The sequence below is a fragment of the Muntiacus reevesi genome, chromosome 1 (assembly GCF_963930625.1).
Source record: "Muntiacus reevesi chromosome 1, mMunRee1.1, whole genome shotgun sequence".
NCBI classification, from domain to species: Eukaryota; Metazoa; Chordata; class Mammalia; order Artiodactyla; family Cervidae; genus Muntiacus; species Muntiacus reevesi.
The window spans coordinates 198,331,364-198,388,505 of record NC_089249.1 but is presented as its reverse complement, the minus strand read 5'-3'; the positions used below and the strand labels follow the sequence as shown (position 1 = coordinate 198,388,505).

At 53.3% G+C, this 57,142-nt stretch overlaps 1 protein-coding gene across 4 annotated transcripts; it reads right to left on the bottom strand.

Moving 5' to 3' along the window:
- Positions 1–5,591: 5,591 nt before the first annotated feature.
- SEMA6B (semaphorin 6B) lies at positions 5,592–34,501 on the bottom strand. 4 transcript variants are annotated; one of them, XM_065918004.1, is made up of 18 exons: positions 34,391–34,408; positions 32,234–32,284; positions 17,650–17,914; positions 17,420–17,543; positions 15,673–15,733; positions 15,443–15,505; positions 14,909–15,010; positions 14,193–14,283; positions 13,525–13,644; positions 12,933–13,021; positions 11,211–11,428; positions 10,287–10,418; positions 9,601–9,750; positions 9,054–9,236; positions 8,819–8,965; positions 8,052–8,129; positions 7,861–7,919; positions 5,592–7,485 (listed from the first exon to the last, which is right to left on the bottom strand). In XM_065918004.1, the coding sequence occupies exons 2-18, from the start codon at positions 32,252–32,254 to the stop codon at positions 6,575–6,577; spliced, it is 2,814 nt and encodes a 937-aa protein (XP_065774076.1). In that variant the 5' UTR covers positions 32,255–32,284; positions 34,391–34,408; the 3' UTR covers positions 5,592–6,574. The 4 variants fall into 4 exon arrangements, with proteins under 4 accessions (XP_065774076.1, XP_065774078.1, XP_065774074.1 ...); XM_065918006.1 differs by lacking the exon at positions 32,234–32,284 and having other exon boundaries at positions 17,650–17,799; positions 34,391–34,501; XM_065918002.1 differs by lacking the exons at positions 32,234–32,284; positions 34,391–34,408 and adding an exon at positions 18,518–18,835.
- Between the last annotated feature and the right edge of the window lie 22,641 nt (positions 34,502–57,142).

Here is a 57,142-nt window from a genome sequence, read left to right as displayed (position 1 = left end):
TTACTCAAATTAGAAGTTAACCCCGTATTCCCACGGTTATTCTCCTTATGAAATTATCTATGGGAGATCCCCTCCTATAGTGATACAGGTGTCAACAAACTTGCCATAGATAAGGGGAGGTGAGATTTCACACAGATGGAACAACTGGGTAAGGTAATAAAATCAGGTAACTAAGTTTGTACGAGAAAGAGTGCCGTTCCCCGTTGGGGAACAGATTCACGAGTTTGTGCCTGGTGATCGGGTGTGGGCTAAGGACAGGAAACACGACTCTTTGGCCCCTCACTGGAAAGGTCCACATGCTGTTGTTCTAACCACATCTACGGCAGTTAAAGTTGCAGGTATCACTCCCTGGATCCACCATATGAGGGTGAAGAGAGCATACCACACAGACCTGCAGGATGCCGAGTGGACTATGCAAAAGGACCCCGCTGAGCCCCGTGAAACCAAGATCATCTTAAAGAAGAAGAGGTGAAACTCTACAATCAACTGCTGTTACAAGGACTTGCCGGTATCATCTTGAGACTAACCATAGTTTCAGCACCAGGAGGGACCTGTGCTATAATTAAAGTTGAATGTTGTGTATAAATTCCTGACTTCTCTGGCAATATATCAGCCACCCTAGATGACATGAAAGGTCAGGTAAAAGATTGATGATAATCTTCCTTTTTGGACATTTGTTCTATCATGGGTAAAGGGTGATTGGTGGAAAACTATATTAACCATTGCTATAGTTGTTCTGTTGATTCTGTTATGTGGACCTTGTATTCTCCAATGTGTTGTTAACCTTGTATCACAGAGGCTGACTTCATTAATCCAAATATATGTCAGGAAATCTAAAATGCAGTACATACCAATGGGTGGTACTCACACTGGAAGCTGAGAGCATCAAAGGGGGTAATGAAGGAGGAAAGGAATAGGCTGAGCTGACTCTATCTTGAAAAAGAAGGAAACTCCATCTTACATTCCCAGTGAACTTTGGACTATGTGCCTGGTAGCCAATGGAGATCACTACCTATGGCCAAACAGGCCTCCCAGACTGGTAGACACCAGATTCCATACCAAGATTTCCCTTCTCCAGAAAGAATGTAATAATCCCTTATGTAGTCAATCGCCTTTGTAATCTTTATGGCACCGATTGGTATAGGTTACAATGAATAACCAGCTGACCCTTCTGATTATGAATCATGGCTGTAACCTGATTTTGTCTCCCTTTAACATTTTCCAGGCTAGGTTTAAGGAATTTGAGGATGTGGGCTTGAGCATGTACACTTAAAGTATTTAAGGTTTTCACAAAAGTCGGTCGGGGTCCCTGGCTAAAGAGGAAACTCTGCCTAGGACCTGCCGGTGTAATAAACTGCATTCCACAATCCATGCTGTTCTTCTGAGTGAGTTTGTTTTCCGGAGCATTTGGCTATAACAGAGTGGGTTGCCATGTCCTACCTCCAGGGGATCTTCCCAACCCAGGGATTGAATCCAGATCTCCTGCATTAGCAGGTAAATTCTTTACTACTGAGTCACAGGGAAGCACAATGGTCTGGGAGGGACTAAACCTGGTTCTGAATTCTAGCTCCACTGTAAACACTTTGTGTTGTGAACTTGGGCAAGTGGCTTAAATTTCTTTGGCTGTAGTTTCCCCACCTGTGAAGATGATCTCAGTCTCTGGGGGCCCTTCTTTTCTTTATTTCTTCAGCTGATGCTGATGTGACTTTTGTTTTGACTCTTTCTCCTTTCGTAATAAATGCATCTGTAGGCTACGAATTTCCCTTTAAGAACTGCTTTGGCTGCATCTCACAGGTTTGGCTATTCAGTGCTTTAATTCCCATTAAGTTCTAGGCACTCAGGTGTGATGTAGTACCTATTTTTTCAAAGAAATTTATTGATTTTGTTACAGCATTGCTTCTGTTTTATGTTTTGTTTTTTGGCCCTGCAGCATATGGGATCCTAGCTCCCCAACCAGGGATCGAACCCACACTCTCTGCATTGGGAGGTCAAGTCTTAACCACTGGAATGCCAGGGAAGGCTGGTGATGTATTATCTTTATCTGTATGCCTGGCTATTGTCTCTCTTCCCCAGCCCAGTCTTTAGTCCCTGTTTGTTTGTGAGGATGATAAAATGGACACAGAGGCTGAGAGGGAAACAGGCAGGGCGGCATAGACAGGCACAGACAAAGGACAGATCACCACCTACATAAATAGACAGACATAGACAGTGACAAAGCGACAGGGAAAATACATAGACAGAACCAGAAACATGGGCAGAACAAGACACAGAGCTGAGAACAACAGATATGCAGAGATGGACACACATAAATAGGCAGAGGACGTGAATAGATGTCTTTCCAAAGAAGCTATACAAATGGGCAACAGGCACACGAAAAGCTACTCAACACCACTAATCATCAGGAGAATATAAATCAAAGCTACAGTGAGGGGCTTCCCTGGTGGCTCAGTGGTCAAGAATCTGCCTGCCCGTACAGGAAACACAGATTCAATCCCTGATCCAGGAAGATCCCCCCTGCCATGGAGAAACTAAGCCTGCGTGCCACGACTATTGAACCGGTGCTCTAAAACCCAGAGGCTAAAAATACTGAGCGCACATACCTCAACTACTGAAGCCTGTGCGCCGCGCAGAGAGAAGCTACTGTGAGAAGTCCATGATGCACTCCAAGAAGACAGTAGCCCCCACCTGGCACAACTAGAGAAAAGCCCATGCAGCAGTGGAGGCCCAGCACAGTCCACAATATATAAATTTTAAAATACTAATAATTAAAAAAAAAAACCCACAAGATGTCACCCACACCTGTTAGAATGACTTCATAAAAAAGACAGGAGATAACAAGTGTTGGCGAGTGTGCAGATAAAGCAGAACCCTTGTATGCTGCTGGTGGGAATGTAAATTGGTGTAGCCGCTATGGAAAATAGTATGGAGGTTCCTCCAAAGAATTAAAAATAGAGCTGCCATATGATCTGGCAATCTCACTTCTGGGTATGTGTCCAAAGGAAATGAAATCAGTATCTTGGAACAGATATCTGACCTCCCATATTCATTACAGAGTTACTCACAATAGCCAAGACGGGGAGACAACCTAAGTGTCCATCTGCAGATGCAAGGATAGAGATGTGGTGCATATATATGATGGAATATAATTCAGTCATAACAAGGAGGCCAGTCCTGCCATTTGGGACAACATGGGTGAAACTTGAGGGCATTATGCTAAGTAAAGTAAAAGTGCAAGTGTTGGTCGCTCAGTCGTGTCCAACTCTTTGTGACCCCATGGACTGTAGCCCACCAGGTTTCTTCGTCCATGGGATTTTCCAGGCAAGAATACTGGAGTGGGTAGCTATTCACTTCTCCAGGGGATCTTCCTGATTCAGGGATCAAACTCATGTCTCCCACATTGCAGGCAGATTCTTTACCGTCTCAGGCAGAAAAAGACAAATGCTGAATGATCTCAGTTATGTAAAATAACCACATTCATAGGACCCCAAGAGTAGAATGGTGGTTGTCAGAGGCTGGCAGGGAGATGAAGGAAAGGGAGAGATGTTAGTCGAAAGGTAGAGAGTTCCAGCTATAAGATGTATAAGTTCTGGGAATGTATTGTACAGCATGGTAATTAGTTAACAAGATTGTACTGTTACACTAGAGTTTTTTCCCCCCATTTAGTCTTTTTTATAAAGTCTTTATTGAATTTGTTACAACGTTGCTTTTGTTATTTTTATTTTGGGTTTTTGGCTTAGAGGCATGTGGAATCTTAGCTTCCCACCAGGGATGGAACTTGCTCCCACTGCATTGGAAGGCAAACTCAACCACTGGACCACCAGGGAAGTCCTTGTACTGTATACTTGAAAGATGCTAAGAATATATCTTAAATGTTCTTACTACACACACACACACACACACACACACACACACACACAGTTACTATGTGAGGTAATGGATGTGTCAACCTTATTGTGATAATCATCTTAACAATGCATATAAAATATATCAAATCATCAAGATACTCACCGGAAACCTATACAATGTTAAATGCCAAATATATTTCAATCAAGGTGAAAAAAACAGACACACAGGTTCGTAAGGAGCTGCTAAGATACTGTCTTGGTGTTGTGTGTGTCTTTGTTTAAATCAGTCTTCCCATGAAAAGGGAGGATGGTGAGGGTGGGGGGTATGTCTGTCCTGTTTATGACTATGTCCCCAGAGCCCAGCATACAATAGGTGCTTAATCGACTCAGGCTGGAAGGAAGAGCTGTGAACTGTAGCAATGTAATGCTAAAGCAATTTCTTAAAATGAAATCAGATCATGTCCCCTGTTTAAAAGTCTCTGATGGCTTCCTGTCCCACTTAAAATTCCAAAGGCTGGAGGGAGGGGGGAGTGGGGAGGGAGGGTTTAATGGGGACAGAGTTTCAATTTGGGAAGATGGATAAATCCTGGAGATGGATGGTTGACTGAACAACAATGTGAATGTGCTAATGCCACTGAACAGAACACTTAAAAATGGTTCAAGTGGCAAATTTGATTGTATATGTTATTTACTACAGTTTAAAAAAATTTAGGGACTTCCTTGGTCCAGTGGTTAAGACCCCTTCTTCCAATGCCGGGTGCATGGATTCAATCTCTGGTTAGGGAACTGAGATCCCACATGCTTCCTGTGCAGCCTAATAATAATAATAATAAAATTTTTTAAAGGGAGCTAACATTAAAAAATGATTGCACTCTTCACTAGCAAGGCCCTGCCTGCCTGAGGGCCTGTGCTCCTCACCCTTCTTACCTCCAGCTGCTCCCCTTTTATCCAGGCTGCTGCACCCACGCGAATTGCTTCCACCCTCTTCCAAGCTTGTTCCTACCACAGGGCCTTTGCACTGGCTGTTCCCTCTGCCAGGAACATTCTCTCTGCACATCTTCTCATAGGTGCTCCTTCTAGCCCATCACATCTCAGATCCTCCAGAAGCCACCCCCCGCCCCAGCACATTATCTGATTTTTCCTTCATTACCTACAACCGTGGTCAGTGACTAAGTCATATCTGACTCTTTGTGATTCCATGGACTGTAACCTGCCAGGCTCCTCTGTCCATGGGGTTCTCCAGGCAAGAATATTTGAGTGGGTTGTCATGCCCTCCTCCAGGGAATCTTCCCCACCCAGGGACTGAACCCGCGTCTCTTGCATTACAGGTGGATTCTTTACCCGTTAAGACACTTGGGAAGCCCCTTCCTTCATTACACCTATCACTAATTTAAATCAAGTCCTAATTCGTGTGTGTGTGTGTGTGTGTGTGTGTGTGTGTGTGTGTGGTCGGAGTTCCCCCCTGTGAACTCCGTGAGGACAGGGGTCTTGGTTTCCACAGTGTCCAGCACACAGTAGAGGCACAATAAATATTTGCTGAAGGACTAGTCAGAGACTGGTGCCTGTACAGATGGAGACGGGGACCCCCGCAAACTCTCTACATTCCCATACCCACCTCCCCAGAATTCTGTCTGTGGCTGTGACTCAGCCAAGAGTCTTAGGATGCTCCCTTCCGGTCCCAGGCCCCGCCCCTATCCAAGCCCCGCCCCCAGGAGACAGAGCAGACCCAGAGCCTTGGGGGCCGGTGGTTGTAAACAGTTTTATTCATGGGGGGCAGGTGGGGGAGGCAAACTCCAGAGAGGGTCCAGGACTCAGCTGGCCACTCAGCTGGCATGCATGGTCAGCTGGAGGTCAAGGGGGAGGTCACAGAGGACGGGTGGCATGGGAGCCTCTGACCACCCTGGGGCCGTATTTACAGGGGGGCCCGCCCGCCTTAGCCGTCCCCCAGACCGCCCGAGCCCTTAGACAGCTGCCAATGTGACATCTGGACAGGCCTCCCGAGCCCCCGCCTAAAACCCCTGCCGCATCTCCCCTCGAACTCCTAACCGGCACCTCGGAGGCCCCCGGCCCTCTGGAAGCCCCGGCGTCGGCTCAGCCAACGCCCAGGCCGCTGGGACCTCCGCGCTCACACACAGACACGCACACTGCGCGTGGCCGTCACCACACACACGCAGCAGCAGCCTGCAGGCACACACACACGCCTCCCTCCCCTGCCTGGCCCCTTGCACACGGACACGGCATGCACACACACACACACACCCACACACGCCAGGGGCCGGGTGGAGGAGGGGGCCGTTGTGTGGCTGGGAGGGTGGGTGGAGCCTGGGTCTGCAGGTGCGCTCCCCGCCCCATTCCCACCGCCTCCAGGCGCCACCCCCCGCCCCCCGGCCGCCACCCCGAGAACGGAGTTGTGCAATTGGTTTAGAAAACTGCAAAAGAAACGCAAATTGGAAAACAAACCAAAATCCACGCGCAGAAGGTCAACCTCAAATCCATAGCACATTCCGCCCGCCCCGTCTGCCCGCCACAGACCGCCTCAGTGTCCTGCGGCTCTGGGGGCGCGTCGGGGACAGTGGGAGGCCGAGCCCCTTGTGCTTCCCTGCGGCGGAGGGGAGCCCCCCGCCCCCCCGCGCGGCTGGACTGGGGGTCTGAGCACCCACTTGGGAGCTGGCCCCGGGCTCTCGCTCCTGGTTCCCGTGGCTGGCACCGCCGAGGCGCGGGGCCGCGGCCTAGGGCACGGGGGGCGCAGTCCTGTCGGGGCCCCCGTAGGAGAGCAGGTGGGCCAAGTCCGTGACCGGCCGGGCGTGGCGGCCGCGGGGCCGGGCCTCGCCGCTGTTGATCGTGTGCGTGCGGCGCAGCGCGGCTGCCGGCGGGGCGTGCGCGCCTGGTCTCCGGAGACTGCCCGTGGGCGGCGGGCTCCAGGGCCGCGGGAAGCCATCGGCGGACGAACTGGGGTCCGAGGGGCCCGTGGGCGCCGACACCACCCGCCGGCGGTCCGGGCTGGCGTGGGGGGTAAGCGGGAAGTCGCCGTGGGAGGCGCGGCCCGGGCGCGCGGTGAAGAGGCGCGCGTCGGGGGCCGCCGGCTCGCCCGGCGCGGGGGGCGGCTCAGGGGCGCGGCCGGGGGCCAGCAGCAGGAGCGAGGACGAGGCGGAGGCCGTGAGCAGCGCGGGGCCGTGTTCCCAGGCGCGGGGGCCCAGGGGGTGCGGGTGCGGGGTGGGCAAGCGCTTCTGGGGCAGCGGCGTCTGCTCGGGCGTGGGCAGCAGCCCCGAGTCCAGGTCGTGGGGGCCGCCCTGCAGCAGCGTGGCCTTGGTCCAGCCGTTCTGCATCAGGGGCGCCAGCAGAGCCTCCGGGGGACCCCCGGGCCCGCCGCCGCCGCCGCCGGCCCGGCCTCCGGGGCCGCCCGCCCGGCGCTCGCCCAGGCGGCTGACGCTCAGCACGGCCTCGCCGCCCCCGTGTGCTAGGATGGCCTCCTTGTCCTTGCGGCGGGCCAGTTCGCGCCGCTCGCGGAGCCCCACGTACCACCCCACGCTGAAGCCGGACACCACGGCTCCCACCACGAAGGCCGCCACCGATGACGTTACCAGCAGGTTCACCGACACCAGCCCAGCGCGCTCCTCCGAAAGGCTGGCGCGCAGGAGTCCTGGCAGGGAGGGCAGCGTGAGAGGGGCTGGCCGGGGAGGGTCCCCTGAGTACCTCCCGCGACCTCCAGCCGGTCTGTCCACCTCTCTGCTCAGGGGCGTCTCTCTGACCCTTTCAAAGCCCATTTGCCCATCCGTCTGTCCCCTGGCATCTTTCTTCCTAAAATCTGTCTGTCCATCAGCCTGTCTCTTGGCCTCTCTCTGCCCTCCCTCCCGCCCCGGTTTGTCTGTCCTTTTCCCACTACCCTACCTGGAACTGGCGCCCCCATCCTTCCCAAGCCTTGAGAGACGTCAATGTATCCCACCCATTCAGGTGTGAGAACCCTGGAGGACCAGGACTTGAGAGTCCCCAGGCCTCCTCCCCTCTCCCCTCTTACCTGTGCAGTCCCCTAAGCCTGAAGTGCTGGCCCCGGACACGTCCTGCTCAAAGGTGGCTCTGATGGGGGGTGGGGGGGGTGGGCAGAGAGGCACGGTCAGGGGAAACCCCTGGCACAGAGCTATGGTTGGTGCGAGTGGGGGAATCCTGATCATCAGGTCACCCTCCCCCCACCTCCCACTTCCCCAGTACCTGGTGCCAGGGCTCAGGAAGACGCAGGAGCCATCTGGGGCCCACCCGCAGTAGGGGTCCTGACTGCCAATGCAGTTCCTAGGGCAGACAAGGGACCCGGCAGGCAGATCAACCAGGGTTTCTGCAGAGGCACCTCTTACTGTCAGCTCTGGGAGTTCCCAAGACACGTCTTAGCAGTGGGACTATCCCTTCCCCATTTTACAGATGAGAGAACTGAGGCTCAGGAATGTTTACTTTTGTCCAAGGGACAGCCGGGATTGGAGCCCAGGTTTTGGATCTGTGCTATGGCATCACTACTACCATGATGGCAGGCACCGGGCCAGGGTGCTCCACGCAGAGAGCTCACTCTGAGTCCATGAGTGTGCCAGTATTTTGCAAACATCTGTTCCCTGGTCCCCAGCTTCTGCTTCTCTTAGAAATGTCTGTCAGATCCCATCCTGCTCTGCCCACAGATCTCTGGGGCTCCCACCTCACTCTGGGTGTGGGGGAAGGAACCCAAGTCCTCCTGAAGCTCACAGACCCTGCCCAACCTGCCCCGTCTTCTCCCTCCCCCTCACTCACTCTGCTTCAGCCACAGAGGCCATCTCACTGTTCCACCAATACACCCAGTATTTCTGCCCCAGGACCTTTGCACATGCTCTGCCCTCTGTCCATGGTTCAGAGAGTCAGAATGTAGCCTGCATTTGAACTTGACTCTCCCCCTCTTTCCATGCTCACCTCCCTTCACTTCCCCTGCCCACAGCTGGCCAGGGGTGGGGGGCACTCACTTCATGCATCCTGAGTATTGCTGGCAGCGCGCCACAGGCACTCGGACCACACAGCGGGGGAAGGCCGCCAGCAGGCCGCCCGAGGCCGCATCCAGCTCCAGGCTCAGCAGCCGCTGCCCCGTCTCACCACCCTCAGACTGTCCACACCTAGGGGTGAGCAGACTGGTAAGACTGAAGGGGAACGCCCTGTCTCCCTGCCCATTGGCCCTGGCTCTTGGCCTCTGCCAGGCCTCACCTGTCAGGCCGGTAGGTCTCAAATTCCTCCAGGAAGACACTGGGCCCCGTGGTACCAGAGGCACTGGCGTTGGGCCAGACAAGGAACTTGAGGACTGTGCCTGCCTCGGACCCCAGGAAGACAACGGTCTGGTTGCCCCAGGGGCCGGCGCTCACGTCCACGGCCACTCGTGTCAGCTGGTGCCTGGGGCCAGGGTGGAGCAGAGTCAGGCTGCTGCCCAGCCGCTGTGATCCCTTGCGTGCACTCAGAGACACCACCCATGCTGGGCAAGGTGGGCATGGGCGTGGCTCCAAGGGTGCACATCACAGAGAGAAACAGACCCCCAAAGCCAGCTCCTCCCTGGGCCCTCCTGTCTCCATCTCCCCGTCTCCCTCCATCTCTGTCAGTGGTCTCTGCCTCCCTCTCTGTGTCTCCCTCCATCTCTGTCTTCCGCTCGTGTCATGTCAGAAGTTGGTCCTATGCTCCCTTCTCACCCACCACCCTGGCCTGGGCTCTTGTCCCCACCCAGGCCTGGCCACCAGGACCCTAGCCAAGTGTAGGAACTGACCGCATCAGAGTCCGAACGATCCAGGGTACGTGGCCCAGGGAGGGCACAGCCTCGTCCATCAGAGGGTGCGTCTTGACGAAGTTGAGGATCTCGTCTGGGAAGGCGCTCGAGGCATTGTACTGCATGCCAGGAGCTGCGCAGCACCCGGGCCTGGGTAGGGGAGAGGGGGTGGTCAGGGCAGACCTGGAGGCCCCCACTCAGGGGCTCTGATTCACTAGGGTGCCCCTGCTCCAAGGGCCTCGGTTCTCCCCACCTGCACGATGGCTACAGCTGACCTCTGTGCTGTGCAGTGCTTAGTTGCTCAGTCGTGTCCGACTCTTTGCGACCCCATAGACTTTAGCCCGCCAAGCTCCTCTGCCCATGGGGATTCTCCAGGAAGGAATACTGGAGTGGGTTGCCATGCCCTCTTCCAGGGGATCTTCCCAACCAGGGATCAAACCCAGGTCTCCTGCATTGCAGGTGGATTCTTTACCGTCTGAGCCACCAGGGAAGCCCAAGAATACTGGAGTGGGTAGCCTATCCTATCTTCAGGGGATCTTCCCGACCCAGGAATTGAACCTGCATTGGAGGCAGATTCTTTACCAGCTGAGCTACCAGGGAAGCCCACGGCTGACCTCGGCAACAGCTAAACAAGTGCCTGGGAGTCCCAGCCCTCAGTTCAGGGTCAGGATGGAGGGCCCTCTCACCGGGGCCGTGGCACCTGATCCTCTGGCACGGGTGTCCAGATGGACTCAGGGGACTTCTGCTCACGGAAGCGGCCCTCAAACACGGCAGCCACCTGTGTCATGTCAAAGGCGCAGACAGCCGAGCCGGGGATGCTGTAGGTGGAGGCAGATAAAAGGAAGCGGTGAGCCTGACAGGGTGGGGAACTGTCCTGGGCAAGCGTGTGGAGGAGTGTTTGTCCTCTGGAGCAGTCAGACCTTCACTTCCCTGGGCTACAGTTGCTGCCCACCCGTCCAATCCAGTCATTCCACCATCTGAGCAGTTCTCACACTGGATCACAGCTCAGTTCCTCCATGGCCACTCATATCCAGGTGCCCCTGTCACTTGCCTGGATGCCCAGTTTCCCAGATGCCACTCTTGCTCCCTTTCAACCCACTCCCAAGAGAGTTTTCCAGAAATGCAAGTCTGACTTGTTCCTCTTCTGCTCCTTACCCTCCCATGGCCCCTAGTGCCCTCAGGACAAAATTCAGGCTCCTCCCCACAGCCTGCCACCTCCCTGCTTTGTATCCTCCACTTTCCTTCTGGTTCCCACCACTCTAGCCACACAGGCCTCCTCCCTATGGTTTAAACATCTCCAGCTCATTGGAGCCTCAGGGCCTTTGCACATGCTGTTCCTTTAATTTGGAATTCTCTTCCCTTTCTCTCCATCTCATACCCATTGATGCCTCTTCTAGGACACCCTCCCTGACCCTTCCTTCAAAGGCAGAAAATAAAGACGTGCCTGCATCTGCCCAGTTTTGGCCAGAGGGCCTTGGAGAGTCAGTGTCTGGCTTGGTGCCCGCCTGGCCTGGGACAGAGGTCTCCTGGGAGCCCTGTTTTACCCAGCACAGGACCCCTGGGAATATGTGGTGAGTGATCGTGAAAACTCTCCACCTGCACCCACTGACCTGTTGCTGGGAGTGGAGAAAACAGCAAGGACCACGGGCCGGCCCCCCAGGCTGACCACGCCCGTGACAGCCCGCAGCACGTTGAAGTAGAAGTGAGAGTCCCCGGGCACAGAGCAGTTGAGCCGCGCCTTCAGGAATGATGTCCACTGCTTCTCCAGCACGCGAGGGGAGCCGCCCACGTCATTCTTGCAGACGCGGGCCACACGGGACACCACCACCTGCAACATCAGCGGGCAGACGGGCCTGAACCCCATGTTCCGCCAGGCCCACCTGCAGGTTGCAATGCCCACTGCCCAGGACGGGATGGAGGAGGCTAGTCCTGGCTGGCTGTGAGTCCCTGGCCAGTCACCCTAGCCCCCTGGGCACCAGATTCCCCGGCGGAAATGTGGGGATGGTGAGGCTCACAGCCACCAAGACAACTGTAATCATCATTGCCTCCACTGAAGGGTCACGCACTAGGTGCCAGGCACTTTATCCTCATCATGTCTCACGTTCCTCCCAAAGCTCTACAGAGGAGGGCCTATGATCCCCGTGGCACAGGGGGGAAACTGAGGCACAGAGAAAGGGAAGTGACTGAAGCCCAAGGCCACACTGTTAGTAAGTGGCAGTCTGTGCACTTAACTGTCTGCATGGATTGAGAGACGGGATGGTGGTGCAATGGAGGTGAATGGATGGATGGATTAATGGATGGATAGATGGGTAAATTTGAAGGGGACAGTGACGGATAATGAAGATAATGAAGAAGGAGATAATCAACTGGTGGATGAATGTGTGTGTAGGTGGATGGATGGATGGATGGGTGTATGTAGATATGTATGTATGGATAGATGGATGGATGGATGGGTGGACAAATGAATGAGTATGTGGATGGATGGGTGTGTGGATAGATGGATGGATGGACAGATAGGTAGATGAAGATGAGTCTCCATGAATGGATAAATGTGTAGATGAGTGAGTATGTGGATGGACTGATAGGCAGATGAAGGAGATAATGATAGATCATTATCATGGTATATCCATGGGTGGATAGAAGGTTGAATGGAATGGATGAACAGGTTATGAGAAGAAGTTGGAGGCTAGATAACTGGATATATAGAGGGGTGGGCAGGTAAATGGAGAGATGGATGGCAGATGGATGAGTTGATCAGTAGGAGGACAGATCAGCGGATGGTTGGGTATATGAATGAATGGACAGGTAGATGGATGAATGGATGAAGAAGCCAACGAGTGGGAGGTGGATGGATGGATTTACAGGTGCACAGAAGGTAGATGAGTGGATGGATAGATGGATGGATGGAGAATGGTTGAGGCAGGGGTGGGCAGATGGATAGATAGATAAATGGTTTCATGGAAGTGTGGGTGGGCTGAAGATGGGTAAATGAGAGGGTGGCTGAATGGGCAGACATATGGGCTGTGGTTGAAGAGTGAATAAATGGATGATAGATGAGTGGATGGATAGACAAACAATAACAGGACTGGGACTAGAACCATGGGTGTATCAGACTTCACACCTGGGACCCTCACCCAGGGCTACCCCAGAAATGTCTTCAAGCCTCGGGGCTTGGTCCTGGCTAGAGTGCAGGGCCCTGAGGACCAGAGGGCCCCTCTCACCCTGGGTGGAGTCTCATGGACCCACCTCTGCCCTCCACTTCCGATGACTGGAGCCTCTTGGCTACATGCGCCACGGCGCGGGCCTCTCAAAGAGGGGAAATAGGACCTTACCTTCTCCAGGTAGTTAAATTCCATTGCGATCTCCCGGAAGAAGAAATAGATGTGGCTGCCCCACTCCACCGCGTGGACAAAGTATGGCTCTGTAGGAGAGAGGGGTCAAAACCCAGTTCGTGACGGGAGAAAGGGAATTTCTGGAGCTGGGAACACAGTAGCTTGGGTGTCTGCTTTTACAGTGAAGGAGGGTAGGGGGAGAACATCAGCTGATTACCCAGGCAAAATAAAAGACACTCAAAGTTTGGGATTTTTTTTTTTGTGGGGGAGAGTGGGTGTCAAAATCCTAAAATCATCGTGTCTACTTTCCGCAAACAGCAACGTCTACTATTTTGTCATCCTCCTCCCTCCTGTGTTGAGCTGAGTTCCTGCTGAACCCCTCGTACTGTTCCATTTCAGGCTGCTAAGCCACTCATTTCCAACAAGTTTTACTTTATACCCAAGTTAAATCTCTCCTCTAACTTGATCATTAAAGAGGCCAGTAGGTTCCAAAGAGGAGATGGGAGTTCCCTGCCTATCTCCTCTGGGACTTTATTTTGGTGGGGGAATTTGACAAATGTGAGCCCTGCCAGGTCTATCCCTATCGCCTCACCTTTGAACCACTTGGAGTCGTGTTTCACCGTGCGCAGAGTGGGCCGGTCCCCAAGACTGCGGTAGATGACGGCATCGATGGCAAGGAAGTCGGTAACGGTGGCTGTGAAGAGCATCCCTTCTGGGTGGGTGTGAATCAGGGGGAGGCAGGTAAGAGATTAGATTGTAGACCTCAGGGGTTGAGGGGGTCAAAACCTGATCTTCAAGACTGAGCCCTGGGACTTCCCTGTTGGTCCAGTGGCTAAGACTCCGTGCCCTCAAAGCACGGGGCCCAGGTTCAATCCTTGTTCAGGGAACTAGATCCCAAACGCAACAACTAAGAGTTCGCAGACTGCAACTAAGACCAATGCAGCCAAATAAATAAATAAAACATCTAAGATAAAAAGAGACTGAGCCCTGAGCTTAAGTGAGGCCTAAGTCCTAGGTAGTTAAACTCCACTGTTTAACAGAGCCCCAACCCTGCTGGGACCCTGACTTCAGCTGATCCTCAACTCCCCAGCTGATCCCAGACCTTGGCTGAGTCCTTCCTGCCTTGAGAGTCTGCCTGTTTCATAGCTGAAGAGATGGTCTTCCAGCTACCTTCTAAATGACCAAACTCCAAGAATGGAAAATTCCACGCCTTGCTCAGGGCTGAGGCCCCTTCAAATGGTCAGGGTTGGGGGCACTCACCAGAGAAGAGGGCAACGTTGGCATGTTTGGGGTCATATGGGCAGCGGGCCATGCCGCTGATGTTGTCCCCGAGGGGCTGCAGTGTGTCCATCTGTGGGGGTGGGGGTGGGGAAATAGGGTCTGAGTGACAGCTCCTGGCTGTACCTAGCAGCCCCTGGCTCCCGCAGCGACCCCCTGCGAGGGGAATCCTGGCGCCACCTTTGATGCTGTGTGACTTTGTCAGTCACTTAACCTCTTTGGGGCTCAGTTTTGTTATTGTTTAGTGGCTTAGTCATGTCCAACTCTTTTGTGACCTCGCCAAGCTCCTGCATCCATGGGATTTCCCAGGCAAGAATACTGGAGTGGGTTGCCATTTCCTTCTCCAGGGGATCTTCCAGAGATGGAACCTTCACCTCCTGCATTGGCAGGTGGATTTTTAACCACTGAGCCACCAGAGAAATTCAGGGCTCAATTTACTGATCAGAAATTGGGTCTGAGAGTCGATCCTAGTCAATCCTATAACTGGCCTGTAGCTTAAGTAGCCTCAATCTGTACAGGATGCCTTTGGAAGCCTCTTATGAAATTCCGGGTGATGGGGGGAGGACAGTTCATTCAGAAAGGCTTCCTGTAGGAGGTGATGTGGCCTGGGGAAACGGCACGACCAGCAGAGGGCCAGTGAGCAAAGGGGCGCCGATGTTAAACCTGGGCGGGCAGGGCTTCGAAGGGCGGTGACTCACGCTGTAGTTGGCACACACGGGGTTGAAGGCATTGGAACCACACACGAAGAGAGTGGATTCGTCCCGAAGTAGAAGCACCTTTACAAAATTTCGACACTCGCCCTGGGATGGGGCGGGAAGAGAAAAGCCAGGGTGGGCGTGGTCATGGGTGTGGGCGGGGCCTGGACTGTAGGACGCGATGGGGCGTGGTGAAGGGCGGGGCTAGGGTAGAGGCGGGGCCCGATAGGGAGGGATCCGGTTGTGGGCGTGGCCAAAGCAGGGGGCTAAACTAGGAGAAGACTGGGGGCGTGGCCATGGCCAAGGCCTGGGCACAGACCAGAAAATAGGGCACTTGAAGAGGTGGGCTGTGACAACGCCACTAGTGGAGTGGCCACGACTGAGGACCACCTCGAGGGCATGGCTAGACTCTGGGAGTACCCATGGCAACAGGGGCCTGGCTTGGAATGAAAACAGAGAAAGATTTGCCCTGTGGGATGGCCAGGACGGATTGGGGCATTACCAGGGCTGATGCGGGCATGGCCAGGGCTCACTTACCTCCTGCTTGCCCTTCATCCGACACACGTTGATGTCGCTGGGGTTGGAGCGCCAGGTCAGCTTCTAGGAACACAGGGGGCTGGTGAGGGAAGTGGGGTCCCTGACGGACCCAGGAACCCTGGTAGGCAGACCTGAATCCACCGTGCTCCCCAGCCCAGTGTCCGGGCTCCCTGGTGGGAACGCCAACCGCCGCCTCTTCCCCTCCCCTCCCACCTGCGCCCCTTCCTCACCCGCTGGTACCGCATTTCCGTTGATGTGGGGGGCTCCAGCTCCACCCGGTACAGGTTGTCCCTAGAGAAGGGGTGTAGTTAGTGAGATTGGGGGCCTCCCCCTACACATTCTATCCTCCCGGCAGCAGACATGGTGTCCAACACGTACCACACAGGGGCGTGCCAACACCTCTGCCACGCGCAGCTCCAACACTGAGCATGCCTCCAGGCACCTAAGCATGCCCTTACCCGCCTCCTCGTGCCCTAAAATGAACCACGGGTTCTAGCACACCCCACATGCCTTACCATGCCACCTCACACAACCCATAGCCTAGGGACCTACAGCTAACAGGATGCACTGTCCAATGACTTTATGTCTGATGTCCCCCCCCCCCAGCACCCCTCAGTCTCCCCAGGCTCTCACTTCTCCACATGCAGCAGAGACTGCCCTGATCAAGGTCACCGGCCATTGTTAAGTCTCGCGGTCACTTCTCTGTTCTCTTCTCCCTTCCACAGTGTCTCTCCCCACCAGTCCACTCTCCTGGGAATGCCACCCTCATCGGGTCCCTGGACCTGGCACTCACCTGCCTTCCTTCCCACATCTCTGGGCCCTCCTCATCCCTGGTGGGCCCACGCCTGGGTCCTCTGGCCTCTTCCTTCCCCTATCCATACCCCTCTAGGCGGCCTTGTCCACTCTCAGGGTGGAACCATGTCTCTGTGCAGATGACACACACAGTCCTGTCTCCAGCCAGGGCCTCCTCTGAGTTCCAGATTTGGGGCCCGGCTAACCCTCAAGGTGTCCACAATGGAGGGCTCACAGGTTTCTCACACTCGACATGGCCTCGCTAAGCCCGACCATCTCCCAAACCTGCCCCCACCCTGACCACCCTCTCGGCTAACACAACAGTGTGGAGTGACCCACATCTCCCCCTTCGCCTTCCCCCCCAATACCTTCACCTCTGCCTTCAATATGTATCGAGAGTTCATCCACTTCTCACACCCTCTACAGCCACCACTCTCGTTCAGCCCCCATTACCGGACTGCCCAGGTGTAGGGGCTCCCGCCCTCACCGACACAGCCTGTCTTCCCTTCAGCAGCCACCGGAGAGCGGAGAGCGGGTGTGAGCACCCGACTCGGGTCCACAGTCTCCCCCACAGTTGGCTCTCCTCGCAGCAGCCACTGGAGGGCACCTGTGAGCACCTGGGTCAGGCTCCGCCCCTCCTCTGCACAGCCCTCTTGGGTCCCATCTCCCTTGGGGTAAACGCCTGCGTCCTCGCCGCAGCCCACCAGGCCCTGCACCACATGCCCAGTCCTCTCCCTCCCCTCCCCTCCTCTCTCTCTCCCCCTGCTCCAGACATTTGCGCCTCTTCACTGTCCCTTCACCATACGAGACACAGTCCTGCCCCAGGACCTTTGCATGGGCTACATCTTCTGACCTCTCTCTCTCAGATTTCCTCACAGCTGGCTCCTCATCCTTCAGGTCTCAACTCAAATGTCACCTTCTCAGAGAAGCCCTTGATGCCAACTCAGCACCCTCTCTAGCACCCAGGAAATTTTGACCAGACAGCTGTGCCCACTTGGTAACACACTATAAGCGGGCTCTGGGCTTCAACCACACCCAGAGTTCAGCACTTAAAATTCCCACCCCAGGGACACATATTCACATTCCAGCCGAACTAAAGGCCCTATCCCACAAACCTCCCTAAAACGCTGCCACCTGCTCCCCACACCTCACCCACCGCATACTCTGCCCGGCAGTTTTTCCTACCTGCCCCCAATGAACAGCGTTCTATTGACTCGTAGAACTCGCTGGATGTTGAGGTCATCAGCGTCTTCTGAGAGGGTCAGGCGTCCTGGCCCACTGCCCACGAACACGGGATAGTGATTCAGGTCTGGGGGAGGGCAGAGGAAGGGTGTGATCCAGGACCAGAGTGAGTCGGCTTGGTGAGACCCCCGGAGAGGGGGACTCCCTTCCCCATCGCAAGACTCCCCACTCACAGTCCCTGGGGGCCACGCTGAGCGGCGGCGGCTCCTCGGGGAAGAGGCCGTGGGCTCCTCCCAGGAGCAGCAGCAGGAGTAGTAGGGCCGGACGGGAAGGGGGCCCTCGCGGGGTCCGCATGGCGAGGTCAGGGCGACAGGAGGTGACACCTGCGAGCGAGGGGCGGGGCGGTGAGCTGTGTGGCTTGCAGTCCCGAATGCTGCCAGCAGAGGGAGCGCGAGTGTCACGGCGTCCGGGACCTTCAAGTCCCAGAAAACTTTCCCACTGGGGTAATAATTTAAAAATAACAACAATCATGGCATTAGCAATAATACTATCAGCACTTACTAATTACCAGAACAACTTTCTGACCATATTTTAAAGCGAAAGCTCAGGAAACGGTTCCTAACAAAAAATTAATCATGAGACTAATTTAAAAATTAAATGATTTTAAGTTAAAAATGAATAATAACACACATTTCAAAACATATATGTATTTAAAAATTCAACCTCAAAACATACGTTTAAAGTATTCTTAGAATTAAAACACAAAAATATTAAAAGAAAACGCTCAAAAAACAAAAAAAAAAAAAAAAAAGAGAGAGAGAAAGAAAAAGAAATTCAAAGGCCCTAGGAATTTTATAAACCATAATCTGGGAACTGCAGAACTTTGGAATCGCAGAATATTCCAGCTGGCTGGGGACCTCAGAGGCCGCAGTGAGCCTGACTTCCGACTCCAGCCTTTCGGTCCTCTGCTGACATACTTCTGTGACAGGAGCCTCACCACCTCTAAAAGGGGTTGTGGGAGAGGCTGCTTCCTGCTCCGGTGTGTGGAGACCCCTCCCTCACCCGAGTGATGCTTTGGTTGATGGTGTAAACAGAACTCACCCTCTGGAACCCAGCCCTCCATGCCCCTTTCAGAAGGGGCGCGGTCCGAAGGCCCCAGGAAGACATCCGAAGCCTTGTCCTCCTGTGAAGTCCCAGGTTAGCTCTGAGCCTCAGTTTCCCCGCCTAAGCAGCAGGTACATCTCCCAGCCCTGCCCAGGCCCTGGGGGCACAGGGATTCCGAATCCGTGGAGGTGGACATGAGCCGGGAACTTTGGCCCTGGAGCGCCTGCCTCCGAGGATTCAGGGCCAAAAAACAGGAAGGCCTTGCGTGGGCCGGCAGTGTTTCCTCTCCGACCCTGAGCTTCCAGGATTTGTGACTCAGCCTACGCCAGGATCCCATGTGCGTGCGGACCTGGCTCTGCTTCCTTCAGTTTCCTGCCCGGGCTCCTCCCCTGCTCCACGACTGCCCGAGTCTCCCAGTGACCCTGGAGTCGGGCCACCAACACTGCCGTTCAAGGCCCCCAACTCCACAGCCAGACCGCAACTGTCCACCCCACTCCGAAAACCTCCCCACAACACCTGTGAGGACACCTCGACCTCAGCCTCTGTGATGTTCTATCTGCTCTGTGCCTTTTTTTTTTTTTTAACATTTTAATATTGTGGTCCAATGTACATAGGGGCTTCCCTGGTGGCTCAGTGGTAAAGAACCTGCCTGCCAATGCAGGAGAGGAACAATCCAATCCCAGGGTCAGGAAGATCCCCTGGAGAAGGAGATGGCAACCCACTCCAGTATTCTTGCCTGGGAAAGTCCATGGACAGAGGAGCCTGGGGGGCTACAGTCCGTGGGGTCACAAAGAGTCAAATATGACTTAGTGACCAAACGACAACACCAAAATATATATAACATGAAATTTGCCATCTTAATGATATTTATGTGGCATTAAATACATTCACATTGTCGTGCAACCATCCTACCACCCACCTCCAGAATTTTCTCATCTTCTCAAACTGAAACTCTGTCCCCATGAAACAGGCTCACTGTGCCCACCCCCAGCCCCTGGCCCCACCATCTACTTCCTGTCTCTGTGGATCTGACTCTAGGGACCTCCTGTGAGTGGAACCAGACAGTATTTGTCCTGCTGTGTCTGGTTTCCCTCATTGAGCATCACATCCTCAGGGTGCATCCTTGTTGTATCAAGTGTCAGACTATCCTTCCTTTTTAAGGCCGAGTGATATTCCACGGTAAATGGATGGACCACATTTTATTTACGCATTTACCTGTCGATGGACAATGGGGCTGCTTCCACCTTTGGGCTACTGTGAACAGCTATGAACATGGGTGTGCAAACACTTCTTTGAAACCCTGCTTTCATTTCTTTTGGGTGTCTATGTAGGAGTGGAATTGCTAGATCGTATGGTGACTCTATGTTTAACTTCTGGAGGAATTGCCAAGCTCTTCTCCACCGTGTCTGCACCATATTATATTCCCACCAGCATCACCCATGTGTTCCAATTTCTCTTGCCAACACTACTTTCTGCTTTTTGATAGTAGCCATCGCAAGAGGTGTAAGGCAGTGCTCTCGGCCTTTTATCCCATGTTTTATCGGAACTGTATTTAACTTCAGAAACTTTAAGACAACAGTTTCCTCTCACGGGCCATGCAGCACTGTGATGAGTGGCGTAGCTCCAAGGTCATAAGGGTTCAAATCCCAGCTCTGCTCTGTACATGCTGCGTGACTTGGACATGTCATGCCACCTCTCCGAGCCTGTTTCCTCATCTGTGAAATGGGCATGGTAACAGCATTGACCTCATAGGCCTGTAGTGGGTGTTAGCAGAGCCTAGAAATGCTGTAGGTACTCAGAAAATGCTAATTATTATTATGATTGTTGTTGCCATTGGTATAGTAAAAGTATCAGAGGCCAAGCTGGGTGGTTTCCAGGAATTGCTTCATGGTAACCCCAAGGGCTGTAGCAGGGTTGGTATAACATTCAACCCATTTTTGCAGATAGGGAAACTGAGGGGCTGATTCAGTGGAATGACCCACCAGTGAGGACTGATTACAGGGCTCTCTCTGGTTCCAGGATTTTGCTCCTAGGAGTTGAGCATTTGAACAGTCATGACAAGATTAATAACCACCCATTCCCTCACCCTTCAAACAGATGAAGCCAGCAGTTACTTTTTTTCTTTTTTAAAAATTTTTTTGGTTGCATTGCATAGCATGTGGGATCTTAGCTCCTTGACCAGGGATCAAACCCTTGTCCCCTGCATTGGAAGTGCAGAGTCTTAACTGTTCGATATCTGGGGGAGTCCCAGAGGCCAGCAGTTATTTAACGTTCAGTTCACAGACAGGCAGGCTGAGGTCAGGATGGGACCTCACGGCTCATTTTTTCTCCTGGTTTTCATAACTTTGTCATGCAGCCACTTGGGGCTAGAAGGATGTTCCTGTCATCTCTCTGTCCACAGCTGCCCCCAGCCACTCAGAACCACCCTGGGACCCCTGCAACCCAAACTGGGCTTTTCTTGCCTCAAACCTGCTTCTCTTACCAGATCCCTGACTTAGGGATGGCTCCATTGTCCTTGAGCCAAAGACCAGGGTGTTGGCCTCCCAGTCCCTTCCTCCACCCTGACTGTCCCAAGGCCCAGCTCCCACCCCATACCTGGTCCCCTGGCCTCCAGTCCCAACCCTTCAGTATCTTCCTCAAAGTAGCAAAGGAATCTTTCTAGAACCCAAATCTCATTTGTTTCTCTCCTGCTCTAAACCAGGTCCTCTCCCCTTCAGCACCACTGACATTTGAGACCAGATCATTCTCTGGTGATGGCCGTCCCGGGCACTGTGCCAGAAGCATCCCTGGCCCCAACCCACTCAATGCCAGGAGCATCCCTCAATGGTGACAACCAAAAACATCCCCAGACATCACCCAGTCTCCCCCGGGGAGGGGGGGAAACCCACCCCCAGGGGCTGAGAACTTCTGCTCTAAAGCTTTCTATGGCTCCCCAGTGCCCTTGAAATGACATCTCCTCCCTTCCCTTTCCACCTCTGGGCATCTGCATGTGCTGTTCTCTCTGCCTGGAACATCTGCCTCCTGCTCCCAGTAACCTGATAAACATGTTCGTCACCTTAACACCTCCTCCAGGAAGACTTCCCAGATCAGCTAGGATTGACTTCCTCCAGCCTCCTGCCTGCCTGTGCTTCCCCAGTGAGTGCCCTGCTCACCCCATCTCCTAAACACCTGGCTAACTGTTCACCTTTCCTACTGGACTCTGAACCCCACATGGATGGTGGGGCTGAGTCTGTCTTGGCCACCACCCAGCACAAGACCTGACATATAGTACAAGCTCAATAAATAGTAAAAATAGCAAACACCAAGCACTTTCTATGGGCCAGGAACCGTTCTAAGGACTTAAATGAGCTCATTTGATCCACACAACATATCCCACAGGTGGGTGCTGTTAATATGCCCCTTACACAGATGGGGAAACTAAGGCACAGAGAGGCAAAGTCACAACCAAATGGAAATGGTGAAGCCAAGATTGAAATCCACTCAGTTTTCTTTTCCTTTTTTTTTTCTTTTGGCTGCACAGCATGTGGGATCTTACCTCCCTGATTAGAGATCGAACCGGTGTCTCCTGCATTAGAAACTGTATTCTTAACCGTGGGGCCACCAGCGAAGTCCCTGGAACCCACTTAATTGACATGTGTTAGTTTGATGATGGTGCAGAACTGAACCCCACATGCTGTTTTGCAGGAGTTTGGGTCACTTCAGGGTCAACCCACTGCACCTGGCCTCAGTTTACCCCCCTGACCTGGGGTTATCAGAGGCCTCAGCATCTCCCTCACCACCCTCAAGACCATCTGCTTCCCTCCATGAAACTTGAGGCGTCTCTGCCAGCAGCCACCCGGCGCCTGCCTGCCCAGAAGCGGCCCCACCACCTGCCCCGGCACCTGGCCACCGGGAGCAGGACCTCCCCCAGGACCAAGCAGGAGGAGCCACGTGGCTGGCATGTGCAGCCCATGGTGTGCAGGCTACCTAGGCACCTATGTGTCTGCCTGCCTGCAGCCCTGAGAATGTGCATTTATGCCCATGGAGATGGGAGGGACAGTTAAACAGACAGAGATCCCCCCTCCTCCCGGAGGGCTTGCATGTACTGTGACACCACCTCTCTGCCCAACCTCCATCACTCCAAGTCTTGGCACAGTCCCATTGTACAGATGAGGAAACTGAGGCAGGTATGGAAATCCCCTCCAGGCCACCTGCTTCACCCTCCCATCCACCTTTTCAGGCACCATATGGCCTTAGCTTGTAGACCTTCATCATAGATTTGAATTTCCTTCTGAAACATTCTTCCCACCTGGTCAGGGTGTCTGGGCTACTCTCTCCCTGCCCCACCCCCAGCAATTCAGCATAAATTTCAGGATCAGCTGGTAAGTTCCGAAACAAACAACATAAAACCTATTAGGATTTTCACTGGAACATAGATCTAACTGATTTATTGACTGACAGGATCCCTGTCTTCACTGATGGCTCAGGCCACACCTGGGAGTCACTCCCAACTCCCTCCAACACCGCCCCCCACCCCATTCTCTCACGCTCACACCCAATGCCAGCAAGTACTGTGGGTCTGCCATATTCATCCTGAATTTTCACCCCTCACTAGTCTGTTCTCTGGTCAGCTCCCAACATCTCCTGCCTGGACCCCACAGTTTCCTCCATCCAGACCCCAACTCTCACACTTAATCCCTACAGTCTGTCCTCCACCGCAGCAACCCCTAAAGGGCACCCGTTAGCACTTGAACCAGGCTCCGCCCCTCCTCTGTCCACACCCCTGGGGACCTCCCACACCCCTCCTAGTAAAAATCCAAGTTTTTCTTGGTGGCCCACAAGACTTCACACGACCTCCCTCATCTTCTCCCTGTTCTTCCCTCTTCCTTTTTTCTACCCTCCACGCTGTGCTCCAACCACACAGGCCTCCTCTCTGTTCCTCCAACACACCTGGCCTGGCCCTGCCCCAGGGCCTTTGCACTGGCTGTTCCTCACTTGAGAAAGCCTCTTCTCTTAGATACACACATCAGTTCAGTTTAGTTCAGTCGCTCAGTCATGTCCGACTCTTTGCAACCCTATGGACTGCAGCATGTCAGGCTACCCTGTTCATCACCAACTCCCAGAGCTTGCTCAAACTCATGTCCATTGAGTTGGTGATGCCATCCAACCATCTCATCCTCTGTTGTCCCCTTCTCCTCCTACCCTCAATCTTTCCCAGCATCAGGGTCTTTTCGAATGAGTCAGTTCTTTATATCAGGTGGCCAAGGTATTGGAGTTTCAGCTTCAGTATCAGTCCTTCCAATGACTATTCAGGACTGATTTCCTTTAGGAATGGTTCCCTCCTTATCTCATGTCTCCACCTTCACCCACTGGACTTGAGCAGCCTCTCCCCTCCCCACGCACCCACCCCCACAGTACCACACTCTCAAAGGCTCCTTTAGACACTCTTACTCCAGATATGGTCCTTGCACCAGCAGAGGCATTAGCCTTACTTGGGGTGGTTAGAAATACTGAGTTTTGTGCTTATCCTAGACCTGCCCACGGAGAGCCTGCATTTTAGATCCTTTTTCTATATTATTCATTAGTCGCAGCATGTGGGATCTTTCGTTGTGGCATGAGAACTTAGTTGTGACATGTGGGATCTAGTTCCCCGACCAGGGATGGAACCCAGGCCCCCTGCACTGGGAGTACAGAGTCTTAGCCACTGAACCACCAGGGAAGTCCCAGAGTGTGCATTTTTGGGCAGAAGAATCCTGAGCACCTGAGCTTATGCACGGATCACACCAACTGAAATAATCACCTATGGAACCGCCTGTTCAGAGCCCAGCTGTTTTCCTGGACTAAGAGCCCCATGAGGGCAGGCCCGGCTGCATCTTGGCCAATGACAAGTACCCACAGTGTCTGGTACACAGCTGGTGCTCAATAACGGCTTGTTATAAGGAATGAACTAAGTGTCAGCATTCAAAGTTGAACCCAGATCTGAACCCCTCCCTAGGGCTCACCTTTGCCCATCACCCCCACACCACACCTGAGTGTCCACAGGTGAGTGGATCCCCCCTGTGAATATCCACAAGTCCCAACATCTGCGTGTTAGCATATATCCACAGATGCAACCACTGCACGTGTGTGTGCCCCAGCAGGGGTGCACTGTCTGCCCATGTATACACATGTCTATAAATATGTCAGAGTCTGTAAACTGGGCATCCCTGCATGAACCTGCTGCCTGCACCCCCCTATTGCTGGCTTTCTGGCTGTGAAATGTTTCCAAGGACCCCAATTAACGGCAGATAGCAGGCTGGCCAAGCCTGTGTCTACCCACCCTCCCCACCTGCTCTGTCCAATCCTACTAGAGGGCTGGGGAAACTGAAACTGGGGATGAGGAAGGATGGACAGACAATGCTGCCAGCTAAAGAGCCCTGGGTGGCCGCTTAGTCTTTAGAATCTTGTGGCCCAAATTCAAATTTGCTCTCTGCCTCTTACCAACCTCCAGACTTCCAGGGGTCACTCCCACTGTTTCAGCCTTGGTGTCCCCATCTACAAACCACCAGGGACTATAAATCTGACCCTAAAACACTGCTACAAGGATGCAGAGACATGATCTAGAACAGACCGTCCTACAGAAAACCATGTGCACATACACGCGGTTGTGAATTTCTTGGCGGCCACATTCAAAGGGTGCAATTCATTTTAATAATATGTTTCATTTAACCCAATAGATCCCAAGTCTTGTTATTTCCACCTGTAATCAACGTACAGATGATTAATGAGAGATTCTAAATTCTGCTTCTGGTACTTAATCTTTGGAATCCAGGATGTGTTGCATATTTCTGGCACACCTGGACTGGGACTGGCCACATGTGGTTCCGAGTCATACGTGGCCAGTGGCCGTTTTGACAGCCCAGCTGGAGATAAAGGGCTGAACTAGGGACTGGCACTTAGTAAGCTCAGAGTGGGCATCAGTTATTATTATCATCGTGTTATAGCTATTATGCAAAAATATCCAGGGAATTCCCTGGCAGCCCAGTGGTTAAGACTCAGAGATACCATGGCAGGGGGCATGGGTTCGATCCCTGGTCGGGAAAATAAGATCTTGCAAGCCACACGACATGGCCAAAAATAAAATAAAGCTTCTAAGAAATTAAAAAAATATATATCCAATTCCATTCTGTGTTCCAATTCCATGCTGGAGCATCTAGCCACAAGGTCCACTGGAATAAGCCAGCGCATAGGTGGGAGCTCCCTAAGCTCTCTGCCTTAGTGAGGAAACTCTACTTTCAACCTTACCCTTGGCTTCACCCAACCCCATCAACTTGGGAGCGTCTGTGGCCAGCTCTGGCTTTCTGCACCCCAAATTGCAGGGTATTCATTCACTCATTGGACGAGCAATTATTGAGTGCCACTTGTGTGCCAGACTCAGAGAGTGGATAGGAGAGTCTTGGCAAAGGGGCTGCTTAGCCAGTGGTCAGGGAAACCAAAAAGACAAAAACCTAGAGGCTGGAGCCCTTAAAGGCACAGCAAGAAGATGCTGGCAGGTGGGGAGGCGGCCACATCTTAAGAGAGGACCCCTGGACAAGACCTGGAGCCTGTAAAATAAGGCACTTGGCACTCATGTTTGCTCTCTGTGAAATGACCTTGCTGGGTGACCTTGGGCCAGCAACTCACCCACTCTGGGCCTCTCTATACCACAGCAGGTGACTCAGTGACCCCCGGGCCAGGCTCAGAGCCCCTGTTTCTCCATCTGCTGCGGCAAGGATGGGGGCGGGATGCTCGTCTCCAGTTCCATAGAAGGAGCTCCTGTCAGCCTGGCAGCCCCAGGATTCCAGCTCCGGGGCCCAGCGTCCCCCGGGGGATCGAGTAACCCGGCCAGGCAGCCGGGCCCCTGCACCGTCCAGGTCTAGTTACCGGCTCCACTTACAGCTGCCTCCTCCAGCTGCCTCTGTCGCCCCCCGGCGCAGCCCAGCCGGGCTCTGGGGCTGTCTAGGAACTTGGCAAAGCGGCCAGAGGGAGTCCCCTGGGGCCTGGGCCACGGGGGCGCTGAGGAGAGAGGACCCCTTACACCCCCAGTGCTCACCCCACACCCGTTAACTCACCTCTCCCCAGCCCAGGAGGTGGCAGTGCAGCCCCTTCGTCCTCAGCCCTCCTCCCTGTGTTCTGGGTTCCCGAAGTCTCAGTTTCCCCATCAGAGAACAGAGCATGATAACCATCCCCAACGGGTTATCGTGATGGGTGAATAAGCCACACATAATAGGTGCTCTGGACTGCTGTGCAGCCTAGGGTTACATCTTCCCCTCTCTGGTTATGCTTCTGCCTCTGTAAATCGGGGATGAGAACATAAGACTCCCCGGGGGACAGGGGGATCTAGCACACAGTAGGTGCTCAGCAAACACTGGCTGAACGAATGTCCCACAGGCAGTCCCTATTTATGAAAGAGCGACACAGATCTGTTGATTCCAGACCCCCTGAGCACTTACTGTGTGCCTGCATAGCCGGGGATTCAACCCTGACCAGGACGGTGCACAGAATCAGGCATGCAGTAGGTGCCCAATTAATTCTGAGCATCTCCTTAAAGAAGATGTGTTTAGAGTACCTGAGCTATCTCCCTGCTGCACAATACAGCAGCCCAGCAGAGCAGGAATTTAAGCTAAGATTTTAAATTTAAAAAAATTTTTTTAATTAAAAAATTATTATTATATCTTTTGGTCATGCCTTGTGGTAGGGAGCATCTTAAGTTTCCTGACCAGGGGTCGAACCTGAGGTCCCTGCATTGGCCATTCAGAGCCTTAACCAATGGGCTGCCAGGGAAGTCTCTTAAAGTAAGATTTGATGAAGCCCCTACTGTGTGCCAGCTTCTGGGCCAAGCCCTTCGAAGGTCTGAACACAATTCCTATCCAAGCCAACTCTGTGAAGCAGCATCATTATACCATTTTACAGAGGAAAAAAACAAAGCTCAGAGAGGCTAAGACACTTGGCCAAGGTCACACAGCACAGAAGGGTAGAGTGGGGATTTGAACCCAGGCCACGTGGCTCTACCACCTCTTGCTGACATTTCCTGAGCGCCCACGATGTACCATCTGTCAACAAGGCTGCAGAGTCTAAGTGCACATTTTGCAGATAAGTGAGCAGAGACCCAGAGAGAGGCTGCCCTTGTCCCAGGCCACTCAGGGAGCCGGAGGCAGGGGAGACCTGGTGGCAAAGGCGGGACCTCACGAGGGGGACACAGATAGGTCCTTAGGGCTCCAGGCCCAGACGGGGGGCGGGGGGGGGCTCCTGGGTAATTAATTTTAATCACTGTTTGGAAATTGGGCCGCCAGGAGGCAAATCAGAAGCAGCAACTTGTAATTAGGAATGGAGAAGGGGGGGTGGCTGCTTTCTTAGGGAGGCGGCAACCATTCTGAGGAGATTAAAATGTCATTTATACCCAGCGGGTAATTAGGGGGCCTGGGAGGGGGCCACTCGAGGAGGCTGGAGCTCTTAGGGAATTCAAGATGGGCTGTGGATTTGGGATCAGGAACCCACAGATGGGGGCTCAGAGCCAGCCTGCGGGCAAACAGACCCTGGTGTCAATCCCAGTTTGGATGGAACAGAAAAGTCAGGTCCTGCTCTTGGGGCCCAATTTTAGGGGAGAGGAGGGAGTAAGAGTCGCTCTAAGGGGCTCCACAGTAGGGAGAACATATAGATCTGGTCACTGCTCTTGGGGCCCTCAATCTAGAAAAGAAGATAGTGAGCCTGGCCCCCCTCACTTGGGGTTCTGGGAGCCCTCTTCTCCCCCAGGCTGATCCTCCCAACCCCGAAGTCCTCCAGTCACTGCCCTTCCCTAGAGGCCCTGTCTGGGAGGCCCCAGGGATCCCCTACCGAGATGGGACCGGAAAGGCAGGTCTGGAGGGGGGACACCGCTGAGGGATGGTGGGCAAGAGACAGGTGGGACCATGCCAAGTGCTGCTGGGAATGGAAGACCTGGCAAATGATCCTGAAGAAGACCAAGGCAGGAAATAGGTCCTGTGGGAAGGCCTGGGGGTCATAGTGGACCAAAAATCCTGGTGAGTCAGGGCTCAGGAATGGTGGAGATGCTGGCAGAGTGACGTGGGTTCTGGGGGTGTGGGGCTTGAGAACTGTGCATCAATAGAGCAAGACAGTGAGGGGCAGGGGCCCCTGTTTTGCTAGGTGACCTCGGGGAATTTGCTAGCCCAATCTGAGCCTCATTTCTTCCAGACCCTGGGGCTTAGACATTCAAAGGGGAGCAATAGCAAACATTTTTGGAGCACTTATTGTGTCCCAAGCACTGTGCAATGGGCTTTGCAGAAAGTTCTGATGGGGTAGGTAGGAGGGGTTTCCTCACCATTTTATAGGTGAGGAGATTTAGGTGGCCCAGAGCAGGTAGGTAATATGCCCAAGGTTGCACAGCTACAAAATGGCCAGAGTGGGTTTTGAACCTAGCCCATATGGTCCCAATATCACACTCTTAACCACAGCGCTACGTGCCGTGCTGTATTTAGTTGCTCAGTCGTGTCCGACTTGTTGCGACCCCATGGACTGCAGCCCGCCAGGTTCCTCTGTCCATGGGGATTCTCCAGGCAAGAATACTGGAGTGGGTTGCCATGCCCTCCTCCAAGGGATTTTCCCAATCCAGGGATCAAACTCAGGTCTCCCGTATTGCAGGCAGATTCTTTACCACAGGAGCTACCAGGGAAGCCCACAGTGCTACGTGCCCCTAGAGAAAGGAGGCTCTCAGCCCCCCTGCACATCTAGAAAGTCCACCATCTACTCTGACCCACCCACTTTTCCTCTCTACTGCCTCACCCTGGCTGTTCCCCATCCTTGCTCCCCTGGACCAGCGGAGTCCCTTCCACCTGGTCCCCCAGCGTTGGCTGCCCACAGTCTGCACTCTCTGCAGTGACCAAACAGCACCCGTGAGCACCTGAGGCAGGTCCCGCCCCCTCCTCGGCCCACAGCCCTTGGGGCGCCTACCTCCAAAAATTCAAGTCCTCCCTACAGCCCACGAAGCCCTGTCCCCTCCCTGCCCTTCCCGCCCCCCCCACTTCCGCTTGCTCACTCTGCTCCAGCCGCACAGGCCTTCTTGCTGTTCCTCCAACAACACCAGCCATGGTCCTGCCCCAGGGCCTTTGCACGGGCTGTGCCCTCTGCCTGGAATGCTCTTCCTCCAGTTCTCTGCAGACTGGCTCCTTTTCATTTTCCAGGTCTCAGCACAAACGTCACCTCCTCAGAGACACTCTCGCTGACACCATCAGCTGAAACAGCCCCTCCCCTCTCAGCGACACCATCCAGTCTCACTGTCCTCAGGGCACTTGTTATATTGGATTTACTTTCTTTCCCAAGTTAGTGGCCATGTTCCCATTGGGTGTGAGCTCAGCAAGGCAGGGCCTGCTTGGCCTTGCTCATTGCTGGGTACCCAGCATCTGGCACATAGTAGGAGCTCATCTGTCAGCTCGTGGAATGAAAGCCAAGACCCCATACCTCCAATGAGATCAGGACCAGAGGCCACAAGCTCCTGCTTTTCTAAGTAATTTCTTTCTCTAGAGTAAGAAAAGAACAGGACCAGGCCTGGCATTGTCTACATCCTCTTGTTTAAATGTTCAACCCTCAGGGAGAGAGAATAGCATCTGTGTCTCACACATGGGGAAACCGAGGTTCAGAGAGGGCACATGAGTGAGTGAGTGAATGAAGAGATGGATGTTGTGGCAATCTTCATGGGCAAAAACTCAGATGGGCTATCTCAACTGCCCCCGGGGACACTGACTCGGCTTTCAGGAAAGGGAGAAGGTTCTGAAACTATCAGAAAACATGTGGCCTGGTGAACTCCTATATATCCGTCATAGTCCTAGCTGCAATGTCCCTCCTCAGTACGTCTTCTCTGATCCCCACTAGGCAGAGACAATTTTCCCTAGCCCCATTTTGTCCCAACTCTGATCCCACGTAGCAAAGAGGGCCAGTGTCTGCCCATTCCCCTCCTTGAGCCTGGACAACCCTTGAGGGCCAACCAGACACTAAACTTAAACTTTTTCTTCTGGGATCTCAGCATCACCTGCCCAGGGCATGGCACAAGGAGCCGCAGGGAGCATCTGTTTAGTCACTTATCTCCCCAACTGCTTTAGACCAGGTCTCTCCCAGGGCCCTCCTGAGAACCCACGAACCCACAATCCCCCCTGGGATCCTGCAGTTGGGGAGTTCTTTCCTAGGTCTGCCCTTGGAAGGCAGGCTCAGCCTGGGACAAGGTGCATCCTGGGAAATGTAGTCCTCACTAGACTGGGCTTTCCTCCCAGCAGGCCCTGGGGCTACCACCTTTGGACCCTGGGTCAGTGAAGGAGGTTCAAGGGTGGCTGGGGTGGGGAGGGTGCCCTGTATCACTGCCTAAAGAGATGGAAGAGGCGTCTTCGGCCTCCCAAGTCACCTCCTCAGCACATTCTAATGACTGCCACTTCGTTTGGACATCCCTCAAGGGCAGGTGATGAACGACTGTGATAATAAGAGAGAATAATGTGGCTCAGGCCCAGACCTCTCAGGCCACACATCAAACCCTGGCTCTGGAAGCCAAACCTACAGTGATCACAATGGCGGGGGTGTCTAGCGCGGGGATCTGAAGCTGACGCCTAGATATTAATAATTTGACCACAGGATGTGGGGCAGGTGGCAAGGCTGTCTTGCGCCTCAATGTCCCTGCTTCTGCTAAATGAGGTCCCACCCACGGTCAACCCCAATCACCGCTGGGCCTTGGATGAATCAGTCTGAGAATCCGCAGTCCCTGAAATGGCTAGAATTTTGGAATCACTATATCCTAAACATTTTCTCAGCATTCTGGAAAAACGACTACCCAACCCCACTTGCTTGCCTCCCTGGACGGGTGATGCTCCAACCCTCTGAGAAGCCCACTGGGTTTGCAGGAAACTGTCTCCTGGTAGCTACCCTTCCTCATATCTGCTCAGGGTCTGAAACTCTGTCCATTCCCCGCTCTGCTCTGCAACCTTCCATGGCTCCCTACTGCCCTTAGGATAAAGCCTGCTCCTCTACTTGGCATCCATGGGCTCTGCCACCTCTCAGGACTCATTGCTCATTGCAGCCCAGCCTTAAAATAGCGCAGCCATTCAAGGGTCCCCCAACACACACCTCTGTGGCTTTCTCTGCCACTCTCTCCACCTGGAATCAGGGTCCCCCTCTCCTTCTGGCAACAGTGCCAGTATCCTTCAAGCCCAGTGCCAATATCCCCTCCTCCAGGCAGCCTCCCCTGCTTCCACCTGTCCTGATCCTGGCTGAGTCCTCTCTGGGTCCCCATCATCACCTGGCAAAGGGCCAGGCACACAGGACAGGGCCAGCCACACCCCAGGGTCAGCTAGGGACACTCTCCTTCCCAGGAGATGGGCAGTGACTGGCACGTCTTTCAGCCCCCGGGGACCCAGCTTACCTGTTCCGCCAGCTGACGTCAGGGTCACCTTTGCAAGGACAGTTTGATTTCTATCTTCTTGGTCCAGCCCCAGCTCACCCCAGCAACTCCCCGCTCAAGCCCTGGGTGGCCAGTGCAGATGCCAAAGCCTCCTACAGCCCAAGTATCCAGCACCTTCTTTCCCCAGTGGACAGAGGTGAATAGTCCCTCCCCGGTGACTCAATACCTCCGCTGGGAAACACCCTCTCACCTCCAAGCAGAGGAGGTGACAGGACAATGAGGCCCATGGGTACTCAGCCCTGGCAGAAGGCAGGTGGGGACCAGAGGGAGAGGTTACATACCCAGGGTATTCCGTGGTACATCTCTCTGCCTCATCTCCTTCCACTCAGGTCCTAGAACCAAGAGCACTTTCTGGGGTGATTGCAGCCCAGAGAGGGCTAGCAACCTGTCTGAGGCCACACAGCAGTACCCCTCTTCTCATGCCCTGGTCTTCTCTATGGTGCTTTTTTTTTTTTTTTTTTCTGAGAGGGGTGGGGCATTGGATCCTCCAGGTCTAATGTCTGCCCTGCCCAGGTCAGTGGGGTGGGGGTGGGGGACTGGGGTTTCCAAGGAAACCTTTGGGCTGGTGTTTTGGGTTTCAGCTGATATAGGGGTTCCTTTCCCCCTTGACCCCACCTAGCAGCCCCAGCAGTGGAGGGGACTGGATTCCCTCTCCATCCATCCTGCCACCTCCCTGGACCTCAGTTTCCCTGTCTGTTCAGGGGAACAGGTCAGCTCAGCAAGTATATGCTACAGTTTAATGAGCCTCCCGCCAGGCTGCCACCTGCAAGATATCCAAGGGGGTCTCCTCTGGGCCACAGGGATCCCCAGCTACTTTCCCAAAGAGCTCAGGACCTTCTCCCAGGAGAATCCTGACCCCACCCACGGCCCCCAGCTGCTTTCCCATACCCCATACTCTGTCTATACAGTGTTTCAGCCATCCCTCAATTACATCCAAAAATTTCATCTTGAAAGACACAATATCTACAGGGATGTGGGAAAGGGGCTAGCCAGCGTCTGTAGGGAAGGGGACGCTGCAGGGGTACTGAACTTTGATTCTGAAGAGCACACTGTACCCCTTGAGAAACTGAATGAACCCAGAAACATACAAAGCATTGCAATTTTGCAAACTGGGGGCCCTTCGGAAAACCCAGCCATTAGTCCCCTCTTCCTCCTTAAATCCCCAAAGAGACCCCCAAAACTTGAGGGCTCAATCCCCCAACCCCCAGCCCCAGTTCCCCTCCAGTCCAGGAGTTAAAGATAACAGCCTCAGGGGGAGGATGTCAAAGACCTCAGTAAGGGGCTGAGGGCCTGGGAGTTACCCCCAACCCCAGGACCCTTGCAAATACTCCTAGCTTCAGCGTCTACACGACAGGGCAGGGGCAGAGTAGGGGGGTGGGCCTATGGCAGCGCCCCACCTAGGATGTGCCCCAAACCCGGAGGGCACCCTGAGGCGGGACAGGGGTTGCGAGACCCCTCCCTGGAGACCAATCACCGCCCACAGGAGGGGGCCACATTCGGCGCCCCCCACCCCTCCCAGCGCACTCCGAGAGAAAGACGCTTTCTTTGTCCCTTTGTCAGCTCTTGGGGGGCCCTGAAACCTGGGCCCCCACTGCAGCAGTGGGGTGGGGGTGATCCGGACCCGTTGACTCTCTCCCCCCGCAGCACGCCCCCCCCCCCCCCCCCCCCCCCCCCCGTCCCCGCGGCCCCAGCCCTGGACTGCTTCTGGGCCGGGCATGAGGCTAGAGAGGGCTCAGGGGCGCCCAAGGTGCCACGGATGGACCATAGAGTGGGGCGGAGGGGTCTCGCTTCGCCAGGACCACCACACCGGCCCCTCGACTTAGCACTCAGGGCTCCGCCCCCCAACAGCATCCCCCATCCCCGGCCAGCAGGCCCCCTGCCTGCCCTGAACACCCCCACCTGGGCCCCAATCCAGCTCTCCAGCGGCGCAGCCGCGAGCCCCCGTTATTGTGCTTTCTACGGCGCCCCCCACGGACAAAACCTCCACCCTCTGTGGTACCGACAGAACCCCCATTATAGCTCCACATACAGGCCCCCCCGTCAACAATCCAGGCCCCCCCAGCTGCGGTGCCATTAGACACCCCCATTACGGAGTCTCATTCAGCGACCCAGGCCCAAATCCAGACCCTTCAAAGCCTTCTGACTAGTCCCCCATTCTATCGCTCCATGCTGCGACCCCCCGAAAATCCAGCCCCCTCCCCGGTTGCGTTGCCGACAGAACCTCCCTTTACAGCGCTCCACAGACCCCCTCCCCGGCCCAATCCATCCCCCTCCCAGTGGCCGGGTCCTCAGCGTCCCCCCCCCCCCCCCGCCCCGCATCATAACGCCTGACCCGGCCACCTCAGCCAACAATTAAGGCCCCCAGCTGCGTGCCGACAGACACCCCCAGTATAGCGCCTCCCCAGCCCCCCTTCTTGCAGACGCCCCGGGGCGCTTACCTCGGAGCCGCGGCCGCCTGGAGTGCGCGGGAGGGAGCGCGAGGGCGGGAGGGCGCGGGTGGTGGGGGGGTCGGTGCGCGCACCTGTCCCGGCCCGGCCGGCTCAGCCAGGCATCCCGGGGTGGGGAGGGGGGCTGGGGGCGCGCGCTCTCCCCGCCCCCGGGCCCGCGGCGCTGCGCTGGGGGAGGGGGCTCAGCCCCGGCCCCCGGCGCGCTGGCGTCGGCTCCGGGGGGGGCGCTGCGCGGCGGCCGGACCGGGGGCGCGCCGCGGCCGCATCTCCTCTGCCCGCCGCGGCCGCCGCTGCGACTCGCGACTCCGCCACCTCCGCCCCCCCTCGGCAACCCCCCCACCTTACCGAGCCGGGCCGGAGCCGCGCAAAACCTGGCCCGGAGCTTGGGCGGCGCGGAACGGAGGGCGGAGCCGGGTGGGCGGCCCGAGGCGCTGGGGGCAGGGCCGGGGGTGCGGGTGGAGGAGCGACCCAACATAAATCACTCTGCTTTGGTCCCGGTGGAAGGTCTAATTGCCGGCCCCCTCCCCAATTTACTGCCCGGGTCCACTCTGGCCGACCTGCATCCTCAGGATCCACCCTCTGTGAGATGCTAGAGATGACCGGGAGACTGCGGTGTCGGGAACCCCGAGGGTCTACATGACCCTCTTCATTTATGAGGTTATTTATTCAGTCCACAAATTATATTTAACAACACTCAACAGGCACGTAAGGAAACTGAGGCATGGGAAGCATCTTGTCCAAGGTCACCCAGTTAGAAAGTGGCTGAACTGGGGTTCAGAAAGTGGCTGAACAGAGCAAGCTGGCTGCAGAGACTATGGTACACAGCCCTGGAGACTCTGATCCCAGCGCCCAAATGAACCTGACCAAGAAAGAGATTGTGTGTGTGTGTGTTGGGGGGAGGTTGGCTGCAGCGTCCTCAGAGCCGGTGGGGAGAACTCCTCTCCCCTGCCTTTGGCACTCCAAGACAAACTGGTCTTCCTGCTTCAGAGACCCCCCCGGGGAGCTCCCTGCCTCCCTGCGACCTCAGAACAGCAGGAGCCTTTGAGCACCTCAGTGTCCCTCTGTGTCCAAAGCACGTCCCCATGTGGGTGTGACCATGGATGTCTTCCCCACTAGGTTGCATGCTGTCCTGGTCCCTCTGACAGCTCCAGTATACAAGAGGTGCTCAATAAAAGTTTGACCATTCTGTGTGGCTAAGATGGTAAAGAATTCACTTGCAATGCAGGAGACCAGGGTTCAATCCTTGGGTTGAGAAGATTCCCTGTAGAAAGGAATGGCTACCCACTCCAGTATTCTTGCCTGGAGAATCCCATGGACAGAGGAGCCTGGCGGGCTACAGTCTGTTGTGTATTTATCTAGTGACATCCCTTGCACACCTGCTGAGTGCTTATGTTAGATGCATAAATGGCACTGTTCAGTCTTCAAGGCAGTCATATGAGGCTCCCATAGACTTGGCACAGAAAGATCCACCAGCTGGCACAGGTCTGCTTTGCCTCTGGTTCCTGAACACCTTTGGTGTGTAAGTCCGGGGGCTCAGGCAAGCTGTGTGGCTTCCCAGTGGCATACACATTGGGACACTAGATCCTGGGCCACCTGCAGCCTCCCTGACATCCATGGAGACAACCCCATCCTTCCAGGCCCCGGGCATCTGCCCAGGGGCCGTCATGTCGACCACAAACCTCCGCCAGCAGCCAGGCCTTCCTGCCGGTGGTTTTGCTCTGACCAGCTTTCCGGCTGAGCCAGAGTCCCAGGCAAATCAGCCTGCACCTGCCTGCAACCATTCAGACTTGATCCCCTTGCATCCTGGGGAGACTGAGGCCTGCCTTGCAAAGGGGATGGGGGACAGGCACCCCAGCTTGGCTTCTAGACTCTGCATTTTCCTCCCACCTCTGAACCATTCTTGGCCCAATTGGGCTTCTCTGCAAAACCGTTCCTTCAGTGAACATTTATTATCTACTGTGCACCAAGAGGAGAAGGGGATACAGAGGACGAGATGGTTGTATGGCATCACCAATTCGATGGACATGAGTTTGAGCAAGCTCTGGGAGTTGGTGAAGGACAGGGAAGCCTGGTGTGCTGCAGTCCATGGAGCCGCTAAAAGTCAGGTACGACTGAATGACTGAACAACAACTTTATGCCAAGTACTGAGCTGAGCAGTCAGCAAGGCAAACTGGCTCATGCCTACAGTCTAGGAGGGGAGACAGAAGAATCTGCTGGAGAGTTCAAAGTATAGATAGATGAGAGCGGCCCAGAAGGACGAGGAGGTGACCTGGGGGCCATGGAAGGACCCTGGACAGATCTGACGGAACACACAGGGTCCAGGGGGTAGTGGGAAGTCAGCTCGTACTAGGCAGAGGGACCCGCCAGGACAAAAGGCCCTGAGAGGGGCCCCACCCCCGCGGCCCGGCTCAGCTGCCACCCAGGCTTCAGCACTCATGAATGAGTCTTTCATGCCCTGGACGGGGGCAAGGTCAGACTTGGCTGCTCCCTCCCCCGCCCTGGGCTCCTGACTGTCTGAGCCTTGACCTGGAAGAGAGAGGGTGGCAGGAAGTTCACAGCTTGCCCGCCGGGTGAGCCAGGGAGGCCCAGGGAGGGGGCAGAGCCAGCAGCGTCCTCACAATTGTGTGACACTGAGCGAAGCCCCGCCCCTCCGGGCCTCAGTTTCTCAGGCCAGGTGGGTCAGCGCGGCGCTCCAGTCCAGCTCCGACCCAGGAAGAATCCAGCGCGGGTTTTGCGGGTGCCCGGCGGCCACCAACACCTTCCTCCCTGGGCGTCCCGGCCGCCGCCCCGGGTCCGAGGGGTCCCGGGGAGACCTGGAGTGGGTCAAGCGGCCTTTGGGTTCCCCGGGATGGGCTGAGGCTTATCCCGGCCTTGGTGCCTAGCGCCTGGGGGTGCTGGGAAGCCCCGCCCCGCTGCGTGCGCACCCCCAATCAGCGCTCCCCATCTAGCCGCCCCACTGTGTGACTCCGGCCGTGCCTGCCCCTCTCTGGGCCTCGCAGGAGCCTGGCGGCTAGACTGAGGCTCTCAGGGGGGTCAACTGGGTTCCTCCCCCTTCCTGGAGCGTCCCAGCCTTGGTTTCCCCAGTCAGGTCTGGGCCCTCTTTTAAGCCCAGGTTGGGGGTCGTAGGTGCTGGGTCGCGGCCCCGGCTAGGGCCTGGGAATCCCCCGGGGGTTCGGAAAGGGCAGCTCCGATTGGCTGAGACCGCCTGTGACGTCAGGGCCTCCCCGACGCCCCCTCCCCCCAAGGCACGTGGGGGTGGCCGCCGCAGGGGAGGGGCTCGGGGTCCGGGCGGATTCGGGGTGTCCCCCTAGTCTGAGCCGGCAGCTGGGCAGCGCAGACGCGATTCTCCTCGGACAGATTTTTCACTCGTCCCAAATCCCCCTCCAGCTCCCCCCAGAACGGCAGCTGTTCCGGCGGCAGATGCGCTGGCTAAATCCGCCCAGCTGGTCCTTCCGCAGACCTAACCAACCTAGAGCCAGTGAGGGGGTAGGGGTGTGCGTGTGCGTGTGCGGCTTGGCCTTGACCTATCCCTGCCCCTTGCCCTTTGACCCCTGGCCGCTGCAGGCATGTTGGGGGACTCTCACCTCAGGTTCAAAAGCACTCCTGGGGCCCTGGGGGACCTGGTGCCCAGAGAGAGTGTGGCTCTTTCCCGAAAGGACACAGCCACCCCTAGGCCTGCTGCCTAGAAAATGACCCATATGATGAGTATATTAATTATTACAATGCAGAGTTAAGACTTGGTGAGCACCCACTATAAGTAGCCCCATGATTCTAGAGCGTGACTACATTTTTTTTATCCCATTTTCAGGTGTGGAAACAGACCAGAGAGAAACGACGTGGCCACTCACATAGCCAGGAAATAAAGCTGGAAGCTGAACCCCATGCTTTAAAAAAAATACTTAATTAAATTAATTTCTTTATTTGTGGCCACGCTGGGTTTTTCTTACAGCACATGAGCTTTTCTCTAGTTGCCTCGAGTGGGGGCTACTTTCTTACTGAGGTGCGCATGCTTCTCATTGCCTTGGCTTCTCTTGTGGAGCACAGGCTCTAGGGCAGACGGGCTTCAGTAGTTGTGGCTCACAGGCTTAGCTGCCCTGTGGCATGTGGAACCTTAGTTCCTGGATCAGGGATTGAACTCGTGTCCCCTGCATTGGCAGGCGGATTCTTAACCACTGGGCCACCACGGAGGTCCTGAACCCCATGCTTTTAGTCATTTCCAGGGACTCAGGGACTTCCTAGCTTGGAAGGTGCTTAAAGCAAGTGACTTAGGATCCCTCACTTGAGGTGATCCCAAGGAGGGTCTTGACTTCCTCCTCACCCTCTGCCTCGGCACTGCTGAGCCTGACTTTATTGCACCATGCAGCATGTGGGATCTTACCTCTCCAATCAGGGATCAAACCCGTGCCTCCTGCACTGGGAGCATTGGGAATGTGAACTTTTAACCACTGGACTGCCCAGGAACTCCTATGGGTGCCTCTGTCATCTGGAAACACTGAGGATCCTGGGGGGCCACCTGGAAGAGGAAACTCCACTCTGAAATGCTGGGACATAACTTTTAAGGGCTTGATGGTGTCTCTGAATGGGTTTCCCTGGTGGCTCAGATGGTAAAGAATCTGCCTGCAATGCCGGAGACGTGGGTTTGATCCCTGGGTTGGGAAGATCCCCTGGAGAAGAGAATAGAAATGCACTCCAGTGTCCTTGCTAGGAAATCCCACAGACAGAGGAGCTGAGTCAGACACAACTGAGCGACTAACACTTTCACTGAAAGTAGTTTTTGTACTGAGTTTGACCTGCCCGCAGGGCCTTTGCACTTTCTCTTCTTTACCTGAAATGGTTTTCCCTCTCCCACAGATATCCATGTGGCCCCTCTGCTCTTCCCAAGTCTCAGATCTCAAATGTTACCTCCAAAGCAAGGCCACCCTGACCTTGCATCTACAGCAACACACTGTCCCTTTTAATCTTCTTACCCTGCTCTGGTTTTCTTCACCCTATTTTTCACAACCAAACATTGTTTATTATCTCCCCCACAGCACTGTTTTTTTTTTTTTTTTTTTCACAGCACTGTTTTATTCCCTGATGAATTTCTATTGACTAGAACAACACCTAGCACTCAGTTGTTGTTTGGTCAGTAAGTGGTGTCCCAACTCTTTGCAACCCCATGGGCTGCAGCACGCCAGGCTTCCCCATCCTTCACTATTTCCCAGAGTTTGCTCAAACCCATGTCCATTGAGCTGATGATGCCATCCAACCATCTCATCCTCTGTTGTCCCCTTGTGCTCCTACTCTCAATCTTCCCCAGCATCAGGTTCTTTTCCACTGAGTTGACTCTTCGCATCAGGTGGCCAAAGTATTGGAGCTTCAACTTCAGCATCAGTCCTTCCAATGGATATTCAGGGCTGATTTCCTTTAGGATTGACTGGTTTGATCTCCCTGCAGTCCAAGAGACTCTCAAGAGTCTTCTCCAGCACCACAGTTCAAAGGCATCAATTATTCAGTGCTTAGCCTTCTTTATGGTCCCACTCTCAGGGTACTTAATAATTGCTTGTTATACAGAAATCTTAGGGACATAGATGTGAATGGGGGCTGGAGGGCAGAAGGCAGCCCTCAGGAAGGCCCATACAGTAGTTCTTTTTTGTTGTTGTTGTTTTAGTATTTATTTATTTATTTGTGGCACGCAGGATCTTTTAGTTGTGGTGTGTGAACTCTTAGTCGTGGCCTGTGGGATCTAGTTCCCTGACCAGGGATTGAACCCAGGCCCCCTCCACTAAGAGCACGGAGTCTTAGCCACTGGACCACCAGGGAAGTCCCTGGTAGTTCTGACTTGCTGTGTGTCTAGGAGCCTCAGTCATGACCCTGTCTTGTGCCCCTTTCCTCCCCAGGACCCCCTCCATCACTCTGCTTCAGCCACACTGAATTCCTTCTTCCTCGCTCTTCCTCCAACTTGTCAGTCAAGCCTCAGGGCCTTTGCACTGGCTGTCCCTACCCCCAGTAGAGTCATTTTTCCCTCAGATATCTGAATGGCTCCAGGTCTCAGCTCAGTGTTCCCCCAACACACCCTCTGTTTAAACAATCACTCCCTTTTCTCTGTTTGGATTGCTTCGTTGTACAGTTTTTTAAATTTAATCTTTTATTCTTTTTTTTTTTCGGCCACATGCTGTAGCACATGACATTCATTCCCTAACCAGGGATTGAACCCATGCTCCCTACAGTGGGAGCACAGAGTCTTAACCCCTAGACCGCTAGGAAAGTCCCTGCTCTGCTGTATTTTTTTACCAAGAGTATTTCTTTTATCTATTACTTGTTTCTCTTCCCATTTCCCCCTCCCCACAGCCCTGCCCCCAGTCAGCTCTACCAGGGCAGGGCCAGAGTCTCCCTTGGTCATGACTGTGTCCCTGAGGTCTAGAACAGGGTCTGGCACACAGTAAGCATTCAACAATTGTGTTGAACAAATGAGTGAATGAATGAATGGGAGCCTGAAAGCTCTATCTTCATTGTTCGGATGGGGAAACTGAGGCCGAGCTGGGCAGGAGCTCTGGGTCACTTAGTTCCCTGGGCAGCAAAATGGGGCAATGAGGCCAACTCTTCAGGCTTGGGTGAGGGGCATCCAGTGAAGTAACAGCTTCAGGAGCACTTATTAAGTGTGAGTCCTGCACAGCTCCAGGTACAATACACATTTTGAACCAGAGCAAGGATTTCAACCCAGCATGCCTGGCCCCGGAGTTTGCCCAACTACCCCTCCACTGCAGGGGAGAGGGTATGTGTTAGTCAGGCCAGCCTGTATGCATAGCAGGCCTTCAGCCAGGCAGCCAGCCGGGATGGCTGGGGGTTGCCCAGCCTGACACCCTCTCTCCAGCCCCTTGGATTGAGCTGACTGTGTGTCTGGCTGGAGCTCCAAGCACCACACTCACATACCCCCGGGGAAACAGTAGAGAGAGAAGTGGCAGGAGCCACTGCCTGATTTGTAAGTAAAACTTCAAGCAATTACAGGGCTTTCTTCCTGTCAGAATCAGCAACATCCCCAGAAAGGCCTGGGTGTGTCCAGGGTCCTCCCAGAAGCCCAAGCTCCAAGGCCTCATCTGCATATGCAAATGAGGCAAGGGGTATCCTAGTCCCCAGAAGGAGGAAGTGACAAGCGGCCTAGGGACCACTGAGCTCCTGGGGTCTGTCCTGGGGGTGGATAGGAAACTGAGGCACAGAGTGGTCAGTGTCACGTGGAGGGAGGGGAAAAAGGTGTCACATTCTCCCTGTTCAAAATCCACCCTCCACTGTGGGCTTCCCTTCCCAGCCAAGATGACACGTGGAGCTCAACCTCACACCAGGGCCTTTGCACTTGCTGTTCCCGCTTCTTGGGAAATCCTCATGTGTTTGGCCAATGTCCTACTCTCTAAGAGGCCTTTTGTTAATTCATTTTTTTAATCCATGATGGAGTGGTGAGCTGCCCTTCATCAGGAGCAAGCAAACTGGAGGTAGAATGAAATGAGCGTGGACTCTGCAGGAAATCTGAAAACTCCTACAACACGGATGAACCTTGAGGAGTGATGCTCAGTGAGAGAAGCCAGACACAGAAGGACACACACTGTCTGATCCCACTCACAGGAGGTCCCTGGAGGAGTCAGATCCACAGAGATGGTGGGGTCAGGGGCTGGGGGAGGGGATGGGGAGTCAGTGTTTCATGGGGACAGAGTTTCCATCTGGGAAGATGGAAAAGTTCTGGGCCAAGGTAGTGGTGATGGCTGAACAACAATGAGGAGGTATTTCATGTAACTGAACTGAACTCTTATAAATGGGTAAAATAATGTACTGTTAGGTATATTATCGCACAATTAAAAAAAAAGAGAAAATCAAAACTGTTATGGAGGGAAAAAAGAAACAGCCAGCAACAGTAAGGGTGTGTGTGAATGACCTCAGCTGGTAGCGACTCCGTCGTTGCCACCAAGGCTCTCGACTCAACTGATGCTGATGGCAGTGTGGAGGTGCAATTAGTGAGCTCTGAGCTCACCCTCCACACCCAGGCTCCTTCGGCCCCACCTGGCACGAGCTCAGCTCCAGCTGCAAACCCTCCAATGCCTTAAGGAAGCAAAGCCGAGTCCTGAGGTCTTGACCCTCATTGGTCTGTTTATTCAGCTGACTTTATTGAGCACCTACTGTGTGCCAGGCTCTGCTGGGTGGTGCTGACGACACAGTGGTGACCAAGACAGAGCCAGGTCCTGTCCTGGCCTGCTCACAGCTCAGGGCAGGATTAGATAGACTTATTTAACAAGTATTGATTACCTGCTGGATGCCTAGCTGGTTCTAGTCATTGGGGACACAGCAGCGAACAGAAAAGACAGAAGTCTCTGGCCTTGTGGAGCTGACATCCCAGTGGGATTGATAAACAAGAAGCAACATAAATGAGTGAGATCTATTCTGGGCTAGAGGGTAAGGTGAAAAAACTGAGCAAGGGAAGAAGATGAGGGGACTTCCCTGGTGGTCCAGTGGTTATGACTCCAGCTTTCAATGCAGGGGTGTGGGTTCAATCCCTAATCAGGGAACCAAGGTCCCACATGCTGGGGTATGTGGCAAAACAAGCTTTTTTTAATTAAAAAAAGATGGGGGCCTTGCCTAAGGTGGGGGAGATATTTAGCAGGTGGTAGTCACTGAAGGCCTCATGGAGGAGGTGACATCTGAACAGAGACCTGAAGGAGATAATGGAGAAAATCATGCAGGTATGTGGGGGGAAGTCAGCTTCGATCGAGGGAACAGTCAGTGCAAAGGCCCTGGGGCAGGACCATTCCTGATCTGTTAGGGGAGGCCTCTGTGGCAGGAGCAACCTGATCCAGGAGGAGAGGGAGTAGGTGAAGGTGAGGAAGTGACAAGATTCTGGGGGCAGACCATGCAGGGCCTTATGGGTCATGGAGACCACTTTGGAATTTATCTGACTTCTCAAATGCCCCCAGCTTTCTTAGACAAGGTGCTTGGTCTTGGTCCTAACACTGCCCAGCACAGGCCTGTAACACAGTAGGCATCAATAAAAACAATGGAGTATTGGCTAAGGTCCAAGTGAGCATCAAGGAAGTTTCCTGGCCCCCAGGGTCCCATGGGGGGATGGGCCAGTCCTCATCCCAGACCTTCCCTGGAATAGCCAGTGAGGCCAGTGGTTCCCCTTGTCCTGCCTCAGTTTCCCCTTCCAGAAGATCCCAGTAGGTGATGATCAGAGTGAAGGCAGGAAGTAACTCTACTGATCCAAATGTGTAATGGGGATCAGGTATGTCCCCAGCATGCCCTGAGGTGGCAGGGGGCCCCTACCCAGCCCTCCAACCTCATCCCTCCCAGTCTCCCTCTCTTTCTGTCTCCTCTCCTCTCGGTGTTTCTCCATCTCCCCACCCTCTTCATCTCCCCATCTTGCTCTTTTACTGTCTTGGTCTCAGTTTTCCCCCAGGTCTCTAGATTTATATTCCTCACCCCCATTCCTGCCCTTTTCCTGCCTGCCCCCAAGACTGCCCCTGTACCCCCAAAGATCCCCAAGGGACAGTGGGGGGGAGGGGGGCTGAGACAGCTACCCACCCTCAGCTTCTGGGTCCCTTAGGCCCTTAGGGAATTTGTGTGGGGTGGGGAAGGAGGAGGAGAAATAAATACTCATGTTATTTACATAAATCTGCATCAATTAGCATATCGATTACAAGCAGTTTGTAAGGGAAACAAGTGACTTTAATAGCAAATAAAGCAGACAGCTTGCCCAAGGGAGTTGCTTGTCACAAGCCCAACTATTACAGACAGGGCAAGACCACGGAGGTGAGGTCTCTGACAGGATCTCTGTCCTCTTGGGACACCCATGGACAGACCACAAAGAAGCGAGTGAATGATTAAAAAATAATTTCAGATCATTATGAAGGCCAGGAAGAAATGAAGGTGAAGAGCAGCAGCTGACTGGAGGCATCAGGGAGGGCTTCTCTGAGGAAGTGACTTTTGAGCTGAAACCTGAAGAACTAGGAGCCGGTCTGAGGAAAAAGAAATAGGGGAAGGGTAGAGAGAACAACATGTGCAAAGACCCTGGGACAGGATTATGTTGGAGGAAAAGTGAATAGGTCCCTGTGGCTGGGCCAAAGTGAGGCAGGGGGGCAGAGAGAGGAGGGGGAGGGCACAGTGGTGGGTGTTGGGGACACGGGGAAAAGTTTGGATTTTATTTTAAGGGCACTAGGAAGCCATGGGAGAGTTTATAGTGAGCAAGAGAGATGATCTGATTTGACTTTTTAAAAGGTCCCTCTAGTTTGACTTTTTAAAAAGGCTGCCTGGCAGAAAACGATGTACCCAGGACAGGAATGGGCCCCAGGGGAGGAGGGAATAGTCTAGGGGAGCAGCATGGGGACCTCGGCCAGGGTAGGGAGTGAGGAGGTAAAGAGAAATAGGCAGGTTTGAGAGGCATTTTACATGTAAAGATACAGGACTTGGGGAACCAGGAAGTGGGGATAATCCAGGAAGACTGAATTCCTTTCTGTGTAAACTCCTCCTCTGTCTCACTCTTCTCGCCCCATCTCTCCCATCTTCCATTGGGCTCAGCTCATGTCACCTCCTCCAGGAAGCCCTCCTGACTGCCTTGGTCAAGTCAAAACTGTATACCAGAAGTTGGTCCTGCCAGCTTCCTAGCACCCAATACAGCACAGAAACCCTACATGCTCCCTGAGAAAGAGAGAAGATTCTAGGGTCCTGGAATTTGAAGATGTCTACAAACAAGTAACATTCATCTCTGGTTTTAGCATCTCATGTGGACCTCCCAGGGGCAGGCCCACTGATGTCCCTCTTTTCTTAGTCCCCTGGCAGGGGAAGGAGAGAGCAGAAGAGTTTTGATTTCATTGGGGGAAACTGAAGCATTGCCAGCTTCTTCCCTCACTGTTTTCCTGTAGGGGTCCCTGTGGCTGGGGGCTTCAGCCCTGCTACTGCAATATGAATGAGCCTAGCTGGGAAAGATCTGGAGTGGGAGAGAGAAAAGGCCGGGAGGGGCTAGAAAAATGTCTATTTTTCCTCCTGCAGCTGTATTTATAGATTCCCTTTGATGTCCCAGCGGTTGGTTGACCTGGTTCTCTGCCACTGCGGGAAGACAGGTTCTCGGAACTGCTTCTGGGAGCTGTGCGGGGGGTGCCTGAATGTGGAGAGCCAGGTGTATAATGACTGGGCCCCTGGGCTCAGGATGGGGGAGGCAGGGAGCTGGCCTCAGTTTCCCTCTTTGCAAAATGGGGCTGTCACGGTACCGTTCTCAGAAAGTCGAAAATGTGACTCATCTCAACGTAAATTCTGGTCAATGATTAATTGACTCATTATTCAGGGAACCAATTAAATGGTCAAGTTGGTTCTGAGAGCGTTTAAGGGACTGGGTATTTATCAGGATCTTCCTTCCTTCCTTCCTTTTTTTTTTTTTTTTTTTTTTTGCTGCACCAGGCAGCATACAGGATCTTAGTTCCCCGACCAAGGATTGAACTGGTGCCTCTTGCACTGGAAGCATGGAGTCTTAACCACTGGACCACCAGGGCAGTCCCCAGGATATTTGTTTCTTAAGTAAGCCAGAATAAGATTAGGCTGGTTACAAACTAGTGAATGGCCTACATGTAACAAAACCATAAGTGGAGATTTCTTTTTCCTACCAGACAGAAATCTACAAGTTAACTGTAACTTACCAGGGACTGCGCTCCTAACAGACAACAGAGAGCAAAGCCAAATAGAAGCATTTGCTCATAGAGCAATGCTCACCAGTAGAACTTTCTATGATGATGTGTGTTCAAAGTTACACAGCTCTGTGGGTTTGGGCAAATTGCTTATTTTCTCTGGGCCTCAGTTTCTACATCTGTAAAAAGGGACTTCTATTAGTGGTCCCCATGACCTCATTTGGTTTTGGGGAGAATTAAATGAGCTAATCCATATAAAGCAGGCATTCAGTGAGCACGCAATATGTGATATTGTATTGTTGTTGTTCAGTTGCTAAGTCATATCCAGCTCTTTGCGATGACCCCATGGATTACAACAAGCCAGGCTTTCCTGTCCTTCACCATCACCCGGAGTTTGCTCAAACTCATATCCATTGAGTCCGTGATGCCATCCAATCATCTCATCCTCTGTCACCCACTTCTCCTCCTGCCCTCAATCTTTCCCAGCATCAGTCTTTTTCAGTGAGTCAACTCTTCATATCAGGTGGCCAAAGAACTGGAGCTTCAACTTCAGCATCAGTCCTTCCAATGAATATTCAGGATTGATTTCCTTTAGGACTGACTGATTTGATTTCCTTGCTGTTTAAGTGACTCTCAAGAGTCTTCTCCAGCACCAGTGTTATTGTATTGGGTTAGTGGAAAAGTTCTCTATGGTTTTTCTCTAAGATTGTGCAGAAAAACCCAAACAAACTTTTGGGCCAACCCAACAGTGATTACTTATTGGCTCATTTCACCCTGCGAGTCATATAACTTTACTCTGTGCCTCAGTTTTCAATCTTTAAAATAGTGTCAACAATACTTGGGAACTCAGAATCCTGCTAGAAGACAGAGTTCATTCACAGAAAGGCTCTAAACATGGCCTTAGGCACATCATATGCACTGAAGATGTGTCAGCTCTTATTATTATTGGTTGTGGCAGTAACAGAGAGGTTGACTAACATTCCCAAAGCCACACAGCTGAGCAATTCCAGAGCTAGGAGTTGAAGTGGGGTCTTTCCAGCTAAGGTTGGGAGCGGTGCCAGGGCTTTCTACGGAGTCAAGAGGGATGATGTTGGGCCTCTGAAGACCCGGCGCCCAGGCTCCAGGGTTAAGCCCCCATGGCAGCTGAACTTCCGTGCATCTACCCCTCTGAAATCCCTGGGAAGCAAGGCATCAGGTGTTCCGGAACAGGCGCCTGCTCTTGACAGGCGGGCGCACACATGGAGAGACAGCTGGTGGAGGACGGGTGGGCCTGGGGGAGGGGCCCAGGGGACAGGGGCACCTTGGCCAGAAAAAGAGGTCACAAGCTGCCCCAACCCACCCACCCCCAGGCAGGGGCGATGAAACCTTCTCTTTCATGACAACCCTCTAGAACCGCAGTTCTTCATCAACATTCAGCAAATATTTATGGAGCGTCTCTTGCGTACCAGGTGCCCAGCTGAGCCCTTCCATTGAGCACTGGTAACAACGAGAAAGAAACAATCACTTGTCCAGGTCCCACAGCAAACAAACAGCAAAGCTGGGACTGAAAGCCAGGGGCTCTTGCTCCTGCCTCAGGGCCTTTGCACTTGTGGTTCTCTGCTAGGTACACCCTCTCTGGGGCCCTAATATCTTTAGCCTTCAGTTTAGATGACACCTCCTGTGGGACGCCTTCCCTCTGGGACCCATCACCTCTCTGACCCCTATTGCCCCCCATCACAGCCCTCTGACCTCCATCACCCCACTGACTATCTTCCTCACTGGTCAATGAGCTGTATCCCCAACCCCCACCCAGTACAGACTTGCAGGCAGTAGGTGCTCATTCAATGTTTGTTAAAGAATATGAATGAAAAAATGAATGAATGAAATCAGAATTTCTACCCATCCCCCACTTCAAAAATTGGCTCCTAGGTCTGGGAAGCAAGGGGTGAGAGGTCTAAGGCGGGAACTTGAAGGGGGTGTGCCTGCGTGAAAGTCTTTCTGGCAGTTTCTGATAAGGAAACTAGCTCCGGACTGGGTGTCGGAGGTAGGAGATGATCGGGCATGAGGGGAGATCGGGGAGGGCGGAACCCTAAAACCTCCGGCTGTTCTAGTCACAGAATATGAGGGTGATACTGCACATGAGGAGGAGCCAGGGTAGCCCCCGCCAGCCAAGGAGTCAAGTTCCTACCTGAAACAGCCGGAAGGGGCTGTCCCAGGACACCTCTCCCCTCAAGGAACTGAAAGGTGCAGGGGGTGCTTAGAAAGGGGTAGCTGAGAGAGGAAGGGCTGAGACAGAAGAGGAGACTCAGCGAGGGGAGGGGGCTAAAATGAGGAGAGGGCGACGGAAGGGGAGGGGCTGAGAGAGTGGAGTGGGCTCAGACCCGGAGGGGGCTCGGCGAGGGGGCGGGGCTCGGCGAGGGGCGGGGCTCAGAAAGGTTATGGACACGCCCAGTTCTGCCCTCCCCTGGGTCCCCAGGACGCCAGGGTCCGGAATGGGTCCCCCCTGGGTCCCCAGGACACCGGGTTTCGCATCCTCCCAGAAGCTTGGCCTCGTCCCCAAGCTCAGGGTCGCCCGCCATCCCGCATCCTACGCCCCACCTCTCGGGTCCTTCGGGTCCCCTCCGCTTAGTCAGCTGTGACCGTATTTATAGCGGTGTGGGGCCCCGATGCCTCTTCACTTCCGAAAGGGATTGTGCCCCTTCGTCCAGCCTTCAGAACCCCCCGACACCTGTTCCCTGCATGAGCCCAGTGCTGGGGGGAGTGGGCGGCCCCACCTCCCGGAGCCGCCGTGGGGGAAGGGTCTAAGCTCCCCGGCCTCCGCGAGCTCCCTCCTGGTTGGGTGCGCCTCACTCCCCTCCACCCGCCCCGAGCTCGCTCTCCTCCGGGAGCCTCTGTCTGATCGCAGGAACCCCCTCCCTGCACACCGACCCCGAGCCGCTCGGTTCCCAGGCCCCCCGAGGCCCCAGCCCCGCCTGTCTCCCCTCCTCCCTCCGGCCTGCCTATTGTTCTGGATCCGGGGTCCTGGGGCCTAGGCGGGCAGGGTTCTGCGTGCCGGGGGCGAGGGCCCGCCGACAGACCACCCGTCTCTGGGCAACGCTGAGAAATCTGGAGCGACGCTGGCCCCGCGCCGGACACAGAGGCGGCGCTGTTCCTGCGAGGGGCTGGAGGGCACTTAAGTGACCGCCAGGGAAGGGGATCTCAGGCCGGGCGGTGGGGGAGGGTGGCAGATTTAACTGTCCCAGGTTGGAGAGAGGTTGATTGACGGCGGCCATGGGAAAATTTTTCCCTGCCTCCGTCCCCATTGTGTCCTTAACTCACGCAAATCAGACCCTCCTATTTGGCCAGACCCCTCAAGGGGCTCTTTACAAGCCTGCTCGCAAGTGGTGCTCATAAGCTGGATTATGCAATGAACCCCACCTTAAGGATGCTGAAATGGAGGCTGGGAGAACCTTTGGTAACTGGAGTGGTTAAGAGACCAGGTTCTGGGTACCCGACTTGGGACCAGAGCTCCAGTCACGCTGTCTGCTTCCTAGCACAGCCCAGCAACCCCTCTGAGTCTCAGTTTCCTCATCTGCACTACTAGTGGATAGTAGAACCCACCTGGTGGATGGTTCTGTGGATCCCACTGTCCCTGCGCAGGAAATAAGATATTTAGCACAGTCAGGCCTCTCAACTCAAAGAGTGCCTGCATACCAAGTCACTCAGTCATGTCTGACTCTTTGTGACCCCATGAACTGTAGCCCATCAGACTCCTCTGTTCATGGGGATTCTCTAGGCAAGAATGCTGGAATGGGTTGCTATGCCCTCCTCCAGGAAATCTTCCCCACCCAGAGATTGAACCCCTGTCTCTTATGTCTCCTGCATTGGCAGGCGGGTTTTTTTTTTTTTTAACCACTAGCGCCACCTGGGAAGCCCCAAGTCAGAGAGAGAAGGGTTCAAACTAGGGGTTGCCACTTACCAGCTATGTGACCAGCCCGGCGATGGTGTCTCTCTTTGCCTGTTTCCCCAATTGCTCTTACAATTGAAGCAGTTATGATACAAACTCACTAGTATGGAGTACATCTTTTGTAAGTGTTAGCTGGCTCTCCAGCTTTCCCTCTTATCCTGTGTTCTTCATGAGAGAGACTGGGTGTGCCTGTGTGTGTGGGGGGCGGGGGTGGGGCAGGGGTGGGGGGGTGTGGAGAGGGTGTGGTCATATGCCCAGGGCTTCCCAGGCCCCAGACTTGGAGTCAGGGGTTGAGGTAGGTGAGTCTGAGACTGGTCCTGATGCCTGGCGAGGGATCCCCTATCCCAGAGCCCTCCAGGGCAGCCCCCCCAGCCCTCTTCTTGCAGGCAGTGCTGGTGGCAGCTTCTGTTTCCCCCTGCCAGGCAGTCACCAAGGTGGGTGCCCCTGCCAGGAGCATCTTTTCCAGAATGCAGATTCCTGGTGTGGGGGCCCTTAGTGGGGAGGAGATTCTGAAGGGGATGGGAGGAAGATGAGTGTAGACAGCAGACTCTCAGAAACCAGGTGGTCAATGGAGAGGAATGTGGGATCAAGAAAAGGGTTTTAGGACTTCCCTGGCAGTCCAGTGGCTAAGACACCATGCTCCCAAAGGAAGGGGTTTGACCCCTGGTTGGGGAATGAGATCCCACTTGCTGCAACTAAGAGGTCTTATGTCACAATGAAGATGCAACTAAGACCCGGCACAGACAGATAAAAATAAACAAATATTTTAAAAAAAGAAAAAGAAGAAAAGGGTTTTAGAGACTTCCCTGGCAGTCCAGTGGTTAGCACTCTGCACCTTCACAGCAAGGGGATATGGGTTCAATCCCTGGTCAGGGAACTAAGATCCTGCAAGCAAGGTGCAGCCAATTAAAAAAAAATTTTTTTTTAAGTGGATGGGAATAAAAAGTGGGTAAAAAAAGAGAAGGGTTTTTTTTAAAGTGATTCCCTGGTCCAGAGGTTAGGACTCTGCACTTTCCCTGCCAAGGGTGCAGGTTCGATCCCTGGTGTGGCTGAAAAAAGAAAGTGCCCCAAACGATGTAAACGCTCACAAAGGGGATGCTGCTAAATATACCTTTATTAGATAATAATTAAAATCATTATCCTAATGACAGCGATTACCAGTTCCCGAGACTCTGAGCTCCAAAGTCTGTCATCCCCTTCAGCTCACAGAGGAGGAGCTAGAAGCTACGGCAGGCAGCCAGAGGCCTGCAGCCCAAGGTTTAGGCCCCAGGTTGTCCACGTGGCAGCATCGATTTCTATTTTAATGTATTGCTTTGGAAGCCCAGGAGGCTGCAGATTCCTGTCTCTTGGGCTGGGAGTGGTAATGAGGCCTCTCCAGGGAGGATGAAAAGCTAAGAACAGGTTCTAGGTGGTGGTGGCTGAGGAGGGGACTGCCCAGATCAAAGCTGGGAGGTGGGAGGGAGGCCCCCAGCTTGAACTCCCCCAGCTGCCACTTTGCAAGTTCTCAGGAGCAGGGCTGAGCGCCAGGGCCAGTGTGCATTCATAGAGCACCCACTGTGTGCTGGGCTCTGGGAACTCAGAGGCAGCTATGACAGATATTAATGAAAGAAGCTCCCTAGTCAAACGCAGCCACAGCTAAGCGAGTTTCAAGGAGTCAGGGGAGAGAGGGACTCCAAAGGCGACCCTGAGGAAGTGACGCTTGAGCTGAGGACAGAAGAATGAGGACCTGGGAGGGGTGCCTGGTAGTAGGACAACAGGGCAAAGGCCCTGGGGCCAAATGAAGTATTGACTGTTTCAGAAACTGCATGGCCCCAAATTAAACCCATTTCCCTTCTGTTTCTGAGCCTCATTTATTCCATCTGTGAAATGGAAATAATCATAGAAACTCAGAGAGTGTCTCTCCAGGTGTGTGTGTGTATGGGTCCACCTATGTCCTCCCAGCACACTCCAACAATTACTCTTTTATTAGACTCACTCTCCCCCTCCCCAGTCAGATTCCATGCTCCCCAGGACAGAGTTTGTGCATGTCAAGTCCAACTCTGTATGACCCCATGGACTGTAGCCTGCCAGATTCCTCTGTCCATGGGATTTCGTAGGCAAAAATACTGGAGTGGGTTGCCATTTCCTACTCCAAGGGGTCTTCCCAACCCAGGGATTGAGCCTGCATCTCTTGCATCTCTTACATGGGCAGGCGGATTTTTTTTTTTTTTTTTTTTTACCACTGGCACCACCTGGGAAGGAAGTTATGTGAATCTTGTTCACTGCTGTAATTTCTAGGCCTGGCATGCATTAAGTGCTCCATCAATACCTGTCAAATGCATACATAATAAGCCTTATAGAACCACATCCTGGGTTAAGCATTTTCTAACTATTAACCTATTTATCTCTCCCAGAAGCCTCATGAATGTGTGTGTGTCGGGGGGGCGGGTGGTGGTGGTGGAGACCATTATAAACCCATTTTACAGGCGGAAAGGCTGAGTCACAGAGATATAATGTTCCCACATGTCTCACCACCATGTTACATCACCTCTTGCTCTGGATCTGTGGGTTGTGGGTTTGCGTGTGTTTGCATGTCTGTGTACATCTAGATGTGTTCTTAGTGTTAGCAACTATATGAAGATCAAACTTACCAAGGGCTTGCACAAGCTGGGAGGGCACCCTGAGCCTGAGGACAGTTGGTGCCCCAGTGTTGGAGGCCAGAGAGGGAGGGCAGGTGGGCAGCAGGTCACCTCCAGTGAGACCAAAGGTCCAGCCTTCAGGCCTTGTTTCCTGTCCTGGAGCCGGGCTCCTTCCCACCTGCCGTGGTCTGGCCCTGGCCCAACTGCCAACCTCGGGAACTTGAGTCCCCCAAGGGATGTAGGCAGTCAATTAGAACTGGCAGCGCCCGTCTAAGTAAAAGGCCTGCTTTAATGAGGAGGCTGGGAGGGGTGCTTGGAGCAGCAGGCACCAGGCTCAGCCAGGCCTAGCCAGGAATATGGGGTCCTGCGGCCACCAGTGCCCCCCTGCCTGCCAAATCAGTGAGTCAATGTGTATGCTCTTATTTGATTTATCCTCACCAGGCTGGAGCTATTTACAGACCTGAGTGGAGCAGCCTCCAGCTCATGCAGGCTACACATTTATTGGGTGTCGATTGTGTGCTAGGTCCTGTGCTAGATGTGAGGACACAGCAGGGACAAGAGATACCTCCTAATGATCTAGTGGGAGTGACAGACATCACTAGGTAACCCACAGAGTGGTAAGAGCTGTGATGATGACACAGGTGACTTTGGGGACTAAAGGAAGCATCAGGGTGGGCTTCCTGGAGGAGGTGATCCATAAACTGAAATTTGAGGTATAAATAGAAGCAAGTTCCAAAGGAAAGCAGGGAAGAGGAATACCATGGCATGGTTAGGAATAATCTCCATGTGTCCTGGGAGATTAAAGCTACATAACCAGTTGTGTTAGGCAAAATAATGCTCCCCAAAGAAGGCTGATCACCGAAGAATGGATGCTTTCGAATTGTGTTGGAGAAGACTCTTGAGAATCCCTTGGACAGCAAGGAGATCAAGCCAGTCAATCCTAAAGGAAATCAACTCTGAATATTCACTGGAAGGACTGATGCTGAAGCTGAAGCTCCAATACTTTGGCCGCCTGATGCAAAGAGCCAACTCAGTGGAAAGATTGAAGGGAGGAAAAGAAGGGGGTGGCAGAGGATGAGATGCTTGGACGGCATCACCGACTCAACGGACATGAATCTGAGCAAACTCTGGGAGACAGTGAAGGACAGGGAAGCCTGGCATGGTGCAGTCCGTGGGGTCACAGAGTCGGACATAACTTAACAACTGAACAACAACAAAGATGTCCTCATCTGAATCCCTGGAATCTGTGAATATTAAACCTGGAATGGCAAAGGGAAATTAAAGTTGCAAATGGAATTAAAGTTGCTAAATCAGTTGACAGTTAAATTAAGGAGATTATCTTGGATTATCCCAGTGAGCCCAGTGTAATAGCTGTGATGAACTTAACACATTAAAAAGCAGAGACATCACTTTGCTGACAAAGGTCCATCTAGGCAAAGCTATGATTTTTCCAGTAGTCATGTACGGATGTGAGAACTGGACCGTTAAAGAAAGCCGAGTGCCGAAGAATTGATGCTTTTGAATTGTGGTATCGGGGAAGACTCTCGACAGTCCCTCAGGCTGCATGAAGATCAAATCAGTCAATCCTAAAAGAAATCAACCCTGAATATTCATTGGAAGGACTGATGCTGAAGTTGAAGCTCCAATACTTTAGCTACCTGATGCAAAGAGCTGATTCATTAGAAAATATCCTCATGCTGGGGCAGATTGGAGGGAAAAGGAGAAGGGGGTGGCAGAGGATGAGATGATTAGAAAGCACCACCGACTCAATGGATATGAATTTGAGCAAACTCCAGAAGACAGTAAAAGATAGGGGAGCCTGGCGTGCTGCAATCCATGGGGTTGCAAAGAGTCCGACACAGCTTAGCAACAAACAACAATAACCAGGGAAACCACAGGGACCCTTATCAGAGGGATGTAATGAGAGGAAGACTGCACCAGCTGTGAGGATGAAGGAAGGACTCCCCTCCCCTGTGCCTCCCCCAACTGGTTTTTTTTTTTTTTTTTTTGAGGTCTTATTTGTTTGAAGTTCTTTTTTTTAATCATTTATTAGTTGGAGGCTAATTACTTTACAATATTGTAGTGGGTTTTGCCACACATCTTACTTGAGCCGAGGAATGCAGAAGACCTCAAGAAGTTGAAAAAGGCTAGGAAACAATTCTCCCTGGAACCACCCTGCCCACACCAGGATTTTAGCTCCAGAAGTTTAAAATAATAAATCCAGGCTGTTTCAAGCCAGTACTTTAGAGGCAGCCTTGGTATTCTCTGACTGGTAACCACATCACCCCAGTCTCTGCCTCCATCATTTCATGACTGTCTTCCCTGTGTGTCCAAGTCGGCCTCTCCTTTCTCATGAACACACTGATCAGTGAATTTATGTGCTCAGTTGCTCAGTCATGTCTGACTCTTTGCAGCCCCATGGACTGTAGCCCGCCAGGCTCTTCTGTCCATGGGGATTCTCCAGGCAAGAATACTGGAGTGGATTGCCATGCCCTCCTCTAGGGGATCTTCCCAACCCAGGGATCAAACCCAGGTCTCCTGCATCGCAGGCGGATTCTTGACCATCTGGGCCCCCAGGGAAGCACAGTGGATTTAGGCCCAACCCTAAGTCTGGATGATTCCATCTGGAGATCCTTAATTACATCTGCAAGGACCCCAGTGGCAAATAAAATCCCATTCTGAGGTTCCAAGTGGTCATGAATTTGTCCAGGGGCAGTGGGAGTGGCAGGGCAGACAGGCACCATTCAATCAGTACCTTGTGTGTGTGTGTGTGTTTAAATAGCATCAAATATATGTATTTATTTGGCTGTTGTTGGGTCTTAGTTGCAGCAGGCAGATTGTTGCTCCATGTGGGATTTTTTGGCGTGGCACAGGAACTGTATAGTTGTTGCAGAATCAGTAGTTCTGGCACATGGGAATCTTAGTTCTCTGACTTAGGGACTGAACCTGCACCCCTAAATTGCAAGGTGGATTCTTAACTACTGGACCACCAGGGAAGTCCCTACAATGTGTGCCTGATTTTGGTTTTCTGTTTTGTCAGCTCCTGCAGGGCAAGAATTCTGCCCAGCTTGGAGAGGACTTTGAGGCCTAAAGATGGAGAGGAGCTGTTGAGGGGTACAGATTCATTTGGGCTTCACTGTTAGCTCAGTTGGTAAAGAATCACCACCCGTGCAGAGGTGAGCCTGGCTCTTTTGGGAGCTCATATTTCCCTGGTAAATTCTTTTCTATTCTTTAATTTTTAAGCTTATCTGCATCATTCTTTTTTTTTAATAAAAACATTTTATGATGGGAAATTTTAAACATATAAAAGTAGAGATTAATGCAATGAAACCTATGTAAGCATTGTCAATGTCATATCAATTCATGACTGATCTTATTTCATCTTTATTAGTATTATTTTGAAGACAATTCTGGAATCATGTAGACATACACAGATCAGTTTGTATCTCTAAGAGATAAAGATTCACGGTTAAAATATTAATATTTCCATAATATCGTCCAGCAGTCCAGCAGCTTTTAAACTTCCAGTTGCATGAAAAGTAATAATTTTTTTTTGGCCATGCTGTGTGGCATGTGAGATCTTAGTTCCCCAACCAGGGATCAAATGCACACCCCCTGCATTGGAAATGCTGAGTCTTAGCCAGTGGACCACCAAGAAAGTCCAAAAAAAGTAAAAAAAAAAAGAAAAAAAAAAAAATCCTACATTTTGAAGTGGATCCAAACAAGATCCACACACATAATTGTTTGATTTCTCTTTAGGTCTCTTTATGTCTTTTTTTCCTTGCAATTTATTTGCTGATGATCAGCATTCTGTTTTAGGTGTGTGTCCTCAAAAGAACATAGTGATGGATTTTGTTTCTTTGTTGCTGTTTTTATGTGTCTAATCTGAGAGTCTGTGTCTTTCCAGCGGTGAGTTTAATCCATTTATATTTGTTGAATTTACAGAAGTATTTGGATATATTTCCATCACTTTCTTTTATAGTGTTTTATGATCAACACTATTTTTTCCCATTACTTCCTTTTTACCTTCTCTTCAACCTCCTGCTGAACGTGTGGGATTTTCTCTATTTCCTTTTATTATTCCCTCCAGTGGCTTGAAAATTATTCACTCTATTTCTGTCCTCTAAGTAGTCATTCTTATCATACTTTTTAAAAAATCAGGCATACTTAGCTTACTATAGCAAAAAGTTAATCAGCGTCTCTTTGTCTCGCTCAATAAGACGAGATCTTAGGATTCATGAACACTACAGCCTCCCCTACCCACTACCCAACACTCACACTCACACACACACACACACACACACACACACACACTGTGAATGTCACTCTTGCTGGTATCTGAGTCCTGCCTTGGCACACCCAAGGATGGAGGTGAGCTGGGAGATGCCCTTGTGGGTTGTCAGTGTCTGCAGCCACGGTTGAAGAGGCGCAGATGGATTCCAGAGGCCCTAACTTTCTGTGTGACAGGTCCTATTTTGGGCCTCAATTTCCCCATCTGTAGGAAAGTGTTGAGTCCCTCCTATGCTAACATCTGAAGATTCTGCCTTCACCTCCACGTCTTTAT

Coding starts and splice junctions, on each gene's coding strand:
- SEMA6B (XM_065918002.1), bottom strand. CDS start 18,583: ATGTCTTCCTGGGGCCTTCGGACCGCGCCCCTTCTGAAAGGGGCATGG. Junction 14,284..14,908: donor CCGTGTGTGCCAACTACAGC/GTGAGTCACCGC, acceptor CCACCCCCACAG/ATGGACACACTGCAGCCCCT. Junction 13,645..14,192: donor CAACGTTGCCCTCTTCTCTG/GTGAGTGCCCCC, acceptor ACACCCACCCAG/AAGGGATGCTCTTCACAGCC.